Genomic DNA, 72,089 nt, shown 5'->3' with positions numbered 1-72,089 from the left:
AATGCTCCTTTATGAAAGCATTATGGTGGAATGTTTGTGACAGATGCGACATTCCAAGAATGACAAAAAGCTTGGATGAATGGATTCGATTGGCCACTGTCTCTTGGCATGGCAAAAGTTTCATCAACTTTTCTCATAAACTGGGTTTCGCAGCTACAATGTATTGTATCTGGCAAGAACGGAACGCAAGGGTCTTTGCAGATGTGTCTAAAGCTTCGAATTTGGTTTTTGATCAAATCGAATGTATCATTCGCGATAAGCTTGTTTTGATGAGGAATGTTCAACAAACAGATGAAAACATAAGGATCCAAAGACTTTGGAGGGTCAATAACATGGACTCTTAATTTGATGTTTAGCTGGTTGTTTTTGTACCCCTAGCATATCTAGTTGGTCTAAGTTTTTGTTTTGTTATGTGGCTAGCCTGTAGCCATTTGTTGGTTTTCGTTTCTGTTCACATTGTAAATCTTGGGTATGCCCATTATATTCTTTGTATCATTTTGTTTTAATACATAAGTCAGCTTACCACAAAAAAAAAAATACTTATGGGATCTTCAGGTCAAATGTCAGCTCGATCCAACGGTTGGATTTCCAGTTATACTCAAAAGCATAAATCTAGACGGTAGGAAATTTGACGCTAAAATTTGAATCCGACCTTGCTTGGGTCTTATCAAAAGGTTCAACTGTATCACATGGCTCTCTTCATTTTGTGCTTATGAGATTGATTTTAGCTACTTTGTATATTATATTTGTAAGGAAAGGAATACTTGTTTTCTTGGTGATGCTCCTTGTACTAGTTCAATGGTTTTTAGAGATGTTGTTAGTTGTGTAGTTTCAACAGTTAATTCTAGTTCAAACATGGATTCTTCAATTACTAATTGAAGACCTCATATTACATGGGGATATCTGATGATATTTTCAATCCTATTTGATTTGTTTGTTGGATATTTAGGTTTTGAGCACATTTTCTCTTAGCTATTCCTGGGATATGACTTGTTTCTTTAGGTTGTTTTTGTTTAGGGTAAGTGGGTTTGTCCATTGTTGCCCCTTGTACGGTTTTGACCCTTTGTTGTATTTTGCAATTTTGTTTTGGTTAATATACTTATCTTATCCAAAAAAAGAGGGAAATTTTCTTTATTAATTGTCTATGTAAAATAAAACTAAGCACAATAAGGAAAAAAACCTTCAAAATTAATTCCACATTCAAATAAAATTTCCTAGTCTATTTAGAACTTCTTAGGGGTGGCAAATCTGATTCTAGCATATTTGGGAAATTAATTTGGGATTTTTATTATTTTTATTAGTTTCTTCTTAGTCTTTGATTTATTATTACTAGTTTGGGTCAATTTTTTAAGTGGGTTCAAATCAGCCTACATAAAAGGATCCATTAGGATTATTTCAAGCATTATATAAGTGTTTTGTATGCTAAAAAGAATAGAGCTATGGATTTATGAAATAAACTTGTGATTTGTGTGATGTCAGATGTGAAATTTATTGTCAATCTTGACAAATGATTCACAACAACATTTTCGGTGCCTTTCTTGTCCTAGACAATGCTGAGAATATATCATTTGCAAATCTTTAAATTCATTAAAGTCAATTTTACTCAAAGTAGTTTCAAATTGATCATAAACTAAATCTTCAATAAGATCTACTTCCTGGAAATCATTATCATCTCTAATGTCAGTTCTTTTTCGATGGAAGCGGAGACCCCCACCCAATGAATATTGATTCGTGAACGAGAAGTATAAGGATGACGCCACGAAGACAATTGTTCTTCGATAAGTCGTTTTCAGTTCTTTAGAGAACCATGGAAGGGAGATTATCTCACCAACACACACACAAAGTGCGGCAAACAAGAAGTTTTATTAATCTGAATTGTCTAACTTACATGTCTGGTGATGCCTTTATTTATACTGACTCTAGACTTAAATAAACCCTAATGGACCCTTTATGTGGACTTATATGATGCCCACTTACAATTAAACCCAAATTATATAAATAAACCCTAAACTAAGAAGAAAATAACAATAAAATAAATAAATTCGAATTTAATATCCTAAATATGATAGGATCAGATTTGTTGCTTTTTAGAAGTCCCATATAAGCTAGGAGAATCAAATCTGAAGGTGGAATTACTTCTGAAATCTTCTTTCTTTTTTTAGCTAGGATGAATAAGGAATCCTTGTAAGAAAAGGATTCTGAAACATTTATGAATCCTTGCCACACTTGGAAACCATGTTGTAGGCCATTAAAGATCTTTGTAGAATTAGGAGATTTCCAAAATAAGCTACCACATAAAAGAATCCTAACCAAATAAGGAAGTCCACAAGTCAAAAGGAAGCAAATAACAAAACTCGTGCAGCCTCTGTTGACCCGTGTTTGGATGCCTTTCCGAACTCCGATTGACATGATATTTTAACCTAATGTAGGATAACATGTCAGGAAACTCCACGTAAAATGTTAGGTTGATCCAATGGTAGGATTGAGAATTATGACTATTGCCGTAAAAATGCATAGTTGCACATTTTACGTCAAAATATGAATTTGACCTAGCCTGGATCGTATCATTCCCTCTCTCTAAAGCCTCAGTTTGATGATTCATCCTCGAATCACTAACAAGTTGAATGGACAATTCCTTAGCCTCAGTTTGAAGCCTTTGGAATTCTTTTCTTGCCAACAATCATCGCCAACAACTTTGGATGAAAGTTAGCCGTTCTATTTCATATTTCATCATTGCAACATTTTTTGAAGCTTACTGCGCATTGACTGCAGCCGTTAACACATCAAGTTCTTGCTTCATCTCCCTGAGAATACGAGATAGACTCCTTAGAACACTAATCTCTTTATTTCTGTCCCTTTGATACCACCTCTCCTTTTGAATCCTCCTTTTCTTTTGCCATAACACCTCATCAAAATACATGAAATCCCTTCGGTTTCTAGGCTGCCAAAAACCTTCCCGATAGCCTATGGTCTCATTTTTAAAACCACCATCACCATTATCATCAACGTCCTCCTCATAATCATCCCACTTTGGCTTTTCAGCCCCACTGCCATGGTTTGATTTGAATTCAGCCTCAACCTTTCTCACATCTTGGGTACATGTTCCAACCATGTTACCATGTTTTTCCACCTTCTTAAGTCTGTCACACACGTTCCCCATTGTGAAATTCATTCTTTCCATCATCTTCGTCATGGCTTGCATTTGGAATTCAAGTTCTACATCGGGGGGGTGCGGTGTGTTGTTTCGATCTGACATGATAGTACCTGTAAAAATTGGTTAGCGGTAAAAAAAATAAATCCTCACACCACTCGTGTTTCGCTCAAACACTCTTAATCTCCTCACACGCTTACACCTCTCGTCCCACCTTCTTGCGGTTCTTGCGAAACTGAAACCAACACCAAATAAAACCAACTTGGCAGCGCAATCTAAATATATATATATATATATATATATATATATATGACTCAAGAAGCAAAAAAAACCAGAAAACAAGCAAAACAAAACTCGATGCTATACGAGTAGCAAGCGAGTCTATCCGAAATATGAACGAAACTGAAGACTCGAATAAAAAACAGAAACAAGATACGAAAAACATTGAAACAACACCTAGATATGTTGTATATGATGAAAATAAACTGCAAGAAACGAAAACAGAAAGAATATGAATTTTAAAAGTTGACGCAAAACATACGCATTTACGATGAGTTAAGTTGAAATCTGGAACCTACAGTAAATGATGTCCAATTGAGTTAAAATTTCAGATATAGTGCAATATAAACCCAAATAGACAGAATATAAAATTTGATCAATTTACGATAAGTTTTGATATACTGACGTAAAAACATTATGAATCAGACCTGATTAGACCCAAATTTGAAACCCAAAGCAAACGATATCCAATTGACCCCAAAATCAATATATGGCACGATTAGGGTCCTAGTAATAACAAAATCAAATTTGAGCTCATTCCGAGTAGATTTGGTTAGATTTTCCTTTGTTTAGTTTTCTGCAGCTGAAACAAATAAATGCCTTTTTGAACGACTTTTTTTTTTCTTTTTCCCTTTTTCCTCTTCTTTTTTATGCCACTGATATATTTTTTTCAGGAACCAAACAAAATAATTTTTTTTTTTCTGATATTGTGCCAAATCAAGAGAAAAAGAAATTGGACACTAAAGAATTTTTGCGGAAATAACAAGAAACGAAAATTTCAGAAGGATATAACCTGATTAATGGAGCCAAGCTCTGATACCAAATGATGCGAACCTCGTGATCACGTGGTCACGCAACCCACACTCAAAGACACCAATTCCCGAAAAGCCAAGTAAATCAGGTTTGATAGGAGTGTGACACAAAGATAACTTGTACCTAGGCACCAGCACTATTGGAAGCGGAGACCCCCACCCAACGAATATTGATTTGTGAACGAGAAGTATAAGGATGACGCTACGAAGACAGTTGTTCTGCGATAAGTCGTTTTCTTTAGAACCATGGAAGGGAGATTATCTCACCAACACACACACACACACAAAGTGCGGCAAACAAGAATTTTTATTAATTTGAATTGTCTAACTTACATGTCTGGTGATGCCTTTATTTATTCTGACTCTAGACTTAAATAAACCCTAATGGACCCCTTATGTGGACTTATATGATGCCCACTTACAATTAAACCCAAATTATATAAATAAACCCTAAACTAAGAAGAAAATAACAATAAAATAAATAAATCCGAATTTAATATCCTAAATATAATAGGATCAGATTTGTTGCTTTTTGGAAGTCTCCTATAAGCTAGGAGAATCAAATCTGAAGGTGGAATTACTTCTGAAATCTTCTTTCTTTTTTTGTAGCTAAGATGAATAAGGAATCCTTGTAAGAAAAGGATTCTGAAACATTTATGAATCCTTGCCACACTTGGAAACCATGTTGCAGCCTATTAAAGATCTTTGTAGAAGTAGGAGATTTCCAAAATAAACCACCACATCCGTTTAGGAAAAGAATCCTAGTTAAATAGGAAGTCCACAAGTCAAAAGGAAGTAAATAACAAAACTCGTCCAGCCTCTGTTGACCCGTGTTTGGATGCCTTGCTGAACTCCGATTGACATGATATTTTAAACCAATGGAGGAAAACATGTCAGGAGACTCCACGTAAACTTTTAGCCCGATCCAATGGTAAGATTGAGAATTATGACTATTGTTGTAAAACTGCATAGTTGCACATTTTACGTCAAAATCCGAATTTGACTTTGCCTGGATCGTATCAACTCTTTTTAAATTCAAGTACCTTGACGATTTTAGCTAAAGATGCAAATGTAGCTTGGAGGTCATGATCTTTTCTAAGGTTGTATATTTCTCCACTAGATGTATGAGGTTGAGTTTTACCTAGTGCCTCACAAGTGCCTGTAGTGTTCCAATTTTGAGCATTTTTAGCTAACAAGTTTAGGTACTCCATTGCTTCATCAAGGTCTTTATTTTCAAAAGTTTCATTGCACATCAATTCCACCATTTGCCTATCTTTAGGTGTTAACCCTTCATAAAAATGTGAAACCAATCTCCATGTTTCAAAACCATGATAAGGACATGTATTAAGCAAGTCTCTATACCTATCTCAACATTGGTAAAATTTTCTCCTTGCTTTTGAGTGAAAATGGTGATTTGTTGATGCGAATCTCATGATCACGTGGTCACGCAAACCACAATCAAGATTGAGATCTGATCCCGGAAAGCCGAAAGAGGTCTGATAAGAGCGTGACACAGTGGAAACCTTCCCCAAGGCACCAACACTATTGGAATGAGTAGAATGACGCCACGAAGCCAGTTAATCTTCGATAAGTTAGATTCAGTTCGTTCAAGAACTGAAGAATGCAAGAATCACTCTCATACGTTAAAACTCAAAAATTCATAATAATATTCATCAAAGCTGCTGAAATTTTAGCTTACATGAGTTTAAATAGTTCTTGAAAAATTAACCCTAATGGACCCTTTATGTGGACTCATATGAGGTCCACTCAAAAGTGGCCCAAAACCCTAAACTGAAAAGGCCCATAACTTGATCCAAACAAGCCTTAGACCCTAGCTCAAAACAAAGTTTTAATTAAACCCAAACATTAAAGAAAATAATAAAAATAACTAATTTGTCATTAAATACCACCAGCCCTTCTTTCCTGTGTAGCTAGGATGAATAAGGAATCCTTGTAAGAAAAGGATTCTAAAACATTAATGAATCACCGCCACCCAATGAATATTGATTCGTGAACAAGAAGTATAAGGATGACGCCATGAAGACAGTTGTTCTTCGATAAGTCGTTTTTCAGTTCTTTAGAGAACCATGGAAGGGAGATTATCTCACCAACACACACACACAAAGTGCGGGAAACAAGAAGTTTTATTAATCTGAATTGTCTAACTTACATGTCTGGTGATGCCTTTATTTATACTGACTCTAAACTTAAATAAACCTTAATGGACCCCTTATGTGGACTTATATGATGCCCACTTACAATTAAACCCAAATAATATAAATAAACCCTAAACTAAGAAGAAAATAACAATAAAATAAATAAATTCGAATTTAATATCCTAAATATGATAGGATCAGATTTGTTGCTTTTTAATAAACTAGGAGAATCAAATCTGAAGGTGGAATTAATTTTGAAATCTTCTTTCTTTTTTGTAGCTAGGATGAATAAGGAATCCTCGTAAGAAAAGGATTCTGAAACATTTATGAATCCTTGCCACACTTGGAAACTATGTTGTAGCCCATTAAAGATCTTTGTAGAATTAGGAGATTTCCAAAATAAGCTACCACATCCTTTTAGGAAAAGAATCCTAGCAAAATAGGAAGTCCACAAGTCAAAAGGAAGTAAATAACAAAACTCGTGCAGCCTCTGTTGACCCGTGTTTGGATGCCTTGCCAAACTCCGATTGACATGATATTTTAATCCAATATAGGACAACATGTCAGGAGACTCCACGTAAAATTTCAGCCCGATCCAATGGTAGGATTGAGAATTATGACTATTGCCGTAAAACTGCATAGTTGCACATTTTACATCAAAATTCGAATTTGACCTTGTCTGGATTGTATCAAATATAGGTCAGAATAGGCTATACGAATTTTGTTATTTACTTCCTTTTACTTGTGGACTTTCTATTTGGTAAGGATCCTTTTCCTACAAGGATATGAGAGGTTGTTTTGGGAATTTCCTAGTTCTACAAGGATCTTTAATGAGCTCCAATATAATCTTCAAGTGTGGCAAGGATTCATCAATGTTTCAGGATCCTTTTCTTATAAGGATTCCTTATCCATCCTAACTACACAAGGAAAGAAGGCCAGTGGTATTTAATGACAAATCAATTGTTTTTATTATTTTCTTTCATGTTTTGGCTTAATTAGAACTTTGTTTTGAGTTAGGATCCAAGGCTTGTTTGAATCAAGTTATGAGCTTTACAGTTTAGGATTTTTGAATCAATTTTGTATGTGGGTCAATTCAGCCCATTAAGGTTACTTTTAAGAACTATTTAAACACATATAACCTAAATTTTGGCAACTTTGATGATTATTACTTTTGGATTTTTCAGTTTTAACGTGTGAGAGTGATTATTGCATTCTTCAGTTCTTGAACGAACTAAATCTGACTTATCGAAGATTAATTGGCTTTGTGGCGTCATTCTACTCATTCCAATATTGTTGGTGCCTTAAGGCAAGTTTTCATTGTGTCACAGTCCTAACAGATCTATTTCGGCTTTCCAGGATCAGATCTCAATCTTGATTATGGGTTATGTGACTACGAGGTTCGCATCAGTTTGTATTAGAGCTAGGCTCCGAAACAAGGTCATCCTTTTTTTTAGTGTTCCTTTAAGTTTTTCAGTGTTTGTGTCCCTCTTCTTGTTCTTTGTGTCTGCGTCATCTAAGCAAAAAAAAACACAAAAAAAAGGATATATTTCATCTTGTTACTATCTTTGATCAATATATTAAAAAGAAAAAAGAAAGAAAAAGAGAGGGATTAGTTGAAATTTGAAGTATCATTCAATTTTTTCCCCAGAAACACAACTCTTTGTGAAACATAAGCAAACCACCTCAGAATCAATTGCAAATTCATATTCTATTTATTGGGGGTGAGATCACATCATAAGTCAAATTGGGCTTATTTTAATAATGTTTGCTTGAGGTTTTAATTCGAGGTTCAATTATGCCATAGAAACACTACTATTAGTGAACCATAAGCAAACCAACTCAGAATCAATTGAAAATCCATGTAGTGTCTATTAAGGGTGAGATCGCAACATGTATAAAATTTGGTTTTATTTTGATATTGTTTGCTAGATTTTTTATTTGAAGGTTCAATTTTACCGCAAACTAATCATACACGGGGTTTGGTACCATAATAGAACGACCTATAAACTAAGATTTGTTGTTTTCTTGGTATCCTAATACAATATATTAAATTCTAGGTTATTTGGATTGAATTTTGCTATAGGTTTCAGAATCGAGTTTTGTCTTGTTGTAACGGGTTTGTTTTGCGTTGTCTTTCAAAACTTGTTTTGTTTCTGTTGATTTTGTTCCTTTCAGTATATTATCATCATATTTGGGATATTTGGCTATTGTCTAGTCATTCTCATCATTTTCATATTTGTTTGTTTTCGATCAATTTTGGTCCAAATAATAGTTAGATAAGTAATTTTGAGTCTAAATCAATGTTCTTCCTGTTGTAAACTCTATTCTTGTTATGGCTTCTTCTTCTTGTATTTTTTCTATTTGTGTCATGTATTTAGAAAGAGAGACAGAACGAAGGAGGATTCTAGCTCAAAGACGCAAAAAACTAAGCCATGGTTTGGTGGTTTTCGAACAAGAAGTTGAAAAGTATAGAAGATTATTCTATGATCTTCAAGCTTCATCGAAAGCCAAAAAAATGAACGACGAAGGAGAGTCGTTGTTGTTATGATTCAAAAGTTTGTACGCAAGTGGTTAGTACGACGTGCTTATTTGAAATTCTTGGCAATCACTACTTCCATACAGTGTTGTTGGAGAAAGGTGGTAGCAATAAGGGAATTCTGAAGCTTTAAACAAGAGGCTAATGAATTTGCTACTAATCCTATTCAAGATTCAAGGGTAAATCTTCTTGAAGGAGGGAATGATACAGTTCAACCTTGTGATACGACCCAAGCAAGGTCAGATTCGGATTTTGGCATAAGAGTTTCTACCATGCAGTTTTACACTATTGAGCATAACTTCAAACCAACTGTTGGATCGAGCTGAAACTTTACCAGAAGATTCTAGATGTGTTTTTCTATGTTGGGGTACATTTTTAGGAGAATCCACATTCGGAAAGGACTTGCAATATAGTTCCGAACAAGTTATCCGAATTCTGTTATTTACTTCCTTTTGACTTGTGGACAGCCTATTGGCAAGGATCCTTTTCCTACAAGGATGTGGGAGCTTGTTTTGGGAATTTTCTAGTTTCACAATGATCTTTAATGAGCTGCAATATAATCTCCAAGTGGCAAGGATTCATTAATGTTTTAGAATCCTTTTCTTATAAGGATTCCTTATCCATCCTAGTTACACAAGGAAAGAAAGGCTAGTGGTATTTAATGACAAGTTAGTTATTTTTATTATTTTCTTTCATGTTTGGGCTTAATTAATACTTTATTTTCAGTTAGGATCCAAGGCTTGTTTGGATTAAGTTATGGGCTTTTCAGTTTAAGGTTTTGCGTCAGTTTTGAGTGGACCTCATATAAGTCCACATAAAGGGTCCATTAGGTTTAATTTTTCAAGAATTATTTAAACTCATGTAAGCCAAAATTTTGGCAGCTTTGATGATTATTACTTCTGCATTTTTCAGTTTTAACATGTGAAAGTGATTCTTGCATTCTTCAGTACTTGAACGAATTGAATCTGACTTATCGAAGATTAAATGGCTGGGTGGCGTCATTCTACTCATTCCAATAGTGTTGGTGCCTTGGGGCAGGTTTTCGTTATGTCACGCTCCTATCAGACCTATTTCAGCTTTTCGGGATTAGATCTCAATCTTGATTATGAGTTGCGTAACCACATGATCACAAGGTTCGCATCAATTGGTATCAGAGTTAGGCTCCGAAACAAGGTCATATCCTTCTTTTATTTTTATTTTTTTAGTGTTCCTTTAAGTTTTTCAGTGTTTGCGTCTATCTTCTTGTTCTTTGTGTCTGCGTCATCTAAGTAAAAAACAAAAAAAAAAAAACACAAAAAGGGATTTCATCTTGTTACTATCTTTGATCAATATATTAAAAAGAAAAAAAAAAGAAGAGAAAGAGGGATTAGTTGAAATTTGAAGGATCATTTAATTTTTGCCACAGAAACACAACTCTTGATGAACCATAAGTAAACCACCTCATAATCAATTATTGATCCTATCTAAAACCTTAAATGAACCATCACTACGAGGTTGTAACTTTGATTTTCTTTGGTTATGAAGTTGTCTCACCATCTTTGCCTTTTTTTCACCATCTAAATTTATCATTTCTTCAAAAGATAAAAGAATTGAGTCCATAGGAGTTAGTAGATTAAACCTATAAACAATTTTAAAAGGAGAAAAATCAATGATCAAATGCACAGTTCTATTATAAGTAAACTCAGCAAAACACATATTTTTCCTGATTTTTCAGATTCTTTTGAATAACAACACACAAAATGATGAGGATCAGCCCAACACCAAGCTTAATCATGCCAAAGACCCATTGAAGATGCTAAGTGAGCCAATTACAAGAGTTAGGGAAAATAAGCTTAAAGCCTTGTTCAAAACATATGGAGTAAAATGGAACTAAAGGAGTTTGGGATGCTTAGGAAGCATGAAGGACAACCTCAAACTCATCTAATCCAAGTCCAAAAAGAGCCCAATTCGTGTAGATAAAAGGGGTGATGTGTTCGGCCCTATAACATCCTTGTTAGGCTTGTTTTTCCTAATGTTACAGGACAGAAAGTGAGCAATTTATTCTCCTAAATAAGCAAGGAAAATAATTAAATCAGTAACAGAAAAGGAAATTGGCTTTATTATTTGTCTAAGTTTTACAAGGAAATTCAAGTTAGATAAGGAACTATAGGGGCGGCAGATCAGGCCAGAGTTTTCATAGTCTACAAAGGATTTATAGTGGCGGCAACTACGGAATGCAAGGGTTATTCAACTATAAAAACTTATAAATTAGGAAAGTCAAATTATTTTGGTATTATTTTATTTCCTATATGCAGCAACAATACCAGGCTTTATGTTATTTTTATTATGTTTTGGATTATATTTGGATTTAATTGTAAATGGACCTCATGTAAGTCCACATAAAAGGCCCATTAGGGTTTATTTCAATCTAGAGTCGATATAAATAAAGCCATAATCAGACATGTAGGGTCATACAATCTTGAGATTAATAAGACTTCTTTGTCGCACCTTGTTGTGTGAGTTGATGAGATATTCTTCCTTTCTTGGTTGTCTAAAGAACTTAAACGACTTATCGAATAACAATTGACTTTATAGTACTTCTCATTCACAAAATGATATTCGTTAGGTGGTGATTTACCTTTTTAATAATACTAGTGTCTAGGTACAAGTTATATTTTTCACTCTTATCAAACCTGATTTACTTTGCTTTTCTAGGAATTAGTGTCGTTGGGTGTGAGTTGTGTGACCATATGTTCAAAAGCTTTGCATCATACTAGTTCAAATGAGATAATAGAATTCCATCTCAACTTTTGTGATCTTTATAATTGATTGTTATATGTTTAATTGTATTCAAACAAGTCTTCCAACCATTTATAATGTAATAATAATTTGTATTTTTGGATATCTATCAAGTTTCTATAGTCAAATACTTGCATGGCATACATATAGGGTCCCACACAAAAAGAATAAAGTCTAAGGAAAGGATATTGATAAAAAATATATATATATATAGATAAGAAGGAAAAGAAATTTTTTACATAGATATCAACTCAAGAGTAAAAACATTTTTAGCTTTAAAAGTCTCATCTTCACCTATCAACATTAATGGGAGCCACCAATTAACCCGATCACTTACAGCCATAACCTCTTATTATAGCCACCATCTTATATATTGAAACAATTGCCATCACCATGTTTGTCCCCATCATACCCAAACCACCATCCTGATATCAACCACTATCATAACCATTTTAATTTTCCAGAAAATGCAACAACTTAGGTGCGAGCCAAACCATATTTGATCTATGTAAATACATTGACAGTTTGATTCTCTGGCTAACGCCATTAATGGCAACCATACATCAAAGCTCATGGTTTAGTGTTGCCTAATACCTCCTTCACCCCTGGCCTTTAGGTGTTGCAAATGTGCAGCAAAGATAGCACTGCAAAAGTATAGCAATGATTTCACATGCTTAAAGAGAGTTACAAATATAGTGTTCCAAATTATTGATGGCGTCATAACCCTTTTTCTTTCCCTACTCAACGAATGAAAACATCAGCAAGCACAAAGAATGTCAAATAAAAATAAGATTTTAGGAAGCGCAAAAATATACACAAATAATTGCAATGAGTGGTATCATCACAAAAACCAAGTCAGTAATCAGATGCAAAGCCAAGTCCAAAGCTTAGAGAGGGCACTGTTTCTAGTACAAATCCAGCTTTCAGAATCCAAACTATACAAGCTTTTCTGATTTTTGATTGATGTACGCAACACCTTGTTCATTATCCTATTTTAGTCACAGAAGTTGGAACATCCTTGCAATGACGGAAAATGAGGTGGACAAGGTTGATACTAGACTTCTTTACAAATTATCCATGTCCTTGATTTTTCTTTGATTGCAAGCGACTTCGCAAGCTTCACAAGCTAATTTGAATCTTTGTAAGGACAAAAAACTTGACCAAAGATAACTAATCATTTAGAGACTAAGATGTATGGTTTGGCTTTTTTGATATGAAGTTGGCCTTCATAATTTCATAAACAATGTTACTTGCCACTGTAGTGGGCTCTGCAACAGTCAACGATACATGTACAACTGAAAAATTCAGTAAACCCTCCCCAGGCTGTAAGAGAACCATATTAGCAAGCGCTAATGATTCAGGACTCGCTATGGTTTTAGGAAGAGTCGTTTGCTTCTCCAAAGAAAGACTCTGCATCCAGAACACCCTGACCATGAAACAGATAGATTCAGTCATTGAAAACAAGAATGGAAAATAGATTTCGGTTCTAAGTTCAAGGAAGAACCTCAATAATCATAATCGCAGCATCCTTGTGTATAACCTCGTTGTACTCGTGACAAACCATACTCTGCACATGTAAGGGTGACAATGTTACTCTTACTCTCAGTATTCTGCATGACAATCAACAATATTCTCATCATCAACAACACAAAAATATTAAAATCAAATAAATATTGAGGCACACTTGAACACAATTTGGGCAGCCAGTGTCTCCTGAGCAGTGGCAACATGTGAGAAGTTCCAAAGCAGCATTCAACAGCTCTGTGAAATAAGGTTGAATCTATCACGCACAAACAAACATATCCAAATCAGTCACAGGAAATGGAAATTTCATTTCCATTATTTTGGAGGCTAAAAAGAAGAAAGAAGCGGCCCATGTTTAGAAATTAAAGAGAACCACATATCCCATGGCTACTGAAGAGATAGATAATTCTAATTGAAGATTGCCTTGGACATGCAGGTATTATTACAAAGGTGTTTAACAATGCTTTAAAGCCAAATTAATTGCTCCTCAGATCAACAAAAACATATGTTGGTGCGTGATTCTCAAAAATTGAGAACTAAAGTTCAAAGTTTTCAAATTCACTCTTCTTCTAGCAAAACACCAAACCTAACAAATTACAACTGGGATATTTCAATTTCATGTCAGTCACCTGCATTGAGACACCTGTCCCTCCTGGATGCTGATCATAAACAAGTATTCTTTCAGGAAAATAACGGCTATCGTGAGGGTTTGGACACTCTGGAGCTAAGTCAGACGAGTTACATCTTAAATATCTGAATGCAAAAGCATCATAGCAGAGTCAGTGCTGCAACAATTATTTAATAGATCATAGGATTGGTGTAACAAGCAGTTTCAAGGAAATACAAAAATATCTGCTTCAAATCTTAAAGGCCACTTTGATGGTGGTAAGCTTTGTAGAAACATATCTCAGCATCCATTCAACATAAATTAGATAGATAGCAGTTTAAATTGAAAAAGATAGCTACTGTAGAAGACTTACAAAGGCACTACATTGAGAAGAGCATGTGAAGCAGCATGCAAACCTGCCCGAAAGGAAAATTGTTTCTCCTCGACCAATTTTTTAATTGACTGGGGAACTGGAATCCAAACTGCCTGTATACAAATTAAAGATACAAAAAATACAAAAACAAAGATACATGACTAAGAGAATGAATCATGCAAACATCATGAGAAGCCCAAATGCCAGATGGAATCATAGAAACATCATTAGAAACAAAAATGCCAAATAAAGATCAAAAGAAAAGAGAGGACACAAGCAAACAAATCCATTTGTAACAGCCATAAAATGCACCTGAGATTCATATGAATATTTGGGTAGTGAAAGATCAAAAGTATCCAAGACTTTGTTGCTTCCTCTTTGTATGCAATAGAAACCAAACCAAGTAGTTGTTACTTTACAAGAAAGTGCTTGAGCTGCTGTTCTTGAAGACTGGTTCTTGAAGGCCCTTGGTGGATAGGCCTAAATGTTTGCAGGACAAGAAGTTACTGTCATAATTCATTCTTCAAAGGGAATCACATTAAACTGCAGGAACAATAATTGCAAATGCCATTAAGAGAATATAGCAATGTTTCTAGTTAGCATTGCTGCAATTGCTATAATAGAAGACATTCCTAATGACATGATACTTAGTAGCCTGTCCCACACGTTTCCCCTCTTTGCATTCCCCACTATAGCTATATCAGTAATCAACTAAATGTGGCACAAGGTTCCAACTCTAGCTATAATAGGTAAAGATCTGCTAAGTTTCATACTTAACAGCCACATATATTCTGTGTGTCAGCCATGCAACAAGCTGAAGCCTGCAGAACAAAAGCATGCGATTTTTGCAAATAACAGTTGAAAAGCAGAGGAAGAAAAACAAAAAGGTAAGAGCCTAACATACAATATCACCTCCAAGGACATCAATATCTGTATAATCACGGGTTTTTGTATAATAATGCAAGTTGGCTTCATAGCACAAAGCAATCTTTTCTGATATATCCAATTCCTTGACCATATAGGTCTTCCCTTGGTGCATATAGACCGCACCTTCATATATCTAAACAAAAGGAATCACGGTGAAGAATTAGAGCCAAAAGAGTGTTGAATTTACATTTAGAGCTAAATGTCTACAATAAACAAGGAAATCACAACTTCGCTACCTGGAAGAAAGCTTTGCTTTCCTCAATCTCTTCAAGGACTTCATTCCGCTGCATGTCTATCACTCTATATCTGGTGGACTCTATTGCCCGAATACTAATTCCACGTGAAGGCATTTTCTAGAAATATTGAACACTGAAAACTTAAAATGACCATATACTTAAACAGTACAACAAAATACTAAAACTAAGATTTTTTTTGGGATCGACTTCCAGCAAGTTACAAGAAATAATATACAGCCTCAAAACTGTGTGTACATTGAAGTTTATCAAATCAACCATTAGCTTCAATCTCTTGTCTATATAGGTCATGCTTCAAAGATTTCAATTCAATAGGTTATCAAAGAGTAAATTATCTCTATTGTGAAAAAAAAAAAATTAAATTAAGTATAAAGTCAATTTTAGAGTGTGTTTGGCGACAAGATAGGACAAATGAAAAATGGACTGGACAAGATTGAACTAGACAAATGCATTATTTGTCCCGTGTTTGCTAAGTAAAGGATGGGACAAGAATAAATAAAGTTTTTGAAGAGTTCATTTTGGTCCATGAAAATTCATCAACAATTTATTTTACTCTCTATATTTTATTTTAATGACATTCTTGTCTTTATTTGAAAGTATTTTGGTCCTCTAATTTTAAGCTATATACAATTTAGTCCTGAATCATAATTTTTTTTTTTGCAATTAAGCCCCTAGATGTAAGAATTTATTTCAATAAAATATAGGTTAATTTGGTCAAACTTTAGTCAACTAATACAAAAAAAATAGATGAGTAATAAATAGATGATGGGTAATATGAGATTGAGATATAATGATTTTCATCCAAGGTATTGGACATGCTTGTTCCATCCCCATTGTGGAACATGTATTTTTCCTTGGGAACAACTTTGGACAAGACAAGGATTAGTGTGTGCACCAAACACTTCACAGCTTATCATGTCCTATCCACAATATGCATCAAAAACTTCATAACTTGTATACCAAGTGCACCTTTAGAGCGTTGTGTCACAGCCCGGATAAGGCCAGCTACCAAATCCTCACCCGCCGATAAAGGATATTACACGTTGTGTCCATCAAGTAATGAACAAGTTACTAATCAATTATTCAATAGGAATGGCATGTATGATCTACATGAATTAAGGAATTAAATCCAGTGGTTACTTTTATGAAAATTGAATCATGAAAAGTTATAGGGATGTAAAATACTTTTTGTAAGTTGTATGAAAGAGAATCCCTCCATTTTTATATATAAAAATAATATAAGTTGCGCATCAGAGCTATTAAGCCTAGATGTTTGAACAAATTACATACCTCATGCCCAATGTAACTCCATATTCTAGCAAAAGAATCACGTGAAGGATCAAAGCTCAGGTCTCCTTTATTTTTAAGGGACATCAGCGCATCGCTTAAACCAGAGCCAAAATATTTCTCATCATGAAGCAAACTCAATGGATGTTCAAGAGCAGCGCAGACCAGATGTTGCTTCAACACCTGGAAAGATAAAATACTGGAGCATAAGTTGCCTATTTGTTGGAACCTTAAAAGAAACTAATTCAAAAGAAAATGTCGAACTTGGAACCCTACATACCTGCTGGTTTTGAGCATCAATATGACAGCACTCAATCGGACCATGGAAGAGTTTTTTAGGAAATTTCATAAAATATTGATCCAGAGGTCCTTGAAACGCAACATATACAGCAAGAGATGGCCTTTCTCTTCTTCCAGATCTGCCAGCTTGCTGCCACAAACTAAAAATGAAAGAAAAAAGGCTTCCAATTAAAAGAATTGAGCAAGATAGTTACTTAGAAAACCAACACAGTATAGCAAGCTCTCTACCTGGCAAAACTACCAGGAAAGCCTAAATGCAGGGTGGCATCAATATGGCCAACATCAATACCCAACTCAAGAGCATTTGTTGCAGCAATGCCAGAGAGTTTCCCACTGAAAAAATCTCTCTCTATTTGCCTCCGATCCTGCTCTAGCACCCAGCCAATGTCAAAGCACAATAACTCATGTGGGAGAAGATTAGAAATACAAACAGGAAAATATAAAATCAACCAAGGGAAAATAGAAAATTTTGTTGAGATGGGTAATGCCACTAAATTACCCAAAAAGAATACCTTAACAGCACCAGAAATAGAACACTAAAAAAATAAGAATCAAACAAAAAAAAATTCCATGTCCAATTTTCTTCCGGCATCAGGGCTGAGTCAACATGTGACAACAAAGACAACTAAAAGGAGTTGCAGTTGACCAAGGCAATTGAACAATTCTAAGTGATGGTCAAACAGTAAAGAGGTTCTTAACAGATTGGTTTTATTCCATAGATTCTCATCAAGAACAAGCTAAAAATTCACCTCAGAATACAAATAACAGTGCGGAAGTATGAGTTTGTTACACTCGTTTACATAAAGCAACAGATTTATAGTAGCTTCAAAATCTTTTGATAAGATTTCAGAGATAAAATTTACCATTGGCAACCATGTGTGGTGGTAAGAAAAAATAATTAAAGAAAGTTTTCAAGAAGGAAAAGAGCTTTGAATGTTAATTTTGAATCAAAGTGAGGGTGCAAGCCAGCAACGATCTGGCACAATATGAGCAAGTTCTAAATTATTGCACCATGATGAAAATCATCACTGACCCGCTACAGTAAAGAAACTTGACAGAAGCAATTTGACCTTTCAGCCACCAATATAGCTACATAATACATATTCAATAACCACTGAAAAGTAAATTGTCCTTCACAAAATAAAGTAGAAAATTTGGCCCACATAATGATATGATTTCCTAGAAGAACAAACTATTGGATGGAAAGCTTATGTCTGGTTATGTAACTATATCAACTTCGGCTTAAAAGCACTAATGATAATCATCACGTATGGACAGAGAAAACAAAACACCTTTACTGACCTCAACAACATAGCCAGCACGATAAGCACAAATTGAGCCTACAAGGTGGGGTGCTGTCTTTTGAAGAATCTCACGCCTATCACAGTGATAAAGTTAGAGATGAAATTCTTTCAGCATCCACTATTATAAGAGGGGAAAAGAGCAAATTGATGCTCAAAAGGCCATATATCTTTTGAAGAATTTAACATTCATGAGATCAATGGGCCATACGTATAAGATAAGACAATCTCAGTGAGTTTACGAGATCGGCAAAAGGCAATGCAACGAAGTCCATGCTGAACCATTTCTGCAAAGAGGTATGAAACTTCTGAAATTGGGCTGGAAAAGAAAAACAGAGCATTAAGCTTTCTAATGCTATTTCATATATTCTGTAATAATATATGCAGAACTGAACCATTTCTGCAAAGAGGTATGAAACTTCTGAAATTGGGCTGGAAAAGAAAAACAGAGCATTAAGCATTCTAATGCTATTTCATATATTCTGTAATAATATATGCAGAGTTTATTGAAACCTTATTTCATCATGCATCAATCACATTATATGATATCACTAAAAAGACCAAAAGCATCTGTGAAGCTTCAGCTTATTTAGAATAGAAGTAATGATGCAATAAAAACAGAAATATGTTCCAGAAACAAGAAATTGAAATGACAACACGCTTAGGTTATGGTCAAAGAAATTTATCTCTTATGGAAAATCAAAATCAAGTTGTTGGATTGTTCAACAAGGAGATGGTTTTCTAGTCTAAGAATAAGTTATAATGACAGGTTTCTTAGTTAAGGTTTTGATTCAGATTTGGGTTATTTTGTGAGTAGGGGCAGAATTGCAATTTCTGTATATTTCTGTAAATCAGGGGTAGTCTACTAATTTCAGAATACTTGAAGCTATGTTCTTATTTAGGAAATTGGTGTCTTAGTGTGTGTTTGGGATTGTGGTGCAAGATACTTTTCAAAATAGCTTTTTGCTTGAAAATGAATTTTTTTCAGATTTGTTTTTTTATATGCATATCAAACCCATCAAAAAACACTAAAAAAATATCAATTTGATGCAAAAGCTCTCTCAAACACCCCTTAGTCTTTAATTGTTTATTCTTGTTTAGTTTCTTCCTAATCAGGTAAGGAATAGTAATCGATTAGTAATCTAGTCTTTTATGGAGTCCTAATTCATATCCATGTATAAAATTATGCACTTTTTAAGAACTTTTGATTGACTAATTTATAATTACTACAGTATTAATTATAATATACTCCAAATACTTATATATAACTTCAATCCCACCTATTATTAAGAATTAAAGGATGAAATTCTTAAAAAAAAAATTATTAATTTCTAAAAGCTAGGTTGTTTAAGAAGGAATCCTAAAAAATAATCCAATCCCATTTTTTCATTATTTTTCTATTCAATCGCCACATTAGATTGTAAATAACAAAATAAGTTACTTAAATCACTTCTAAACTATATAGTACTATATTGACATTTAAAAAAGAACTATAATATTAAAATTCAGGAGCAATTAAAAATCCATCGAAGTATTAAATTGAATCTTTAGTTAACATTTTCATTTCTTTCTATATAGTTAATTTATATTCATGTTACATGTAATTGAAAAAAGACACCTTAAAATAAAAATATTCGTATATAATATAATGTCAATGCTACTAATCATCATACTGAAAATTAGTCAAGCACAAAATCAAACTTTTCATTATGTCATTAACTTATTTTCATGTAATATGAATAGATTTGTATCTAAATATAGACTCTTTACACAAAGTAATTAAAATAAAACTAAAACAAAATAGGCTCTTCCACTCTGTTGCTAGATACATGCACGCTGTTGACAACTACAATCCACCTGGCCTTTCTTTTTTTTTTTTGGTCCTCAAAACAATATTCATCTCGGGTCACTAAAGGTTTTTTTTTTCAATTTCATCCTGTTACGTAATGTTCATGCAATTTGAGACTATTAATTTGTTTTGATTCATGTTCAATTTTTTATTCGCCATCTAAAATATGGCCCCAACATTAAATTGATACTCAATTTTGCAAAATAGGATTTGTTTTATTAATTGTAAAAATTAAAACAACATGGATCAACTTTTTAACACGAGAAAAAACCAATGCCCTTTTTTCTTTTTTAAAACGAAATGCTATAATTTGATTCTTATCGATTTTAATTTTTTATTTTTATCCTTTTTTCTTTTTTCATTTTATGTCATTTCAATATTGGTTTGTTTAGTTTTTGAAGAGTGTTTACAAGTATTTTTTTAAATAGATTATGGTTTATTGGATCCAGAAAATCCAAATCTGATTTTCTAACCACTACTCTTAAAGCTGAAATTTGGGTCAGCAAACAACACGTCTACTTTATTTTTTTAAAAAAATAAAAAATAAAAGGATGAATTATTATACCAATTTAGTTTTTGAGTTCTTCATGAAAAATGTTTTCCGATCTTTTAAACCAAAAAACATTTTTCTCCATCTAAAGCTTATGTTGTTCTTTCACTGAAAAGTGAATTTCATTAACTAATTCTCTACAATGTAGCCAAACATGAGAAAACCAAGAAAGTGCTTTCCAACAAACAAACAAGGCTTTAATGAATTGGAATGCAAGGTTTCTTCTCCTTCTGTTGTTATTCTATTTTCTCATGATTCCTTTTCTTTTTTGCTTAAAAGCATTGCTAATATGGCATCGATTCAGCCAGTACTAGCTTTGTACATGACATGGATTCACCGTCATGTGTACAGAAAAATGTTACATTATTTTGATACATATGAATCCAGGTTCTCTTACCTCATGCTTTTCTCTGTGCTCTCACTAACATCCATGAGACCCTCAGATTTATTTGGCACCTGCAATCTGAAAATGTCAGCAAGCAATGAATAAACACCATCAACTTATGCAGTTGGTTCATATTTATAGAACACTGGTAAACACGTACGATTCTAGGACATGAAGTAGGATTCCAGAGAACAAAAAGCTTCCGAGAAGATGGACTTCCATCATTTTTAATCAGCTCCAATGTTGAAAGATTTGCAAGTTCCTAGGCATTAAAAGTTTAAAACGCTAATGTTTCAATCAATTAATATATATATATATATATATATAGTGCCCAATAAAAAGACTACTCAAAAACCCCAAATTTTTAGAACCGTGATGTATACTGGCATAAATATTTGGACGCTTTCCCTTGAAAGCATTAAGATAAGGGTACATTTCAAACATGGAACACCCTTGCAATGATTCGTGCTCGAGCACCATTTAGTTGAGCCACCAATGATCATTCAATCTTGTGATGTAGGCCATATACAAGCATGAAACATTTGTAAGAATATCAAAGCTATTTCAATAAATCTATAATTACCCATGGAATTGTGTGATACAAGCCAAGCTGACCTATGTTCGAAGGAGCATCTGATGGAGAATAAATGGAAGATTTGCAGTATAATTATCTTAGGAAAAATAGAGATTATAATTATCTACAACTCATGCCTGAAGATTATAATAACCTAAAATAAGTAGATTTCTAATTAAGATATAATATAAAATAAAACATAATCTCTAATTTTCATAAGATAATTCTATTGTGATTCCATTTATTCTCCCTTCACACCTTTATAAGGATGTGGGGAGTTGTCACACCCCAATACTTGAGGAGTCAGCCAAACAAAACACAGACAATTACAGGATGCTAGAGACATAAATGTTCATGCAATTCCGTCACAAAACACTGGTATGTTGGATGCCGCGTGATTAGGCCAAGAGCAAAGAAGACAGCTTTTGGTTTTCAATATTGCATATGTGATCATCAAAATATGATTCCTCATATCTTAAAATCCTTTCATGTGAGAGGGGGGAAAGGAAAATCAATGATTGAAGTAATTAATGGTTCCATCATAATACTCCCAAGAAACAAACCCATCATAAAATTTGAATGCCGTTAACAAATATGTTTGTGATCAATTTCCAATCTTACCATGCAATGCTCGCAAGGGTTGGCAGACGTTGCAGTAGAAAACACAAAAGAAGGATCGCTGCCATATACTGCACCATCAAACAGAAGGCATAATAAGTTTTTTGTGTCATGTACAAATATTGGGGGGGGAAGAAACCTTGTATTTAGTCACATTTACCATGAGAACAGAGACGACGAAGTCGTCTCAATATTAGAGCAGTGTGGCATCCAAATGCACCTTTGTAATAATGAGCTTCATCAATCACCACAAACCTAATTTTGTTATAAATAAACCAATTGATGACAAAATAGGATAACTTGGATGAAAAAGACAAAAAATATGATGGCATGACATAATCACTCTGTGAGGAACTATAAATGACATAATGAACCCAAAAACAGTTACTGTGCTAATAATTTATCAGCTAGCAATTTTAAAAATAAATAATAGCAAAGCCTTACCTAAGATTTGATAAAATTCTATCGAATTGTCTATGATATGGTAAAATTGACAAGTGTAACATATCTGGATTTGTGATCAACTGCATATTAAGCGACAACAATTTAGTCCATAACCTTAAAGTTCACCATGCAAAAAAAAAAAAAAAAAAACCCACTACTATACCAGTCTAGCATTCGCACGAAGCAACAGCCTGTCCTTCAGAGCAGTGTCACCGTCATATATCCCTATGTTTATGCTAGTATCAAATCCTTTAATCATCTTTGCTAACACTCTTAGTTGATCTTGAGCCAAGGCCTACACGCATAAAGAGTTTATATAAATACAAATGCCCAAAAATAATATAAAAGGAAGATCTGTTGCTTAAAACACTTTTCCAATAAACCTTAGTTGGAAACAAGTACAGAGCACAAGATGACAAATCCTGGGACAAAGCTTCCAGAACAGGTACATTATAGCAAAGAGATTTGCCACTAGATGTCATTGTTGCCACCACAACATTCTTCCCAGAAATAGAGGTCAGGATGGACTCTGCCTGTGAACAAGAGTTTCAACATCCTCACAAAGTATCATTTAAAAAAAATATATATTTGTGGTGGAGGAAAAGTTTGACCTGGTGACTGTATAATTTAGTGATTCCCATGCATTTTAGAGCAGACTTCATGTTATCTGAGAGTACATTTGGTACTTGCACAAAAATAGGTTTTCTAGAGTCAATGTCTTCAACATGCACTATCTGCATCACATAATCTTCCAGTTTAGCACTCACAACAGAAATTGATCAGAATTATAAAAGCATTGTCCACATGCTCAATGCATTAAGCTCAGATGGCATATGTGAGTTTTTATTTACTTCAGGCCATCAGAACCACAAGAGAATTTGTTGACTGTTACACATAATACAGTTTCCAAACATCCATAGCAACCACAGAAATTACCTGTCCTTTCGATCCAATGCCTTCTCTGAGATGTTCAACCATTTCCACTGGCAGCAATTGATTTGTTTCCTGGTAAGTCAAAGAGTTTTCAACTCACTGGATATCTTATAATTCATACCAAAAGAAATGCTATGTATCAGTCAGAACTTCTGGTTTGAAGAAATAAAGGACAATTCACTTCAATAAGACACCATTCCTTTGACTAGGTAGGGGCAATAAATATGACGGTCACCCTTTGCAAAGACGAAAAGAACACCAAATTAATATTAAATTAATAGCAAATCTGATATCAGTACATGATTGGTATTAGGAACTAAGTTTAATGAAAAGACAAAAATTCTAAATGGAATTCAAATAGAGAGAAACAAGTAAGCATATTCTCTATCCTAGCTCACTGTGGAGTGCAACTTGCATTCTATGGTGGTGGACAACTGACCATAAACCACCTGCATTTTATGGCAGTAGGTAAGTGCTAGTGTCATTAAATGCAACGAATTGCACTGCAAAATATTAAATTTTCTGCTGTAATTACATTCCTTCTCTAAGCACAAAAATAAATTCAAATTTGGAATAAACTCTGTAACTTCCTCTAAACCTGAAAGATGTAAAAAGAAAATTCTTTATTCAACTTTGATTAATAAAAAATTGTAAAAGCATGGAAGTGCCACTAAAAGTCAGTATACAAGAAGGTTTTGACACATAAAAACATTTCACATATAACATCAAATGCATTTAGCATCATAAACAGTCATCTATATATTGCTTTAGCTCCAGTCGTTCTACTAATATTTCATTTCACATTTCAAAGCAGATAATTTCATATCAAACCAAGCTATAGGGAAAAACACCAAAACCACTTGGTCAATAAATATACACTGACAAACACCCACATGGCATCGTGTCTGGAATGAATATGAGCTTGAGGCCAGGGAATGGCATCCTTTTGCCTGCTTTGCTTCACTTTCACTCACAGAAATGCCATCTTTCCTCACAAATTTCAGTAGATCTTCCAAGGAAAATGGCATTGCAACTCTATTTCCAATTTTGCACTGCAGGAGGAAAAATAACATACCAAAAAAGGAAATCGTGTTACTATACAATTCTATTTTATGTCTCTACACACAAAAAAGTTAAAACATTATAAAACAATCATTAAAAACACTATTTATACAGAGAGGCCAGAAGCAGATAGGCATACCAATAAAAATTTAGCAGCTTCCCACAAATTAGTTTTGAAGGCACTTTCCTGTTTTTTCATTGTATTGAATATGGTCGATAAAGACGGGGAATTTTTAACTGTGAAGATGCAAGTGAAATCATTCATTAGGAAGCTTATAAAATTAAGCTGCAGAGATAGGGGAAAATATGAATATAGTTATATAATACCTTTTCTAGAAGGTTCACCAATTTCATCCTTATCCTTTGTTTCAGAATTGATGATAACAAAGACATCAGCAGCATTAGCAAACTTAGAATCATTAGTAGCAAAAAATACAACCTGCGAAAAAGAAATGCATATGCTCATTTAAATAGGAAAAGATAAAGTGTGACATCACTCCAAGCGCTGGCAATACATCGCGGTCCACATTTGTCAAAAATACCTAGGAAAACTGCTTTAACAAATGAGGCATACCATATTAAACAACATTCATCTTCTACCATTCTGATAGGGAGAGATTATGGGGCTTGAAAAATAATTCTCCATCACAACAAGCAAGTCATGTCATATCAAAGTAATCAAAGTACTTATAATGTGTAACTGGGCATATTTACATGACAGATTACAGTGATCTATCTTGAGGACCTTAGATAGCACATCATCACAAACTTGCACCATTTTATGTCATTCCCTCAGAAATAGGCAAAGAACTGAAACATATCACAGCACCACAGCACAACTTTTCTTTTTTCTACTGACACTGAACACTTGACTACTTCCACTCATGAGAAACTTGATATTAGCATGGGATTTTGTAATGAGTACTTTTTACCCAATAAAAGCACATGCATATCAAGTCGAAGTCCGAAAATAAATGAAATACATGTCAACCATCAGGTGAATTCTATCAACTCAATAATCATTATGCAGGTAAACTACCTTGTTTTCTTGCAACAATAACAAATGCGTAGATGACACGAGAGTGTCTTCAAATGATCCTATTGAAGTTGGGTTATTTAAGTTTGGGTTGACAATGCAAATGATCCTTAATAATGTTTACTGTCAACCATGAGCCAACTTTAAACCCAAATTTCCATCTCTTCATTATATGGAAAAATAAACTTATCCTGTGTGGTTTTTCAAGTTGAAGATTGTCAGTCATGCATATATAGGAGTTTTCTACAAGACGTTATGTCTGTTTTATTTTTTAAGTTTTCTAAGTGTGTTCGTGTTTCTAAGAAATCAAAAACATATACTAGTTAATATTAGTCTAGTTTTCTGTCAAGGTCATTTATTTGAAATCTTCATTATATTATTTTGATGTTTTTTTTAAGACTCGGAGGGTTCTTCATGTACTAAAGATCTTTGGGGAAAAAAACTAAATTGAAGTCTTTGACGTGACCTTTTGGCAACATATCAAGTTGTGTTTTCTTTGTGAGTAGTGGACTTATACACATCTCTAAAGTGGTGATTTGATCTTTTATTTTTTGAGTGGTGAGTTCTTATGTCTATGGTTTTGAACTTAGAGTAACGAGCGAAAACACTAATTTGTGTGTGTCCTATTACTTTTCCATATCCGTACCGTCCCGATATCAGTAGATGATAGTCACACTCAAACTTTAAATGGCATCGCATCAATCAACAGGGCCATGGGATATTTTAACCAAAGATACTAATGCTGCCAAAAATTACAGTATCGAGTTTGAAAACTGAAGCTTGCAGAAAATAAAAGCATCAACCCATTTAAAAGGTAAACTGCTAGAAATATTTTTGCAATCAATGCGCCTTGTACATTTTAAAAGGTAAACTGAACACAGCATGAGTTTATTAAAGATTCAGCATAAACATACCCAAAAATTCAAACAATTACCTTAGGATAGAGAACAGAAAGAAGCTCTATATCCTCAAAACCAGCTTTCAAACCAGATTTCGCAAGATTCTTTAGGGCCTCCTTCAATGAATCCGATGTAATTTCTCGCCTCTGCATTTGAAGAAATGCAGTGAAAATATTCAAGAAGGCAAAAGCCTGCATAATTCTTTTCAGCCACGCCGGACAAAAGCACGAAGGCCTCTTATCTCCACACAATCCCAAATCCAAAAACACACATGTCCTGGAATGTGGATTCGTCAAGCAACTAAATGAATCCAAAACCTCAACAAATTTTTCACATTTTGTTTTGTCGTCGAAAATATACTTGTTTTTGTTAGGAGAACGCAACACACTCCATAAAAAACAAAACAACTCTTTATCACTACTACTACTAGTAGGAGTATCTTTAAAACCCCTCTTTCGCTTGTATCCGGAAAACATATAATCGGGCTGTGTAGCAGCAGTACTGTTTGTGCTTGTGCTGGTGGTTGGTTTTTCTGATAAAAACGACAAGTCTTGCATCATCTCAGAAAATGTTGAATCTGCCAAGGTAGAAATTGAGGGTTTTGTGGGGGCGTTTTTGTAAAAATCAGGTGTTGGGGTTTTAGGTGGATCTTTTTTCTTGTTGAATGGAACTAGAACTAGAAATTCACCATTCTCAATAGAAAGCGTGTCGATCTGAGTCTTCAAACTCAATTTCACTCCCTGATACATATCAATTTCCATGACATGATACGATTAAAGCTTTTAGGAAAATAATTCAAAATTAAATAAGATATAAAAATAGCGGGTGGTTAGTTACCTTAAAGAAGAGATGGAAATTGGGCGAGGAAGACGCATGAATCAAGATGAGTTTGAGGTCATTAACAATTTTTTTTTATGATATTCTCACCTTGGTAGATTCACCGGTGAGTGTACGGATTTCTATTTCCACTTCTCTTTCCATTTTTCTGTCCCACGCGCTTTTTCTGCTTTCATTAGATATAGCAAAAAGTAGATTTATGTTTTCTATTTTATTTTTTTATTTATAAGAAATGACGTCAGCAACATTATTATCAAGAGACTGCATCACACGGTTTCTATCGGTGAAATAAAAATTATTTTAAAAAACATTTTATAATCACAATTTTAAAAATATTTCTAAAAAATCATAAATAATCTTACAAGATGAATTATTATGAATTCCTACTTTGTTTTTTTATCTTTGGTTTTTTTTTTATTTCTCAAAATAAAAATTTATTTGGTATTCTAACATTACATTAATTTGGGATTGTTTTTATATATTGCGGTAGCTTTTATGATTATGGTTTGAAAAAAATTGTTTTATAAAAAGTATTTTTAGTTGAGGTTGGTTTGAAAAAATAAATGTTTGGTTAAAACTGTGGTTGAAATTGAGGTTAAAGAAAAAGTAGTTTAATGTATTTAGTTAAAAAAATGTTTTTCAAATTGAGGTTATAAAAATAATTAAAATATATATATATATATATATATATATATATATATATATTAATATTAATGATTTTTAATTTAAATATTGTAAATTTAATTACTATTATTACATCATGAAATAAATAATATTGATATCAAATATTTTTTATTATTCCATTAAACTATATGCAATGTCATCACATACGAAATCTATCCAACAAGGATTGTATTTTTCATGGTTTCTTAAGCGCGCAACAACAAAAACTGAATCTTTTGTTACATTATCAAGCGATCTCCTTCTAATTTTTTGAATAGAACACAATTAAAATAAAAATAAAAACTGATTTTTTTTAATTGGGCCGGACCCAGCAATAACATAATTGGAATTGCGATCAAATTTCACAAATGCTACGTCATCATGCGATATTCTTTTAATTTATGTAATGTTATTAAATAATATTAAGTACTAGTTTTTTGAGTAAAACACAAATTTTTTTAAAAAAATCAACAATCTCATTATGTACAAAATTCATTCGACATTAACTACAGTTATCATGATTTATCCTGCATGCAATAAAATTAAGTAAAATATTATCAGGAATAAAATTGAGATTACAGTACGAATAAATTTAATTTACCTTAAACTAATTTTTAAAAAAAAACAAAAAAAAAATATTGTTCACGTTCACGTGAACAATACGAGTGCAATTAATTAACTATACTAGTTTTTCAGGAAAAAAAATAAATTTTGGTTTTTCAAAAAAAAAAATGTTCACGTGAACAGTGCAAGTGAATTAAAATTAACTCGCACTTTCACTTAGTGAACAGTGCGCAGTGGAGCCATGCTCCACTGTTGAGGTTGGTTTGTCAGCATGAGAAGCAGCAAAATGCTGCTTCTCAAACCTGCGGTCCAGCCTTAAATATTAGTGGGCCCTACCAGCAAAACACACTTTTTTTTCTTTAACCAAACACTGGGTAGTGTGGCTGCGGGTGAACCTCACCCGCAGCCACACTACCAAACGGTCACTTGATAAGAGTACTCGAATTGGGTTTCATCCATAATTATATCTAATCTCATTTATGATATTTTATTAAATATAAACATAATTCATTCAATATTTTTGTACCTGATATGGTTGGATATATTGAATTGGGTGAAAAATTTTGTTGATATTACATATACTCACATGTTAGATATATTAATTATTCTTCGATAATCCTAAAAAAATTGGATTGCAGCTTTTGGAACTAAACAAGACCACTAAATGCATATATTAAGGACAATATAAAAACTATCACAATGTCCATATAAAACTATAGTTTTAAAACTCGGTCTGGCGGGTCGACCCGTTGACCTGGGACTGCAATCTGGTCGAGTTTAGAAAAAACTAAGCAAGGATTTGGCCCAAAAAAACTCGATCGACCTACGACCCATAAGACCCGGGCAAACCCACACGAGACCCGGCCGTTATATATATATATATATATATATATATATAAGTAAAACAACATCATCATTTTAGCCTTCTATTATCAAAATTCAAATAATCTGCAACACAAAGAAAAAAACAAAAAAAACCTAATTTCTTCAATCTTTGAAAACATATCAATTGCAAAGAAGAGCAAAGGAACTTAAGCCACACGTAAAAGACTTCAAGGCATAATAGGTTTTGTCCCCGTCTCTCTTTTGGCCCTCAACAAACACTAAATCTGTTTTTGCAGGGTGTTTGTTTCTTTCCTTGATTTGGCTCTCTTTAGTTCAGATCTACAAATTAAGGTTAAAAGAAGCTATTGTTACTTATTTCTCTAGTGGAAACAGAGAGATCAATAATTGGGTCCCTTCATTGACACAACTTTTTTTTCTTTTCTTTTCTTTGGAAAACATTGAACATGGATAGTTTTTATTGATTATAAGAGTGGAGTAAAGGGGGGGGAAGAGTGATACAATCCAAGCGAGGTCAAATTCGGATTTTGACATAAAATGTGCAACTATCCAGTTTTACAACAATTGTCATAAATCTTAATCCGACCATTGGATCAAGCTGAAAATTTATGTGGAGTCTCCTGACATATTTTTTACCTTGGGTTAAAATATCAGGTCAATCGGAGCTCGGGAAGGCATCCAAACACAAGTCAACAGAGGTTGTATGAGTTTTGTTATTTACTTCCTTTTGACTTGTGGATTTTCTATTTGGCTAGAATTCTTTTCCTAAAAGGATGTAGCAGCTTATTTTGGGAATTTTCTAATTCTACAAAGATCTTTAATAGGCTACAACATAGTTTTCAAGTGGGGCAAGGATTCATAAATGTTTCAGAATCATTTTCTTACAAGGATTCCTTATTCATCATATCTACAAAAAGGAAAGAAGATTTAAGAATTAATTCTAACTTCAGATTTGATTCTCCTAGCTTATATCGGACTTCTAAAGGGCAATAAATCTGATCATATCATATTTAGGATATTAAATTTAGATTTATTATTGTTATTATTATTTTCTTCTTAGTTTAGGGTTTATTTATATTATTTGTGATGTGAACCTCGTGATCACGCAACCCACACGCAAAGACACCAATTCCTGAAAAGCTAAGTAAATCAGGTTTGATAGGAGTGTGACACAAAGATAACTTGTACCTAGGCACCAACACTATTGAAAACGGAGACCCCTACCCAACGAGTATTGATTCGTGAACGAGAAGTATAAGGATGACACCACGAAGATAATTGTTCTTCAATAAGTTGTTTTTCAGTTCTTTAGAGAACCATGAAAGGGAGATTATCTCACCAACACACACACACACACACACAAAGTGCGGCAAACAAGAAGTTTTATTAATCTGAATTGTCTAGCCTTACATATCTGGTCATGCCCTTATTTATAGTGCAAACTAAAATAAACCCTAATAGACCCTTTATGTGGACTTATATGATGCCCACTTACAATTAAACCCAAATAATATAAATAAACCAAAAACTAAGAAGAAAATAATAAATAAATAAATAAATCCGAATTTAAAATCCTAAATATGATAGGATCAGATTTGTTGCCCTTTAGAAGTCTCATATAAGCTAGAAGAATCAAATTTGAAGGTAGAATTAGTTTTGAAATCTTCTTTTCTTTTTATAGCTAGGATGAATAAGGAATCTTTGTAAGAAAAGAATTCTGAAACATTTATGAATCCTTGCCACACTTGGAAACTATGTTGCAGCCCATTAAAGATCTTTGTAGAATTAGGAGATTTCCAAAATAAGCTACCACTTAAAAGAATCCTAGCCAAATAGGAAGTCCACAAGTCAAAAGGAAGTAAATAACAAAACTCGTACAACCTATGTTGACACGTGTTTGGATGCCTTGTCGAGCTCTGATTAACATGATATTTTAACCCAAGGTAGGCAAACATGTCAGGAGCCTCCAAAATTGCAGCCCGATCCAATGGTAGGATTGAGAATTATGACTATTGCTGTAAAACTGAATAGTTGCATATTTTACGTTAAAATCCGAATTTGACCTTGCCTGGATCGTATCAATTTGGGTTTAATTGTAAGTGGGCATCATATAAGTCCACATAAGGGGTCCATTAAGGTTTATTTTAGTTTGGAGTCACTATAAATAAAGGGGCATAACTAGACATGTAAGGTTAGACAATTCAAATTAATAAAACTTCTTGTTTGTTGCACTTTGTGTGTGTGTGTTGGTGAGATAATCTCCCTTCCTTGGCTCTCTAAAGGACTGAAAATGACTTATCTAAGAACAACTATGATACGATTCAGCCATGTAATACGACCCAAGTAAGGTCAGATTCGAGTTTTGGCATAAAAAGCGCAACCGTCCAAGTTTACGGGAACAATTATAATTATCAATCCGATTGTTGGATTGGGCTAATATTTTATTTGGATTCTCCAGACATGTTTTCCTACCTTGAGTTAAATATTCAAGTCAATCAGAGTTCGGGAAGGCACCGCAATATTGGTCAACATAGGTTGTACGAATTTTGTTATTTACTTCCATTTGACTTGTGGACTTCCTATTTTATTAGGATTCTTTTCCTACAAGGATGTGGCAGTTGGTTTTGGGAATTTCCTAGTTACACAAGGATCTTTAATGAGCTGCAATATAATCTACAAGTGTGGCAAGGATTCATTAATGTTTCAGAATCCTTTTCGTATAAGGATTCCTTATTCATCCTTGCTACACAAGGAAAAAATGGTTAGTGGTATTTAATGAAAAATTAGTTATTTTTTATTATTTTCTTTCATGTTTGGACTTAATTAAAACTTTGTTTTGAGTTAGGGTCCAAGGCTTGTTTGGATCAGGTTATAGGCTTTTTAGTTTAGGGTTTTGGGTCAGTTTTGAGTGGACCTCATATAAGTCCACATAAGGGGTCCATTAGGGTTAATTTTTTAAGAACTATTTAAACTTATGTAAGCCAAAATTTCGACAGTTTTGAGGATGATTACTTCTAAATTTTTCAGTTTTAACATGTGAGAGTGATTCTTGTATTCTTCAATTCTTGAATGAACTGAATCTAACTTATCGAAGATTAACTGGCTTCATGATGTCATTCTACTCATTCTAATAGTGTTGGTGCCTTGGGGTAGGTTTCCATTATGTCACACTCCTATTATACTTACTTCGACTTTCTGAGATCAGATATCAATCTTGATTGTGGGTTGCGTGACCACGTGATCACGAGGTTAGCATCAGGTGGTATCAGAGCTAAGCTCTGAAACAAGGTCATATCCTTACGTTATTTTTGTTTTTTTAGTGTTCCTTTAAGTTTTGTAGTGTTTGTGTCCATCTTCTTGTTCTTCGTGTCTGCGTCATCTAAGCAAAAAAAAAAAAAGAGTTATATTTCATCTTGTTATTGTCTCTAATCATATCAGTATATTAAAAAGAAAAAAAAAAGAAAAAGAGAAAAAGGAATTACTTGAAATTTGAAGGATCATGCAATTTTTGCCGCATAAACACAACTCTTGGTGAACCATAAGCAAACCACCTCAGAATAAATTGAAACTTCATATTCAGTCTATTGGGGGTGAGATTGCATCATATGTAAAATTTAGGCTTATTCTGATATTTTGTTGCTTGAGGTTTTAATTCGATGTTCAATTTTGCAGCAAAAACACTACTCTTAGTGAACCATAAGCAAACCACCTTAGAATCAATTAAAACTTCATTTTCTATGTATTGGGGATGATATCGCACCATTTATTAAATTTAGACTTATTTTGATATCGGCTTTTAGAGGTTTTATTTGGAGGTTCAATTATGCCGCAAACTGATCATACAAAGGGTTTTGGTACCTAGAAATAATATAATACCCTATAAAGTTTGAGTTGTTGTTTGTTTGGTATCAGAATACTATATATTAAATTCAAGGTCATTTGGATATTGGTTTCTATAGGTTCCCGAATTGGGTCTTGTTTTGTCGTAACGGGTCTGTTTGGTGTTATCTTTCAAAACTTGTTTTGTTTTTGTTGATTTTGTTCCTGCCATTATACTATCATCATATTTTGATATTTGGCTATTATTTGAGTCATTTTCATCACTTTCGCATTTGTTTGTTTTTTTCGATAACTTCTAGTATAAACAAAAGTCAGATTTGTAATCTCGAATCTAAATCAGTGTTCTTCTTATTATAAAATATATTCTTGTTGTCGTCTTCTTGTTTTTTTTCCCTATATGTGTCATGTATTCACCAAGGGAGAGGGAACAAAGGAGGATTGTAGATTAACGATGCGAAAAACTAAGCCATGGTTTAAGGGTTTTAGAACGAGAAGTTGATAAGTGTAGAAGATTATTCTATAATCTTCAAGCTTCATGGGAAAAAAAGGTACAACGCTAAAATAATGAAAGATGAATGAGAGCCGTTGTGGTTATCATTCAAAAGTATGTACGCAAGTGGTTAGTATGGGTGCTTATTTTAAATTCTTGTCAGTCACAACTTCTATATAGTGTTGTTGGAGAAAGGTGTTAACAATAAGGGAATTCCAAAGACTTAAATAAGAGGCTATGAAGTCGCTACTAATTCTATTTAAGATTCGAGGGTGAATCTTCATGAAGAGGGAGGGAATGATACGGTTTAACTATGTGATACGACCCAAGTAAGGTTAGATTCGGGTTTTGGCTTAAAATGCGCAATCGTCCAAGCTTACAAAAACAATTATAATTCTCAATCCAACCGTTGGATTGGGCTAATATTTTATGTGGAATCTCTGGACATGTTTTCTTACCTTGAGTTAAACTTTCAAGTCAATCGGAGTTTTGGAAGGCACCGCAATACTGGTTAATAGAGCCTGTATAAATTTTGTTATTTACTTCCATTTAACTTGTGAACTTCCTATTTGGTTAGGATTATTTGTCTACAAGGATGTGACAACTGGTTTTGGAAATTTTCTAGTTCCACAAGGATCTTTAATGAGCTGCAATATAATCTACAAGTGTGGCAAGGATTCATTAATGTTTCATAATCCTTTTCTTATAAGGATTCCTTATTCATCCTAACTACACAAGGCAAGAAGGGCTAGTGGTATTTAATGATAAATTAGTTATTTTTTATTATTTTCTTTCATGTTTAGGCTTAATTAATACTTTGTTTTGAGCTAGGGTCTAAGGCTTATTTGAATCAGGTTATGGGTTTTTCAGTTTAGGGTTTTTGGGTCAGTTTGCATGGGGGTCAGTCCAGCCCATAAAGGTAAATCCATTAGGGTTACTTTTAAGAACTATTTGAACATATGTAACCTAAATTTCAGCAACGTTGATGATTATAACTTCTGGATTTTTAGTTTTAATATGTGAGAGTGATTCTTGCATTCTTCAGTTCTTGAACGAACCTTGAATTTGGCTTATTTTTCACACGCAGACAAAGAGTTCATGTTCTTTTTTATTTTTTTTTCGATCACTCAACTTTTTTTTTTAATTTGATCCATTCACATTACCTTTATTTGGTATTTGACTTAGTAGTTTTGTTTTAGTTGCTTATATATTGGTATCTCACAATATCAATGAAAAATCCTAGGGCTCGATTAATGCTCGATTTAGCAAAATAAAATAAAAATCTATTGATGTAAAACAATTAAGCCTTATATATTGTTTTTTCCCCTATGAATAGGCAAGACAACTTTTTTAGCGCATATATCACACGTGCCAACACGTTGAGGAAACCATCACATTCTAACGGCGCGTGTGACATTCTCTAGCAGCTAAATGCTTACTTTCTTAATGGAGTTGGGAGTGGCGCAACAAGGGCTTTCAAGTAAGGTGACAACAATTGTTGGTAGTGGACTGATGGTGAGGCTTTGATGGCATTTGTTCTCCCTCCTCTCTCTTTAATCTCTCATTTTCTCAAGATTTGTAAAGGTCAAGCCAAGATTGAAAGGTGTCCTCTCGTTTTATATGCCAAATTTGGTTATCGTTATTTTGATTTGGATTCATTTTTAAAATTGATTTTTTTTTAACTCCATCATTTGACATTGGGCTAGTTAGGAATTAGACTTGGTGATTTTTTTTATGAGTTGATCATGGGTCATAGATTTGAAAGGTTAACTTGTATGACATTAGGTTTTTTAGGTATTTTTTACACTGATTGTTTCTTTCAAATTCATCTTTCAACATTGTGTTTATTGAAAATTAGATTTCATGATTTTCTTTGTTTTCTTTTCTATAGGGTTATCTTGGTCTCATGACTTACTCGTGGATTTGGAAAGTTAACACAGGTTCACTTGGGTATTGTTTTTGGTCATTTATTTAAGATTGAATATTTTTTCAACAATATTGGGTTGGTTTAAGAATTAAGCTTTATATTTTTTTTACCTTTTATTAGTTTATCTCGTTTGCATGATGCAAACTGTAGGTTTGGTGATATTACCTGGCTTTGCTAGTGTTTTATTATTTTAAGATCATTTTTGTTAATTAGTTTTTTTTTTATTTCATCCTTCTACATTTTGATAGTTAGTTATCTCTCTGTATTTGTTGATCATTGATATGGATTGCCTACCACATTATTGATTATTTGCTTTTGTCCTTCACTACAGGTGGCTTTATCCTTTTTGGATGCATGTGAACAATTCCTTCGATTATGTTTGTTTGGTGGTTGCATTTCCTGTTTGAATATTAGGTAGTGTAGTCTATCTTTTGGAATATCTTGTCAAGAGCTACTAACCATGCAATATTGATCTCTCTCCTAGTTTGTTTATAAATCTTCATTTTCTAATGCAATAAATCTATTCATTTTAAAGGGAAAAAAAGTAAAATTATTAATTACTGTGATGGTCCTTTGTCTTCCCTTGTTTCCTTTTCCCCCTACTCTTTTGAGAGGTATGAACCATTAGGTTCCACAGGTTCACAGACGATCAAGACTGAGGTTCTCAAGAATCCAATTATTAAAATAATTGCTAAGAAATGAGGCAAATCTCCAGCACAAATGGCTCTTTAGTGGGGACTACAAATGGGCCACAGTGTGCTACCTAAAAGCATAAACAAGGCAAGAATCATATAAAACATTGACATTTTTTTACTGGTCTATTCTTGAAGACTTATTTTCCAAGCTTTATGAAATTGAGCAGGCAAGTGACAAGGTTATCTCTCAATGTTTTTATGACTATGAATGTTTATGTGCACTTGCTCTACCTAATACTATATATCTGATAATTGTAGTTCTCAGGAAGTAATAGTTTACTACGGTTATATAAACATTTGCTTGAATTAGCCTAAAAGATTTTGGGGGTTTGGTCATGCAAGTGGTGTCTTTGCGTTAATGCACTTAGGCTTATGTTTTACCTACTTGATGAATCTTAGGGTGATAGATTAGCTCTCTGAATTTATTCACTAATTGCACGCAACTTAATCATTCATGAGCTACAAGAAGTAATTTACTTCCTTCAAAATTATTGACCTTATAATCTAAACACGCAGGAGAGGCTTGTTATAAGAAATACTTTTATGCATGGGACTTATGGTGCATACAGAACATTAGATGAACTTTGAGATGGTGAAATATGAGAAGATTACAGGTGTAAAAACACTGGATTTTCCATTTTAGCTGCTTGTCTCTCACATTATTCAATTTTCAAATGTTTAGCCATTCTTAATTATTAGAGTAGTAATATGTTAAATCAAAAGACAGGTGGACAATATGTTGCTATATATTTAGCAATAGTAAAGCCACTTGATTACATTTCAGTCGTGGAAGTTCACCAAAATCATATTAAGAAATGTATTTATTATAAATAGATGAAAACATATTCATAAGACATTCTGCCTCAAAATCAAGTGTGTTCATAATAGCGCAACAGTTATCTCATCATTTATGGAGGTGACAATAAACAGTTGGATCTCAAGTATCCATGCTTTGAGGAAGAGAGCATTACTTGCCTAATTGTCTGTTGGCACAGGGAATGGTTTGTGTCTAAGGTGGCTGGTCTCTTTAATGTTTTTAAAAAATACATCTTGGTGCTAGAATTTTTTTTTTTCCAGTAATTTTTTCATGGAAGTGGAAAGAGGAGTCATCAGATTTTGGAAGAGAGAGAGAGAGAGAGAGATCTTTGTTAACGACGATCCCAACCATAAAAAAATGTTAAAATTGGTGTCAATGAGTTTCACTAGGTGAGGGGAGTCTTATAGTGTTTATTTTAAGACTAGATATAACCTAAAAAACTAGATATATGTCAAGGATGCAATATTTTTTCTAGTTTGTTTTAGTGGTTTAAACCGTTTTTTAGTTCATTAGATTGATAGGTTGGTTTCTTGGTGTTTTAAGGGTGTTTTGTGGTTGAAATGGTTGAAAAACAAGGGTTTCTTTGGTAAAAAAAAAACTAGCAAACCCAAATTTTCAGCCACAAAAATGGTTGTTGGATTTTGAGCTGACAAACAACACATCGCCTACCACAATAAGCAACGCGTCGTTTGTCAATTCTTTTTTTTTTTTTTTTAAATAAAATGGCAAATGACTTGAAAAAAATAATAGGCCTAGGCGCATTGGCCTGGGCTTCAAGGCTAATGCACTTATGCTTTTCCTTTCTTGATACTTTTCTTTGTTTTTTTTTCAACTAATATCTTTTTTATGTCTTTTTATAAAATATTTTTTAAGTTTGTTTTTTTAATTAATACCCCTCTTATGTTATTTTTAGCTTATTTAGCCCTTTTTTAAATGGTAATTATTTTTTCAATTACATTGAGTGTCTTTAATTTTTCATGAAGTTAATATGACTCATCTTTAATTTTTTTTTATATTTCATATAAATTAAATTTATTTTTATAATATATATTGATTTTAATAAATAAATTCATTAAACATAATTGGATAAATGTCATGTGTTATGCTATTAAATATCTTGATCTATATTATCTTTTAATTTTTACAATTTAGTTTTTATTAATCATCAATTTCTTTTTATATCGCATTATCCCGATCTCATGATCTAGGATACATAATAGACAATTAATCTTGACATATCTCATGTTTATGTCATTGATTTCACGTGGTAGCCCAGCTTTTTCCTAGCGTAATATGTTTATTTTTTTTGTTACCTTATTTTTTATTGTGATATTAAATTAATCAAAATTTAACTTGATTATTAAAATTCTTAATTATCTCAAGTATTTTTTATTAAAAAAATTGATTCTACCTATAACATTGCACGAGAGTAATCTATAATCATCTCCTTCATGTATAGGTTGAGGCATCTTAAAATGTTAGGGGGCATCATGATTGTCGTTATCAACAACAACAAAAAATTTGATGATGATATATTTGGTCAAAAACAACACCATTAGCATTTCTGACACGATATTCAATAAGAAAGTGAAATCAAAATTATGATGTACTTGAATTTTCTCATAAAAAACATGATAGTAAATCCTGAGATAAACAATACTATATTAATTCAATAACCGTCCATACCTTGAGAAGTTTTCCTTGGAAATCAATTGTTTAAATTAAACTATAATAATTTATCCGCTATTTTTCTTTAATGAATTAATATACACATTATTAAGAATTAAATATTTTATATAAAAAAACTTGAATTATCGATTCAATCCTCAAAGCAAATAAATTCTCATGACATTATTTAGGGGTGAGCATTTTCGGTTCGATTCGGTTTTTACTTATAAAGATCAACCAAACTGAATTTTTATTTTTTCTTAATTCAGAATCGAAATCAATTCAAACTGATCATTTTCGATTTGGTTCAGTTAATTGAGAAAAAAAATAAAAAAAACCAAAACTATCAAGTTATGTTTCATGTGAAGGGCAAGTTGATGCCAACAAATGGAGAAAATGGATCATATATTGATTGATCTAAATGGCAAGGATTCCAGCTATGTACAAAGTGCAAAATAATGATCTATATGACAAGAGGACTAACTCATACAAAACCCAAAACAACCTTGTCAAATCCATGAAACTGAGACTGTCTCTAATTAAATCAAATAGCAAATATTAAGGCAAAAATATCCCTAATGCACATCTCTTTTATGCAAAAATAGACAGTAAAAAAATGTTTTCTTTCTCTTTATCTTTTGTTTATAAATAATAATGATGGAGTATACAACATAAAAGAGGGAAAGACATAAATTATGGGTAAACGTTTTCTATCCCTTTATCTTGTTTTTATAAAGGCTTGAGTTTTGAATCTTTGGATCCCGAGAATAAAAAATAAATGAGAGAATTAGAGAAGGAGAGTGGTTAGAGAGTGACCACTTGCAAAACATTAGAGAAGAAGAGTGGTAAGAGAGGGAAAACATTTTGGAGAGGGGGGCGGCTGAGAGTTAGAGGATTGAGAAGTTTAGTTTTAGGGTTTCCTTTTATAGTGGGTTTAAATGTTGGTTGAACCTGTTCAATTCGGTCCTATTCAATCGATTTAGTATTTTAAAAATCAAACTGAACCGAACCAGTTTTCTCCTTAGGCTTTTTAATTGGTTCATTTGGTTTTATTTTTTTAATTTGGTTTTTTCGATTAAATGTTTTCCAGTTTTTTCAATTTAATCGGTTTTTTGATTTTTTTGCTCACCCCTAACATTACCCAATTAACCCTCACTCAAAACCATATTTATTAAATCTAATATGGCTTGGCATATCAATTTAGAATTTGATCCTTGTGGGTTTTATTTTGAACAATAATAGACTTACTCAGTAAAAACATGTTTAGACCTAATCTAGTTAATTTCAAGGATTTTTTTTTTAATTTTTGTCCAAAACAAAACAGTATTGTTTTACAATATACCTAGGTTGACTCCAAAGCAAATAAATTCTTAGGTGGGTTCACCATCTATTAGACATTACCCGAGTAACCTTAAATCAAAACCATAATTATTAAACTTGATATGGTCTAGAAAATCAACTCAAAACCTACTTTACATGGGCTTTATTTTGAATATAAATGGACGTTAATCAGTCAAACTAAGTGAGATTTTAATATTATAAACTTAAAAATTTTTATTTTTAATTTATTTTTAGAATAATATCATTTTATGATAAATTTAATTTATTTGTCAACTCACAAATCTTAAATTAAATTTAATACCCATGAGTAAAACTTATGAAATAAAAAGAGTATCTATCTGTATTAAAATGAAAATATTGTTATCACATATTATAATAATATGGGTATTAGATTCATGGGGATCTCTTTAGTAGTTCAAAAACAAGAAAGAAAACTATCCGTTATCAGCCTAGAAAAATCAAATCGACATCACAATCCTCTTCCCTGCAGGAAAAGAGTAACGTTAAAAAACAACCCGTCTTTTACACTTTCACTTCATTGATTTACAGTACACGAAAAAAAATTCCTTGATCTTTCAAGCTCCTCTTTTCTTTGCCTGTTAAATTCTGTAACAATAATGGAGTTCCACGGTGGAGACAGTAGAAATATGTAGCGAAGAGGAAGGATTTCTTGGATCATATTATGCAGCGACAACGGTCAAGAACTTAGTGGAAGAGGAAGACATGTCAAAGCATCTGATAAAGACACACCACAAGCCCAACGCTAAAACACACCGTTGGAGCACTCTACTTAACGGCCTTAACCTGCGCGCCCACCCAATACGTAAACCATTAACTCCTCATCATCTTCTTCTTCAAGCCAAACCCCTTTCTAGTCGATGGAGCGATAATTTTGTAAGTTTTCTTGCTAATCTTGCTTTGCTACGCCGTGGTTTTAGTGCCTGTATTTGTTACTTAGAACTTAGGGTTTAAGATTCCAATTTTTATATATTCTGTAAATTTCTGGAAGTTGAAATCCTCATTAGCAATTGTTAGTTTTTTTAAGCATTTATTTTTTAATCTTGGAAACTGTTATTTATTTATTTTTAATTTCTTGCTTAAAAAATCATGGAATAATTTCAGATTTTGGATCGTACACAGATAGGCATGCTAATCTCCCTTTTTTTTAATTGTTTATTTTGAAAATTTAAATTAATTTTTTCTGTCTCTAATAGTAAGGAAACTCCGCTAATGGTGCTGTTCTTTAATCTCTTTGATAGAAGGCGGATGATTCTGTATTTCAGGATGTATATAAAGCAGGTAATGTCGTGCCAGATTTTTTTTTTTTTTTTTTGTGTATGGTTTTGTTTTTGAAAATAGAGAGTTGAATTTGATTTTTGTTCAGATAAAGGCTGTAATCAAGGGTTTTAGGAGCTATCGAGAACAAATTGCTACCGAAGTTAATTGTGGTGTTCATTTAAAGTTGCAGAAGCCGACCCATTACAGAAAAACAAAACAAGGAACGATTCCACCATAATCATAATTTGACTCTTTTCCTGCTTACTTTTCGAGAGGGTTACTTTTACCTCGTGTCAGATCGATCTTCACGTTACTGACAACAACATCTTCTTCTTTTAGTGAATCCACTGTATATCAAGAGACAACTTCCTATTCAATGGAAAAGTGCAAAGTGCTTCTTGGCTGGCTTTTTTACCTTTTGCTCAGCTCTTTTTGGCTGGCTTTCCCCCCCTTCTATTCAGCTTATGTTGGTGGGCTTGGGCTAGGAGCATTTTTTTTTTCTTGTGTTAATTTTCCTTCATTCGGCATAGGGCATTATGTTTTTTGGTTTGGGTTTCATTTGCTGGGGCTGGGATTGGGGTTGCTAGCTATTGGGTTAAGCTCATCTTCTCCTTTATGTGATTTTTTTGTCTCTCTTTCCTGGTTTTCTTGCACTCCTCTTCTCTTTCTCCATCGAAGCCACCAAGAACTGAGCTGTTAGGGTAAGGTGGGATTGCTTTTGTGTCTCTATTTGCCTTGCAATGATGGCGTGACTTATCAGCCTTCTTTCTCTTTCCTTTTGTCTGGGTTTTGGCTTGCTGTTTTTAGGGGATTTGGTGCTGATCTCAAAGGCTTTTGGCTCTGATTCGTCGGTCCTCTTCGCTTTATTGATGCATTGGAATTGCTGCCCATGAAAGGTGCTCCAAGTTCGCAAGTTGTGCAGGATGTTTGCAGGTTATACAAGGTGCTTTTGTGCTGGGAAAGGTGTTGATCCTACGTGAGGCTGGATTTGTTTTGGGTTACCCAATCCATCTTCTCGGTTTGGGGGTTAATAGGTATGGTTTTCATTTAGTTAGGTTTGGTGACTGGTTCTCAGCTTCATTTGGTTTGATTTGCTTTTTTATTTATTGCTATTCAGTACATCCTTGCCATGTTAAGTTAATTGAATTTAGGTTTTAACTGATACGCATCCCAAAGTCCAGTCAGCAGGACAAATGGCACAGGTATGTATATATATATATTGTGATTTATTGTTCACAATGTGCTCTTCATGCGCATTGTTCATGATTAATTATCCATAATGTCATCCCAGGTCGGGAGTGTGATAAAGAATCCAGAAATATCTTCTCTTGTCCCTAGGCTTCTCATGGGCCTAATAGACCCAAATGAGTATACAAAATATTCTCTTGATATTCTCCTCCAGGTAAGGTTTATGGATGAACATTTGTTTAGTTTATCAGTTTTATTTTAATTTGTTTCATGTCACTAAATGCCTTTTGGTTTCTTGCAGACAACTTTCATTAATTCAATTGATGCCCCATCACTTGCATTATTGGTACCTATAGTTCATAGGGGTCTTAGGGAGAGGAGTGCTGAAAATAAAAAGAAAGCTACACAAATAGTTGGAAACAGTGTGTTCATTGGTTACAGAACCGAAGGACATGTTTCCTTACATAGGGTTGCTTCTTCCTGAAGTTAAAAGGGTACCGTTATCACTGGAGTTACATACATATTTTGTATACCGTTTGTCCTCTGTGATTAAGTTTTGATTTTGAAAAAGAACAGGTTCTTGTGGATCCAATTCCAGAAGTTTGGTCTGTGGCAGCAAGGGCCATTGGATCTCTTACAAGAGGAATGGGCGGGGAAAACTTCCCTGATCTTGTTCCTTGGCTGCTTGACTCTCTTAAAACTGATAATAGTAATGTTGAGCGTTTTGGAGCTGCTCAAGGCTTGAGTGAGGTATTATTGGTTACTCTAACTTTCTAGTTGACTACATAAGGTTTCTTCTTCTGCAATTAATATGACAATAGCACAACTATTATGTCTATTGTGTTTAGACGAAGGCAATTAATCTGAAAAGGAATACTTGTTATGATCATGAAGTGATACTTCCTGAAGAAAACACTAGTTTTTGGAATTTGCAGACTTCTTTTAATCGGGTATACTTAAGTTAGGGGGTTTTCTTTATCTATCTCCAGGTTCTATCTGCACTTGGCACATGATACTTTGAACATGTGCTGCTTGATATTATCCGAAACTGTTCTCATCAAAAGGCATATGCGCGTGATGGATATTTAACACTTTTCAAGGTGAACTAATTTGTGTCAGCTAATATTCTTATAAAAAAATGTGTCCAATAAAGTTTTTTTTTTCCTAACCACTTTGGATTTTTCTTATGACCCTTCTCTGATTATGTCCTTTTTATGCTAATTTATTTGCAGTATCTGCCAAGATCTTTAGGTGTTCAATTCCAGAATTATTTGCAGCAGGTGTTACCTGCAATTTTAGATGGTAGGTTCAGCCAATTTTAGGTTCAATTCCTTTTTAAAATATAAATGTTCTTCGTGGATTTTTTTTTCCAGTACTGGTAGTAGTAGAACAACCCAACTTATAATAAAGTGGCTGGTTTACTTGTACAGGTCTTGCGGATGAGAATGAATCTGTTCGTGATGCAGCATTGGGTGCTGGCCATGTCCTGGTGGAGCACTATGCAACAACTTATGCATTCATAGTCTTGCCATGTTTCTTTGTATTTTCTTGGCGCTGGATTGAAATTTACTCTTGTTCTTACATGTTTGGAACTGAAATTTCTTGAAGTTTCTGCCATAAAATCACTTTAGAATTTCTGACTGGGGCCAAAACATGTTGCCATTTCTTGGGCATTTTAAATTTTATTTCCAATAAACTTGAAATTATTCTGATTTCATGAAACTTACATGCAGTTTGTGATAGCTGTCTATGTCTTAAGAATATTTTGCATATTCGTGTGATCTGTAATCTTTGTTGGATGTGTGCTATTTTATATTATTATGTTCCTTTTCATCTTTAGGTCCTTGCCTCGTCTCCTTCCAGCTGTTGAAGATGGTATTTTTAATGATAATTGGCGCATCCAGCAAAGCTCAGGGGAATTGTTAGGAGATCTCTTGTTTAAGGTTCATACTACTTCACCTCTTTCCAGTTCTCTATTTTGCAGTTCCCTTTGTTAGCCCTCTGAGATTGCCTTTTTTCCATGTCCAGGTAGCTGGGACTTCTGGAAAAGCTTTACTTGAGGGGGGTAATGATGATGAAGGTTCTAGTACTAAAGCACATGGACTTGCTATTATTGAGGTTTTAGGAAGAGATAAGCGTAATGAAATTCTTGCTGCATTATACATGGTCCGGACTGATGTCAGTTTATTTGTGCATCAGGTAGTGGCACATTTTCATCTCTCTTTCTCTCTTGCATGTCATTTGCTTTTTATATGTGTTTTATGCATATATGTAAACTGAATGTTGGATGTGTGCTATTTTATATTATTATGTTCCTTTTCATCCTTAGGTCCTTGCCTCTTCTCCTTCCTGCTGTTGAAGATGGTATTTTCAATGATAATTGGCGCATCCGGCAAAGCTCAGTGGAATTGTTAGGAGATCTTTTGTTTAAGGTTTATACTACTTCACCTCTTTCCAGTTCTCCATTTTGCAAGTTCCCTTTGTTAGCCCTCTGAGATTGCCTTTTTTTCCATGTCCAGGTAGCTGGGACTTCTGGAAAAGCTTTACTTGAGGGGGGTAGTGATGATGAAGGTTCTAGTACTGAAGCATGTGGACGTGCTATTATTGAGGTTTTAGGAAGAGATAAGCGTAATGAAATTCTTGCTGCATTATACATGGTCCGGACTGATGTCAGTTTATTTGTGCGTCAGGTAGTGGCACATTTTCATCTCTCTTTCTCTCTTGCATGTCATTTGCTTTTTATATGTGTTTTATGCATATATGTAAACTGAATGTTCCTGTCCCTCTGTTCAGGCTGCCTTACATGTATGGAAAGCAATTGTGGCCAATACTCCTAAGACTCTTAAGGAAATAATGCCAGTTTTAATGAATACTTTAATATCTTCTTTGGCATCATTGTCTTCTGAAAGGCGACAAGTCTGTGCTTCTTTTATTTTCAGATTGTAGTTTCCTGACTCTTTTTTTTTTTTCCAGTATTTATTTGGTAAAAAATCGTTTTTATTTTTAATGTAGGTTGTTGCTGCACGAGCATTGGGTGAACTTGTTCGAAAGCTCGGTGAAAGAGTGCTTCCTTTGATCATCCCAATCCTATCCTAGGGGCTAAAGAATCCTAATGCTGGCAGAAGACAAGTAAAATTGTTATCTATAGCTACAGTAGTTTGTCCACTTTCTCTCTTGAAACTCCCCTCCCCATCAATACTTTATAATAAACCAAACCCAATAGGCAAATACAAGGCTTCTTGTGCTTCTAACTTGCAAAGGGATCTTAATCATCAAGTTTCAATCCATTAACCATATGCATGTAAAACATGCATGCACTGAAATCACCATTTGGTCTACCCTGTCTCCTCATCTCTCAATATGATATGCAGACATTAATCAAGGAATTTTTTTCTTTTGTCAAAGTTGATAGAAAACATTATTCGAGGATTTTGGTCACAAGAAAAATAAAAGAATTGATCAATCATAAGGAAATTACAAAGGTTACTTTTTGGTTATTTGTCATGTAATTCTCATATGGCTTGTGGAATTACAGGGTGGATGCATTGGTCTGAGTGAAGTGATGGCTAGTGCTGTGAAGAGTCAATTATTGAGTTTTATGGATGAACTTATCCCTACAATCCGGACTGCCCTTTGTGATAGGTTAGTTCAGTATTTCTACTAGTAATTTTTTAAAAAGTAAGATAATTTTTGATGTTAACATATGTTAATAGCATGCCTGAGGTGCGTGAGTCTGTAGGCTTAGCATTCAGTACTCTGTACAAGGTACATCATTTCTATCTTCTGGGTTTTGTTTCAAGTTCTTGTTTAGATATTAATTTATGAGGCTCTTAAATTGTCTCTTTATTCAGAGTGCTGGAATGCAAGCAATTGATGAAATTGTTCCAACACTGCTGCATGCTCTAGAGGATGATGAAACCTCTGATACAACGCTTGATGGTCTCAAACAAATCTTAAGGTAAACGCCTTGTGCAGCTTATGCATTGAGAGTCAAGTCTTTTTGTGTATATTTTTCTACTGTAAAATGTGGTTAATTTCTGTTTTTGTGAATTTCAATGTCAGGACTACAGCTGTACTGCCTCATATTTTGCCCAAGCTGGTCCATCTTCCCCTTTCGTATGTGTAGCTTCCCTGAGTTGCTATAATTTTTGAAAACATGGACACAAACACACATTATGATTGCTCTTTTTCTAAGACTTTGAATACGTATCCAGTTTCTTCAATGCACATGCACTGGAAGCCTTAGCTGAGGTTGCAGTACTTGGTCTTAACTTTCACCTTGGTACTATTCTTCCTGCTTTACTTTCTACAATGGGTGCTGAGGACATGGTACGCAACTAGTTTGAAGAAGCAATATTAAATTTCAACTCTTGTTTGCCGAACTTTAAATATCAGTCTTCTTTTGACATTAGTGTAAATCACCTTCATTTAAAATACATCTTCAAAATGCTATTTATTCTACTAGATTATCTAATGACTGGAGTTTGTAGGATGTTCAAACTTTGGCTAAGGAGGCTGCAGAAACAGTGGCCTTGGTCGTAGATGAGGAAGGCGTTAAGTATCTGATAGTAGAACTTCTAAAAGGTGTTGGGGATACTTTGGTATGTAGCCCAGTTATCCTTGCCCTTCCATGCTCTCTCTCTCTCTCTCTCCACCCACACACACAAACATGTATGTATTTATCACTAATTTGGTTCTGTATATTTATGGTGTCAGGCTTTGATAAGAAGAAGTTCATCATACCTGATAGGATTTTTCTTCAAATACAACAAGTTATATTTGGTAGATGAAGCACCAAATATGATATCTACTTTGATCATTTTGCTGAGTGATTCAGATTCATCAACTGTTGAGGTATCTATCAAATGCATAATTCAGTCTTCTTTACTCTTCCATAAATTTTATCTAATGTTCTTTTCAATAGGTTGCATGGGAAGCTTTATCAAGGGTTATTGGTTATGTTCCTAAGGAGGTGCTTCCTTCATATATAAAATTAGTACGTGGTGCTGTGTCCATGTCCAGAGATAAAGAGCAAAGGAAAAAGAAGGTTAGTGATCACTATTCTGCAGTGTAGACAATTAGGTATGCATTATGATACTATTAACATAATGCATAGAAACTTTAACTTTTTTGTCTGATTTGTGGAAGGATGACTTATCTGGATATTTATGTCCATTTCAATATTTTTGCAGGGAGGACCAGTTGTCATTCCAGGTTTCTGTCTCCCAAAAGCTCTTCAGCCATTGCTTTTGATATTTCTTCAAGTAAGGATGCTTATATTCTTACTGTCATAATGTTTTCCTTCTCATGCTTTTCTTTTGTTATTCTTAGTTGTCAGAATATTGTTATTTCCTTCTTCTTTTTTTCTTTTTTCATTTTGTTTGACATCATCCTTGTATGCAGCATGTATTTTAGATTTGGTTTGTTAAATTCTACAATTCACTTTTATTTTTGACGAATCTTCAAGAAAGATTAGAAAACATGATTTGAGATTCCCACTTTTCTTTTTTCCCATGCACTCTGTTTATCTGTAGTTAAATTGGTCATGGTAAAAATTTCTTGTTGTGAGCTTGGGAAGGCCTTTTTTTCCCTCAACCAGCCAAGTAGATGCTATATGTCTGCAATGCTTGCTGATTTACTAGCAATTAATGATATGGTTTCGGAAGTGTATTGTTACTGCCTCAATTCTTCCATTGGGTGGTTTATTACTAGTGTCAGTTTTCCTGATTTCATGAAGTTGTTTTTGTCCTGTTATGTATATACATGTGTGTGTGTCTTGTGATACTGTCAGTTATATACATTTGGTTGTCTAGTTGACTACTGGGTTAGAAAAAGTAATGATCATAGTTATTTGTGCGTCTTGTCTCATTTCTGGTGATTCTCTGATATCTTATGACATTTTAGGGTTTGACAAGTGGCTCTGCTGAATTAAGAGAATAGGTAGCACTGGGTCTTGGGGAGCTTATTGAAGTGACCATGACATTTTAGGGTCTGACAAGTGTCTCTGCTGAATTAAGAGAGTAGGTAGCACTGGGTCTTGGGGAACTTATTGAAGTGACTAGTGAAAAAGCATTGAAGGATTTTGTCATTCCAGTAACTAGGTATGGACTCTATACATTTTACAAATCTAGTTTATACTAAATGTTAATATATCTGAAAAATGTTAGTATAAGTTTTGACTTTTAGAATTAATGTACCATAATCTACTGTGGTGGTTAACAATGTGTCATCCGTCTTTGAGAAATCTTGCTTTTGTGAATTATACTTTTGTGGCTTATATAAATTGACTGATTATGTGTGTAGTTAGGGTTGAGTGATATGTAACATCAACACATCATGTCATTGGATTACTGCTCCTGACTTTTTTTAACAACTCCGGATTTAGATCATTTTTTTTATTTCTTTTTCATGAATGGGAAATTCCTGATTTTGTTTCTTAGCAAGGATAATTGAACTGTAAAATCACATTTTTGCTAGTTTCACGCAATCAATTTATTCTTTCAGAAACACAAGAATGTGCCCCTAAAATAATGGTCTGTACAAAGAAATGGGTATTGAATATATGGCATGTCTTCAATCTTTTTGAGCTCACCTTGTAAATATTTCAGATTATATGTATCATTTATCTGTAGGTGCTGTTAGTTTAATGGTCTTCATTAAACTGTATGCTTGTGGTAAGGGCTCATAATGACCACATAAATTTTGAATTTCCTTTTTGCTCCCCTTTTTATTGTTCCTAAGTGCTTGGGGTGCTTATTGCTTTTTGATGCCTTGATTTTAATAGTTTTTAATAGTTCTCTTGTTAATAAAAAGATTATTTTCCCATTAGCTGAATTTTCCTAGATGTGTACCTACTATAATGATGTTTTTGTTTTATAATTACAGGCCTCTTATCCGGATCATAGGCAATCGGTTTCCTTGGCAGGTGAAGAGTGCCATCTTGTCTACATTGAGCATCTTAATACGAAAGGGTGGGATGTCCCTGAGGCCTTTTCTTCCTCAGCTTCAAACAACATTTATCAAGTGCTTACAAGATAGTACAAGGTTTGTTTGTACATTAAAAGCTCATTTGTCAAACTATTGTTTAATTGTTTCATAAATTATTTGTGGGTCTATTGGAAATTTTTTTCCTTTCACATACATATATCCTTTACGCATGTCTTCTTACTTTGGCTTATTTATGGTTTGTGAGTTCCTATTTCCTGCTCATGAGATCTTGAGTGAAAAGCAGAACTGTTCGTGCAAGTGCTGCTTTTGCTCTTGGAAAGCTTAGTGCACTCAGTACAAGAATTGATCCTCTAGTCAGTGACCTCTTGTCCAGCTTGCAGGTTTGGTAGTCATTATGCATTTTTTTCCCTTCACTGATCTTTGTTATGATCATGACATCACTTTTATTTTGTTGCCCAGGCATCAGATGCTGGTGTTCGGGAGGCAATTCTCACAGCTTTAAAAGGTGTCCACCCAAGCCTAACACTACTAGGCTTGCTGTCAGGGACAGTGCCTAGGGCTCTGAAAATAAGCCACAGCAGTCAGTGTTGTAGCTGTTCAGGTTTGGGCCTGTCAGTGTGCTGCAGTCAAGGAGTAGAAAAGATGGAAAACAAAATACTCAAAGGCAGTTGGTTTTCAATTACAAAATGCTGTAAAATTGCATGATAAACATGATAGAGGGTATTTTAAAGTTGTTAGCTCTAAAGTGACCATATCACTCCTGCCATAGTTTTCATATCAACAAGAAGTTCCTAGAATTAGGATATAGTAGTGGTGCTACATGCTGGCTGATCTCTGGACTCAAGATAGTTTTTCTAAATAAACCTGTGGTAAGAAGTTGAAGTTGTATTTGGGCAGAACACCATGTTGTTTGCACCTTTCTTTGCTCTTGATGGACCTTCCTTGTTTATTGCTACCAACCTCATCCATTAAAATTTGCAATTTCTTATAAATTTTCTCATAGTTTCAAATGACATTGCAGTACATGAAAGAGCCTCAGCTGGATGATCTGCTTGAACTACTCTCAAATTTGGCATCTTCTCCTAGCTGGGTGTCCAGGCACGGCTCAGTACTCACCATCTCATCCTTGCTTAGGCACAATCCTTCCTCTGTTGTTACATCCCAAATGTTTCCATCTATCATACATTGCCTTAAAGATGCCCTGAAAGATGAGAAGGTATTGCAGTTCTAAGAGTTGTAATTTTATGCGTTTGTATTGCACCGAATGTGCTCTTTTGCAAATTAGTTTCCTCTTCGTGAAACTTCAACGAAGGCATTGGGAAGGCTTATACTTCATCAGATTCAGAGTGATCCTTCTAAAGCCACTGCATATGTTGATATCATTTCGACAATAGTGTTTGCTTTGCACGATGACTCCAATGAAGTCAGAAGGAGAGGTTTATCATTTCGACAATAGTGTTTGCTTTGCACGATGACTCCAATGAAGTCAGAAGGAGAGGTTTATTTGCTCTAAAAGCTGTTGCAAAAGTATGCCCTCATGTGTTTCTACTCTAATAAGGAATCCATGAACATTTAATTTCAGGAACTTTAATGAGGTGTTTATTTTTCAGGCGAGTCCTCCATCAATTACGGTCCATGTTTCCATTATTGGCCTTGCACTTGTTAAATGTTTAAGGGACAGTAGTACTCCGGTGAGGCTAGCTGCAGAAAGATGTGTTGTGCATGCATTCCAGATGACAAAAGGCATTTCCTTCATATATTGATTCAATATCAGTTTTTTGTTGATTACGTGTCTTTTAATTGTCAAGTGAGATGAAAATTGATCCTTCCATCTTTCACCTTTCAATGACTGGTTTTTGGTCTTCTAATTCTTTTGCATTGTTTGATGTGAATCGGGAAAGCTAAGAGGTTTCCTTACTTAGTGCTTTGGATTTATTTTTTTAGGTACAGACGATGTTCAAGCTGCTCAAAAATTTATTACAGGCTTGGATGTTAGGTGACTTTCAAAGTTCCTTGAATATAGGTAATCTGGTTGAACATTCAGTTTTGTTCTGGGATTTAGCTCCTTTTGAACTTCATGTTTGTGCTGCTATAATTTAGAAGGATAAAAAAAACTTCAATTTCTTATATGATGTATCTGATTGAATAGAGCTTTATAAGGAAACAAAAACAGATTTTGTTTTGAAGCACATAAAGAGAATAAATGCTGATGAAGAAATTATAATGACACAAACTATGGGATTTAGCTCCTTGTGAACTTCATGGTTGTGCTGGCTATAATTTAGAAGGATAAGAAAAACTTCAATTTCTCTCGCTTTGTCATACCTTGCTAGAAACCATCATATTCTATCCACTGGTATATTTATGAAAACCAATCACACACTTCAGCTCTTTACTTGTAAATATTGCTTGTATGTATGTATGACACAAAATTATGCTTTTCATGTTTGTATCCATGAAATGACATTCTTATATGATGTATCTGATTGGATACAGCTCTATAAGGAAACAAAAACAGATTTTGTTCTGAAGCACATAAAGAAAATAAATACTGATGAAGAAATTATAATGACAAACTATGGCACTTGAAATAAAATGATTGGATAGCAACCAAACCCAAATGCTCAATGGGGAGTATCTGCCATTGGACTTTGATGGACATTATCCTTTAAATCTCAACTTTGCAAATAATACCTGCATATATGTTTAAAAATTATGGATACAAATTCAATTGGGAAGGACTTGGTGATGTTTATAGCATATGTTAGTACAACTCATGCATTGATACCTCACATATTACAATTCACAATTCACATTCTCTGGCATTCTATGTGAACCATGCTATGAATGATACATGTTCTTGGAACATTTTTTGTTTCTGTTGCAGGTATGCAGTAATACCTAGGATGGCTTATACTTGCTTATAAGTACATGCATTTGATGATTTATATATCCAGTGTGTTATGTATGTTGGTTATTTATACATCTAGTTATTTTCTGAATGTATATTTCTGGTGGTTGTGGAGTTGCAACTATGAGAGCGAAGATAGAGAAGAGGAATCAAGAAATGGCTAATAGCTAATTGCATATCCCTATTATTTTTGTGTTCTTCAAGAGAGGTACACAAAAACCTTGAGCGAAGGTAGTGAGGAAGTTTGGTCAAATGCTATGTGTGGCGACTCTTGTTCATAGGAGTACAGTCATATTTAATCATAGGAAGATGATAAATGGCTTAACACCATCAGTTTTGGACATGGATGATATGTAGATATAGCGGTGGATTTTAGCTCTTGTTTTTGTAAACCCTTGCAATTGCTGATGAATAGAGAAAGTCGCATGACACAATCCCCTTTTTGTTGTAATTTATGTCCTAACTGTCCTCAAATTTTGTAATTACTGCAAGCAACAAGGGCACATTATTAAGGACTGTACTATTCATCCTTAACGCTCCAACAAAGTCTATCATGTTATTGTTACTGGTGACTTATAGCCAGCTATGCCTATATAGGTTGTCACAATGTTTTCTTTAATGATTTAATTTTCAGAGACAGTTATTAGAAACCAAGGAGGCTGTTGAGCAGCAGCAAAAATCATTAAAGAAGTGACAATCTGGTAAAACATATTTCTTGTAATATTTGGTAGTAACTTCTTTCTATTCTCTATGCATGTTTTTGGCATGTTTCAAACTATGGTTAAGGCATTTATACCAAGAAAAGGATCTTTGGTGATTTTCAGTCATAAAGCATTGGTGCTATCTATACTCTAAATTATTGGCGTATGTCTCTGGCTATTAGAAACTATCTGAAGCTTTTGTGGCATTCCAAGTTACTGCCATATTTATGATCTGCTTTCTGATAGGCCTTTTGTTTGCTGTCATGCATGCCTATATGTTGATGGGTGTATGGTAATATATTGCCCCAAACATTTCTGTATATTCGTTGTTAGCTCAGGTGGGTGACTTTTTGGAAGAAAATAGTTTATTATTGTTTATTATTGCCACCCATTGCGCTATAGGTGATAGACTGATGTTGAACTAATGTGTCCTAGCCTCAAAACCTAGAAAAATAATTTGTAGATTTTAAATCACTAATATGCCCTTTTAAACCTTCTTGGGAAAGGAGGATTTAGTGAGGTTTACAAAGTCAGAACTTCAGCAAGTAGTTTCATTTGATAATAGAAACATTAACCTTTGCATGTTTGATGAAAATTCATATTTACCATGACAAGAGTATATATCATTTTGTTGCCAATATTGGCAATTATAAAGGCACGTCTTTTTGCAGTGATTTGAAATGAGAAATTTCCGGCAAGCTTATGATTTGGTGGAGCATAGGTATGTTGCATGTAAGCTAGATGGTTTGAATGTTTAATGGAGTGAGGATAAGAAGCAAAGTTACATACAGCACGCACTACAAGAGTACAATATTCACAAGACCTTGGTGCATAATTACATTGTTCGGCTTTGGGACATTTTTGAAATTGACCAGAATACATTCTGCACTATTTTAGAGTATTGTAGTGGTATGACATTAAACTCCTTAACAACTATCAGCGACATCCAAACATTTGGACTATGGAAACCTTTAACACTCGGGTTGTTTTTCTTTTCATATACCTATATTCTACTTAGGTAAAGATCTTGATGCATAGCTACTCCTATATTACCTAAAAGAGAAGCTAGGATCATTATTGTCGCTAAATATTTTCAAATGGGCCTTGTATACTTGAATAAGAGAGCACAAAAGATTCAATTCATTATGATCTAAGCCTAAGGAATGTTCTTTTTTATGAATTTAGAACAACGGTAATCTGGCAAAAGTTACTGATTTTGATCTCAGCAAGATAGTGGAGGAAGATGTCGGATCCCAGGGAATGGAACTTACATCTCAGGGAGCTGGAACTTATTGGCAAGTAACACTGAAGTTTGTCATCTGTGATTTTGGTTGTTATGTGTTTTGCTTGCAATGATAGTTTGTTTTTTAAACTTTAGAGACGTCTTTTTTCATACTATTAATTGTGCAATGCTCGTATAGCACTTCTTTAATGGCTGTTGGTATGGATTATGAGCATTATTTTTCGACGACGAAGAGGATCAATAGTGATGCACATCATTCACATATTCGCGCCTTTTGTCCAAGTTTGTGTTACACATGCTGCCACACATAATATATTTTCCCATATCTTTTTTCGTGCTTTCCTAAGATGCCAATAAGGTTGTTATGTGTTTTTGCTAGCAATGATAGTTTGTTTTTTAAATTTTGAATGTCTCCATATTGTGAACTGTGTGATACCCTTATTAGCGTTTCTGTAATGGATGCTGGTAAGGATTATGAGCATTATTCAATCAGGATAAAATTATTGCTAGACAACTTGACTACACCTACCGGAGAAATCAGTTGAGAATACAATTGATTTGGTGACTGCTTTTATTTTTAACAAAATTGTTTTCCATTCTGTTCATGCAATGACTGTTTTTCTACTTAATTATGCAAGTTGGATTGAATGGGTTCTCTTAGAGATACCTTATCAGATGAATCAATTTTTATAGGAGATACCTTTGTGATGGATGATTGATTTTCTGCATAATTGTGTTGTTTCATTTACATTTTCATTGAGTCACTTTCTACATGCAACCATTGATTTATTTGATTTTTATCTTAAGAGAATATATGATCTAAGTGCATTTGAGTAGTTAAGACCAAATGATGAGTTTGGGATCGGTTGGTGATTACACCTGTCATTCATACCAGTGCAACACTGTTTACCTTTAGTAACCCCATTAAGCTCTTTTGCTTCTATTCCTCATAGCTGATTTTGTTACATCACTTTTAGTCACTAATGTACTCAGATAGCAACCATGATTATTGATCTGAATATTTTGTGCTCTGGCCTTTTCAATTGTTAAAACATCTTAATAGAAAGCTTCTCCATATGGTTGCACATTTTAACCTAAATAATGTTGATTTTTCTTTTCCCCTTTTTACTAGGTTCTGTCTGCTTGGTTTCTTGGATTAGTTCAAGTAATCCTCACTTGGCTTCTTGCATCATTCCTATAACAACCCACAACATCAAAGACGCGGGTAATTTATTTAATCTATTATGTTATGTTTAAATATTCTCTCTAGAGTTGTGTTCCAAAATTTGCTAGACGATATGGCATAATCACAATAGCAGTTCTCTTAACCTTCTGCCATGGTTACTTTATTGTTTGAATGATGGTACTCAGATAATTAGGCACCTTAATGCTTTGAAATAGGGACAAGCCACTTTTATCCCAATGAACAGGTAAGGATAAAGTATCAAGGTGTAACTTATCTATATGGTTATGATGTGGTACCTTTATTAAAAAAGTTGAAGTTTTCTAGACACAAATTTTACCTCCCCCAGTATTTTGCACAGGAAAATCCTTCACCATACTTGTTCTAATTGAAATAGTATTGATCTAGTAGTAACATTGATTCAAGCTTTTGTTTGTTCTTAATTTATAAATCTCCTCGTGTAACTTATCCATTCACATAGTCTGATGTGGGTCCTTTTATTAAAAAAGTCGAAGTTTTTCCCAATCTTATCCCTAGGATCAGCGCAGGTTAGTTCCCCCACCATGCTTCGGTCTAACTGAAAAAATAGACTAATTGACTCCAACAAAAACATTGGATTTTCGAGTTTTGTTGTTAATAAGTAGTTGTCCTGCACACACAAGTGAAAACTGAGTACTTACTTGTGCTCTTTTGTTCCAAAAGGTTATTTCTCAACGTGTTTTGTATAATTGATTGCTGATGTTTTCATTAAGCTTGGTGTTGCAAATTTGGGTTGAAATTGTTTGTGTGAGAAAGCTTTGTAGTGATTGCTTTTGGAATCCAAGGATAAAGATAGTTGCGAGAAAAGGTTTTAAATTTAGATAATTGTGGTTGATACTGGTAACCAACAATAAAAGTACACTGTTAAAGTACCTGCATAATCATGCTATGGTGCTGCACCCCCCAACCATATATGCTACTAGGAAATTTATATGAATTTGCAAAGTAAAAAGCCACTTTTTCCTTGATGTGATATACATTTAAGTAACTTAAAATTATTTGACTGGCATGTTTTTGAATCTAGTAGAGCATTGTTTATGAATGCCCAAGGGCTTGTCTATAAATGTGTGTACTTTTTGAAAATTTGCATGAGCTAAATTGTCAATGAAGTTGATATGACTCCTGCAAAATGGTCTGCATGCATTATATCGTTACACATTCTTTTTTATTCTCCTAAAGTTTTTACGCTAACACGTGATATGTCCAGATTTGGATGTGCCACAAACTGATGGTTTGGACTCCATAACTATACATGTTTATGATGCCTTAACAAGTTACTAAAGATCAGGTGATTAAGTAAGGAAGAAAGTCGATATGACGGGGTTTTTTTATGACTATCGATGCTCAAACTTGAAGTTTATGAATATAATTATGTAGAACATATTACATTGAGGTAATAAATCTCATGAATGAGCAATTTCCATCACATAGACTAAAATGAGAAAACAAAGCTAGAGACTAATTTCACAACAAATTTGAATGACAAAAACAAAAGTCAGAAGCCATTAATATCCTTGCAAAGTCTGAAATGTATATATGGTGAAGCTGAAATGAAAGGGCAGGAACTAAATTGATGTTAACTCATTGGTTTGAAGTCATAACGACAAGAACTCTAAAGTGAGCTTTTGAGTTGTTTCTAGAAACATGATTTTAATATTTCACTATAAAAAGATTTTTTTTGATTAGTCGTTCTTCCAGGCGTTTCTGATAGGTGAATAGACTCATTGGATGAAGTCACAACACAAGAACTCTGAACTATGAATTTGCTTTATTGTAAAGATGTGATAAATGACTAGTCTAATTTTCAGTTTTTTGTTCTTGGCTTTTAATGTATTGTTAAACTATTATGTCTTGTAATTAATGTTTTAAATATATTTATCCTGCTTGATTTGCCAGCCGATATCTTTGTTGATATCCTAGAAGATGATGTTTTGGTTTTGCCCTTATATATACTCAGTACTTACTAAGATAAGTCATGCTTCCACTTAAAACATTCATCTTTTCAGAAGTGACATGCTCTTTTTTATTGGAACATGTAGGTATAAGTGGAGTGTAAAGGAGTTGCACAAAATGTTTCATTGGTGCAATAAGCAACTTCAACAGTTCAGCCATGTAAACAAAAAGGCACTAGATCAACAGGAGGAACTCCAAAGAAGGCAAGTTGAACTTGAGGCAAGTGACGAGGTACTACAGTACTGGATTTTAATACTTAAATGTCTTCTGTTGTATTTATTGTTTATAATGTGAGATTAAGATTTATGTATCTTTACTTTAATGACAAACATAAGCGATAAAAAAACAAACTAAGCTTGAGCTTTATGTGAAAGACCTGCTACAATGAATTTCAGGACATCCAAACCAAGGTATCAAACTCTAACAAAGAGAAAAATGCTAATTATTTTTTGGGGATAAAGAATGTTGAATGCTTTTATTTAACAGGTGCTTTGCTTTCAGGATGAAGCGTGTGCTATGCTAAAATGTAAGGTATCTTCTTAATTAAAATTTTCTACATATTATTACCTAAGCTATAATTTTAGCTGAAAGCGCCTTACATTAGGTTTTTGTCCTCTACTATCAATATAAACTAATGCATACAGCTAACATAGTAGATAATAATAAAACACATCATTATTTAAGAATTATTTGTGTAATTTGTTACTTGAATTAATCTGTTAGGGATTTTATATGTGCTTTGATTTGACCTCGTATAGGATTTGGTAGACCTGTATAGGCGCACATATTTTTTAGTCTTAATGCTAGATGCTTGTCGAGTGAAATTTGATTTTTTGCAATTTTGCATGTTTCCTTGTGGATATCAACATTCTACTTTCATTGTAGATTTAAGGAAGCTTCTTGTGGATTTCTAGGTTTTTTATGTCCTTCATTTGTTGTTGGGTGATGCTTTTGCAATTTTACGTGTTTCCTTGCTCTGAATGTTTTGTGCTCTAGCCTTTTCAATTGTAAGACATCTTCATGGAAAACTTCTCCATATGGTTGCACATTTTAATCAAAACACAATTGATTTTTTCCTTTCCTATTTTTAATAGGTGCTTTGCCTGCTCAGTTTCTTGGATTATTGTTGATGTTCTCTGTAAATTTGGGTTGAAAGTTTTTGGTGTGACCCTCTTTAGTGATTGCTTTTGGAATCCATGGATGGATAGTTGTGAAAAGAAGTTTTAATTTGATAATTGTGGTCGATTAGTCCCAACTATAAAAGTAAGCAAGGCTATAAAGTACCTACATATATGCTTTTTTATTGATGTGATATTTGTAAGTAACTTAATTATTTGATTGACATGTTCTTTGATATTGGTGGAGCATTGTTTATGCTTGAGGGCTTGTTTATAAATGTGTGTACTTTTTAAAAATTTACATGAGCTAAATTGTTAGTGATGTTGATGTGACTCCTGCAATGGTCTACATGTTTATATCATTGATTATTCTTTTTATTCTTCTAAGTATTTACCTAAACTGTGATTTGTCAAGATTTAGATGTGTCCGCAAACTGATGGTGTGGTCTGCATAACTGTTGATGGTTACGATAAAAATCTTATATGTTATTTACATGATGATCCTTATACATGTTTATGATGCCTGAACTATCAATAGAATCCATAATTAGCTTACCATACAGGCTATATATACTCTCATAAATAGGAAAGGAGATTTAGCGTACCATGAATAACTTCCTAATATCACTCTAGTTTTCTGGTTTCCTTCTATAACCAGCAACTAGCCTGGTTTCCCTGTATAGTTAGTTTCCTTATATAAACAAGTAGTTGGCCTAATATGTAAAGGTGACTTGCTGAAATGTAATTCATTCTAAATTCCAACTATTTTGTCATGGTATCAGAGCCCTCAGTCATATTTTTCTAAGAACTCCCAACCATTTTTACTCTCTGAATCGTAGTCTTAGTCCTTATGGAGAAATTAGATACGATCTGTGTCAGATTCAATGTCAAAAATTACACTACTTGGGAGTTTCTATTGGAGACTTTTCTCAAAGGTAAAGAGTTGTATTTTCTTTCCTTATCTTAATGATTATGTCTCTGCCAAAAAAGTACTTTTATTTAGTAGAAGGACTTTTGCTTTGTGTAGTGTCTTTCTTTCATAAACAGTTTTGGCAACTTGCAATATAATGTAGCATGAAAAGCAACTAAGCATCCTTTATCAAAAAACAAGGTCGGGCAACCCCTTTTCCAGCAAAGCTACTTGTGACAAAAGGCTGCAAAAGGAAAATGATGATTTACAACGTCCTTTTTCTTTAAATTTGGCACTGACAAGAGTTCAGATTAGTCTATTCTGATACTTTAACATCAATGCGGATGTATGATGGTGTTGTCAGAATCTTCATATAGGTGACACTTTCTTATCTCATGCTCATCATTTAATTAGGAAAGGACCGGGCTCTCTTATAAGATAATTCCATGATCATAACACAATGTTAAGGTTTTTTTTTATTATTATCTTTTTTGAATTGTTTAGGTATCTTCAGTAAATTGGACTTAACAGGAGCTATATCTAACGAAATGATTAACCTCTTTAGCATATTATTTGTTCAAGTTCATAGGATCTTTGAGTTGTGAATTTGCTTTATTATCTCTTTATGTGATAAATGACTAACTATGAATTTGTTTTAGTCCCAGCTTTAATTTTTTGTTCTTGGCTGTTAATGTGTTGTTAAACTATTATGTCTTGTAATCAATGTTTTAAATCTATTTATCTTGCTTGATTTGCCAACCGATATCTATGTTGAAATCCTAGAAGATGATGTTTTGGTCTTGCCTCTACATGTACTTGGTACTTACTGAGATAGGCCATGTTTGCATGCTTCCACTTAAGCATTCATCTTTTGAGAAGTGACATGCTCTCTTTTATTAGAACATATAGGTATAAGTGGAGTGTGAAAGAGTTGCATAAAATGCTTAATAGGTGTACTAAGCAACTTCAGCAGTTCATCCATGTAAATATCACTGAGAAACAAGAGGAACTCTAAAAAAGGCAAGCTGAAAAGCAAGTGACGAGGGACTATGCTACTGGATTTTATTGCTTAAATGTCTTTTGTTGTATTTACTGTTTTTAACATAAGATTATGATTTATGTATCTTCACTTCAACAAGATTATGGTTTTACTTCAATGCTTATGTGCAGAAAATAATAGAACTTATATATGTTTTAGATTAGCAAAATGATGAATTGATAAATCTTACTTTCAAAGGAGTTGCTCAGCACTTCAACAAAGTATTCTCTAAACTTGTGCAAGGTGGTCACGGTCATTTGGTTATGATGATGAAAAAGGTTAGTTAAAGAAGCCTTTTATGTCTTAGTTTCATTTGTTCTTTTATTTACTCCATTCATTCATTTTTCCCGTGCTAGTCTTATGCAATGCCTTGACGTTTTTCCTTTGTTTTTTTGTTTATTTTATTGTTTTCCAAGTTTAATTAGTATATTTTTTTGTCTTTCAGGTTGAAATTTTGAGATAACCATATGAGTGCATTTTAAAGTTTCAACAAAAGGTGAGCTTTAGTAACAAGCTCATAACACTTACTATTCATTTAATGTTTATTATCATAACCATGAGGAGATTGTAGTGACTTGTAAATGATATCATGAAAATAGATAAGAATATTATTTTTTGTTATGATTGAATGGAATTTGGTTTGGAGGCCATTTATGATTGTTCCCATGGATCTTTAGGTGGCTAGTTTTGTTTTGGAATTCATTGTTGCTTATTGCATTCATAAATTTTTGTAATTGATTGTAAGGAACTAAATTTGTTGTCTAAACCCATTATACTTTGGGTGCAAAGGCCACTAAAAGACCACAACTAGAAATGTTTGTCATACATGCTGAACTACTACTCTACAACTTAATGTTGAGAATTGTAGGAATGTGGTCTATTTAAATCTATACATATATATTCTTTACATAGGATAACAGGCCTAAAGAGCACTTCTAAAATTGCGATTTCTCACTTTTAGAGGTATCAGTTCGGTGATTTGGTGTTGAATTGTTCATGTTTTTACTGTTGTAATTTGTGGAATGATTTCCTCAAGGCGCAACATGTTTTGACAATATGTATTTCAACTCGATGTAGGAGGAGCTTGCATCTTTACGTGCAAAAGTCATTGCACTAGAGCACGATCTTCATAAATCTTCATAAATCTTGTCAAGAGGCCTCTAAGAATCATGATCTCTGCTACCAGTTAGAAAAGGTATAGTTTTGCCATTACTTTATGGATTTTGGTTATCCATTATGGTTAATAATCTTTTATTTTATCTACACCAGAAATTGAAGGAACTAAATTCAGTTTAAGAGCATTTCTAGGTTTTTTTATTGCTCAACTTTGTGGTTTGGAATCTGTTGTTTTTTTTTTTTTTTTTCTCTGGTGGTGTCCTACTTTCAGGAATATGATGTATCGGGTATCCCATTGGTAATATTTTTTTTTATTTGCTTACCATGTTCCAAGTTTGAGGGTTCACTTGGATTGAGCTAATGGTAGTTGGGTTTCTTCAAAGAAGAGGGTTTCTTCATTATTTTATGTGTTCTTTTCTCGACAAGGAAGCATTATCATTAATATCTTATGTTTTGTAGGTCAAGTTGTTGAATAGCTGCGTTCACTAGGGAAAAGTGAGAGAGGCTTGGGTTATCACGTGCTTGAAAAGCATATTATGCAAGACTAGTAAGAGAGTATGTGTTTGGTGTGTAAGGATTTCCTTATCCAAAACATGGATAGCGCAACCCTATGCATCGAGGCCTTTTCAGTTCGAAAATTAATTGTGATAGTAAGTTTGTTTTTCGTTGTGATTTATTAATTTTTGTATATATATATATATAATCTTATTTATTTGTTGTCTGCCTATTATATAATATAGTGATGAGTAATTTAAATATATATAGTTCTCAAGAAACATTGTTTGCCTTTAAACCAAGGGTATTTTTGTCTTTTCATACAATAATTAGTCATTAGTCTAGGGGTATTTATGTTCATTCAATATGTTTATGAATAGTAAAAGAATCAAAATACCCATGAGATAAAAATATATATATATATATATTTTGTAAGGCAAAGGTGTTGTCTTTTTCTTTTTTAAAATATAATAAGATTACATATATGACTTGAAGGACAAAACAATTACGACATTGAAACAAGGGTTTTTGTGTCTTTTTCTCATAATTTTTTTTTTTTTTTTTTTTTTGTAATTATTGGTTTGGTTGAGAGTTGTAATGTAATGTAGCATTTAATTCATGATTTTTAAATGCAAAAAATTGGTGTGTGGTCGATGTTGTGCACTTTGGATGACGTGTGCACCATCTCCCAGTGGTGTAAAATAAACTTCTGCTGTCTCATTTGGTTCGTCTTCGTGTCGTCTTCCTTTATTGGTGGTGCATGGCATCTAATTGTCGGTTTGTCGCTCATAGCCCTTCATTTTTCTCTTTAACCCTAAAAAATCAACTACAATCTTTTTTATTTTTGTTGAAGTTTTATTTTTTTTAATTTAATTTTTCAATTTTAATTTGTAAATGTAAGATTTTCAATTTAGTCTTCTACTTTTGATTCTTTAATATTTCTTTTTATCAAAGTTTTTATGATTTTCAATTTTATCGCTCATATCAGGTTTTTTAATTTTTTTTCTTCAATAAGAATAATACTAATTTCAATTTGGTCTCTTTTCTTTTGATTTTTTTTTTAATCTACTCTTTTGTTAAAGTTTATATGGTCTTTAATTTTATCCTTCAAATTTAGTGTATGTTTTTTTTTCAATAATAATAATAATAATAATAATAATACTAGTAAATCATTCTAAATTCTAAGAAATCATAAATTACACATTTTATTAATTTCTAAATGAATATAAATTTGTATTCTATTAAAATAAAATAGAATAAAAAACCAAATATATAAAAATAGTATATAAATTAAATGTATTAGATGTAATACTATTAATTAAATATAATAAGAATGACCCTGAAAAGAATAGATAGTGTAGTTATTTACAAATAGGATTTAGAGCTCAACCCCTATAAAATCAGCTACATATCATATTCTCCAACAACCTTAAATGTATAGAAGCCTTCTAAGGGCCTGTTATATTTTCATTGACATTAATGTTGCGTAAGGAATAATGTATAAAAATCTCCTTAGAGTTTACCATATTTTCATCGCTTTAATATTTGTATAAATGATATTTATCCCTCACTAATGCATATATTAGCGACCAGTGTTATTAAGTCTGGATTGGGCTGGCGGGTCAACCTGGTGGCTAGACCAGGCCAAGTAAGATAAAAGACCAGCTAATGCAACAACTTGGCAAAACCTGCTTGACCTGGTGGGTCGACTCATGACTCGGGTGACTTAGGCGAACCCAAACAAGACCTGATTTTTTTTTTCAAATCTGGTATTTCTCCTATGCTAATGCGAACCTCGTGATCACATGGTCACGCAAAGACACCAATTCCCGGAAAGCCAAGTAAATTAGGTTTGATAGGAGTGACACAAAGATAACTTGTACCTAGGCACCAGTACTATTGGAAACAGAGACCCCCACCCAACGAATATTGATTCGTGAATGAGAAGTATAAGGATGACGCCACGAAGACAGTTGTTCTTTGATAAGTCGTTTTTCAGTTCTTTAGAGAACCATGGAAGGGAGATTATTTCACCAACACAAACACAAAGTGCGGCAAACAAGAAGTTTAATTAATCTAAATTGTCTAACTTTACATGTATGGTTATGCCCCTTTATTTATAATGACTCCAAACTAAAATAAACCCTGATAGACCTTTTATGTGAACTTGTATGATGCCTACTTACAATTAAACCCAAATAATATAAATAAACCCTAAACTAAGAAGAAAATAATAATAATAATAATAATAATAATAATAATAATAATAACGATATTTCTATAAGGATTAGTGTTGTCATTTGTCACTTCATGCACGTTGCTAGCACTAAAAGTTGATCCAACCACCGTTTCTCTCATTCTCCTCTTACTAACAAATACTTCTCCATGTGCAAACCAACACTGGTAATTCTCCATAAACCCTTTGTGTAGAAGATGCATCATTACAACATCTGGATGTAGATACTTTTTATTTTGACACTTCTTGCATGGACACCTAATACCACCTCCAGTAAAATTTATGGGAATAGATGTGGCAAAATTAATAAAACCCTGAACCCCGTTACAATAATTCATCCTTCGCAATCCTTGAGGTGAATCTCGATACATCCATGAACGATCATCCAGACTTATATATATCGAACCTCTATAAAATTATGATGACATCATGTATTAATTAACGAAGTTAAGTAAATAAACTTGCAAAAATATTACTTTACCTCGAGATTATCCAACAAACCAACCACAACTTCTCATAAATATTAAATATTCATTATGATCATTTATCAACGTCCATACATACAAAGTAATATATATAAAATTACAGAAATTACCACACTTCATTACCATTGATAAAACTTAAAACGGACCCATTATGTAAGCTATTAATTATTTCAAAACAACACATATAATTCGGTAATTCCATAAAGTTTTAACGATTTACAAACAAATACAATCTTACAAAATCTAAAACAAATCATAACAGGTATAAAATTATACATTCATATACTACAAGTTTGTTTGAGAAATAACAATAAAACATGTACATCTACTAACAAAATACATATACTAAAAAAAACAACAAAATTGACATTTAAATGTTAAAATTTAAAAAGATAGAATTACTTACAAAAACTGATAAAATCTGTCGGCAAATCAGAACACGGATGTTGTGACCACAAAACTTCAAGAAAATATAACTTGTTGTGCTAAGATGAGGGAGATTTTTGTGTGGGTGTTGGTTGTTTGTAGATGAGGAGAGTTGGGATTAGGAAGAAGAAGGAGAAATAGGGGAGGAGAGGGTCGGTAGCAGGGAATTATATTAACTTTTTTCGACGGTTTCACTGACAGAATAATCCGTCGGTGAAACTGTCGGCTATTCTGTCGAAAAAATAGACACGTCACCGTACGGATCCGCCATTTCAAATCCATCAATGATTCTTTTGGTATTTTTAACGGTGAACCAGTCACGTCACTGTACGGGCCTATCGTTTTGAATCCGTCGATGATTACGTCAGAAAAAACCACTCCACCAAAACTTCCACGTCAGCTACCTACCTTCTTTTTTTTAATTCTGAACTTTCCGTCAGTAATTCAGTCGGTAACTACCGACGGACAGTATCCGTCGATATTTACCAACTAAATTACGGACGAAAAAAGTTCCATCGGTAATTTCGACCTCAATTACCGATAGAAATATTCCGTTGGTAAATCCGTTGCTATTAAGCGAATTTCTGGTAGTGGTTTAAGATTAGCATGTTAACAAAAAAAAAAAAAAAATACGACTGCCCTAATCAATCTTAGACACTAAATTCATTTGTGGTCCCTTGAATCCAACAAAATCCAAAAGAAATAATTCAAATAAACAATCCAACGCAGTTACAGGGTACTTATATCAATCTAGTGTAGTGACAAAGTACTTATACTTGTCTAAAATGAAGAGAAACAGCAAAGAAACCACTACCTTCCCATGCAAAATCAACCAAAATCCCATTTAACCGTACCAGACTAGCACTCTTCCAAGAACAACCACGCAACTGGATAAATCACAGGTAAGGCTTGTATCTAACTACCAACCTCTCCACATTGAACAAATCAGGAGACTAACAACCCCTCAAACACCCACTAACAACAAACAATATAGCAACCCACAGCACGCCATGCACACCACGAAAAAAATAGTAAGAAACAAACCGCTAACAACTTATCGCATGAACCAACTAATTATTCTTCTATAAACACTGTTTCAATCCATAGTGAAAGCACTTATAATGACTGAGCTCTTTTAGTATTTTTTTTTTTTTTTGTAATTCCTACAAACAGCTTAATTTTTTTTTTCAAAACACTTAAAACAAAATACATTTAAAGCTCAATATATTCCACATTAACAAAGAGAAAGTGGGTTTTCCGTATTACCTAAATATCAACAGCCCAACATATGAAATTGGAAGGTGAAGTCAACAACATGCTATTACCATGTAGAGCTTAGTGACGTCATTGCCGCCGCTGTTGCAACAAGCGAATGTCTGCTGTTTTTTTTTTTTTTTTTAAAGAACCTTTTAACAATATATTAGAAAAGGACGGATTTTAAAAAAAAAAAATGATTATTTTTTAGATAGAAAAAAGAAATGCATGGTGGCTCAACTTATCTAAAATATTGTTGTGGAATGGGAAAAACTTAATTCTGATCTGATGCTTTAAAGCAACTTAAAGATTAGACTCATTCAATCTGAAAAATAAAATAAAATAACATGACGGAGATTAAAATCACCAAAAACACGATTTGTTTTCAAAACAGCACACGTGAGATTTTTTTTTTTTTAACTAACATATATGGAGAAAATTGAAGAAACAACACAATTTAATTGGTTGTTAGTTGCTTTACTTAGAATCGGGCAATAAATTAACATTTTGAATTTTAATAGGTTGGGTGTAGTGCCACTTATAAAAAATAAAATTAAAGGGTTGTGCTGCTCCTACCAGCACAAACTGTCAAAAAAATAAAAAATAAAATAAAATAAAAATAAAAAATCTCATAGGTAGTTTAGGTTAAACTACTCCGAGTAGTGTAATTTTTAAAATTTTCTTAATTCATTTGTTCCAAAACTTGGCACAAATGAGTACTAAATTAAGTTAAAAATATGAAATTAAATAAAAAATAATTAAATTGAAAAAAAAAACAATAATTTTTAGTCTAATTTGAACCCTTCTATAGCTTATAAAACCATTCCTATAACATCTCTTGAAAAAAAATGAACTCACTTAAATTATTAAATCAATGCATTAGATATTTTGTTTGATATAACCAAGTTTATTCTTGAATTTTAAACCGATTTATCTAGTTTAAAAATATATTTACTATATTTTTATATAGTCTAATTATGATAAATTTGTATCTAATTTATTAGAAATTTCTACAAAAAATAATAATCTCAAAGGTTGTGCGCTGCCCTAGCATACAACCTTTGAATATACAACACTTTAAATATTTTTGTTTTTCAAAAATTTCAATAGTTTAAGCTACCTTCACAAGTGCATCTTGATTACACTATTAAGGTTTTATTTAAAAATATGATAATTTTTGCTTTTACATACTTTTCAAAAGTGAATTTATAATAATTTTAATGTGGTATGTTAAAATTAAAAAATATATATTTTAAAAATATTTAAAATAAAATAACAATACCAAATATATATTAAAAATAACACAAATGATCAAACTGTTAAGTTTTAATTGATTACGTTAATGTATTATAACCAATTAAACTGTGATCTCTGAATTTTTTTTCTCAACTATATTGTACTAGTTTGTAAATTACACTTACCAGCTGTGATATTTTCGAGAGAGAAAAAAAAACCTCCAAAAACACAGTATCTATCTGTCACAACTCACAAGATTAGGTGTCATCCACACACACACCACCAAATGCGTGTGACTCTTATGGTAGCCCACTTCTGCAAATGCCCCCAAAATGTCCCCACTTTCAACAGTTTACTAGTGACCCCCGCCCCCACCACCTCCCTATTCTAGGTCCCATATAAGCATGACCTCATCGCCATTTTTTTCACTTTCCATCATCCCATCCAATCACTGTTCTACCCTGTTAAGCACTCTTGAAGTCTATCATGTTTTGATGTGTTGTTGAATGTGAGAAAGAGGCAGGGAGCCAGGACAAACCGACTATCCTTTCCTCAGTAGATGTGTCATCCAACCAGGTGAGTCCACGTCGAAACAAGCATCAACAGCTCATTTCCAGTCTTCAACTTCGACACCACCGCCACCACGTGGAGTCATGATCACGCATGGGACTGATCACTAATCCGTGAACCCCACCATCATAATCTATATCTATTTATTTTTAAAGTATTTTAAAAAATATTTAATTTTTTTTATTTTACATTTTTTTATATATTAATATATAAAAAAATTAAAAATTAAAAAATATTATTTTAATATATTTTTAAATAAAAAATATCTTAAAAAAACAATGAAATAAAAAAAACATAGAAGACTGGTGCCCTACCACACTTGAATCCGTACACAACCAATGCACATAAAAAATCTGTTGCTCTCCCACACTTGAATCCGTACACAACCATTGCACAAGCAAAATCAAATTAATCTCCCATGTAATTACTCCATCATCTATCGAGACCATTATCTATAACAACATTGACGTGGCACGTTCTCAAGCGAGTGTTTCATGTTGACTCTCGTATTAAGGTACTGACAGCATTAATTGATCAATTAATAATAATAAAATTAAGAAAATATTTTTTTTCATTTTTGGCTACTTTATAGAAGATTAAAAGAGAAGAAGCTGACGTTGGTCCATCAAAACTATATATTGATTTGATTTAATCTCATTAGATACATCAGAAATAAAAACCTTCCAAAAGAATTAGAAGGGAAAAAAGAGAGGAAAATAACTAACATAAAAATTACTTGAGTTTTATATCAAACCCAAGTACCTTTCAAAATCACCAGATATACCCCAGAAAAATAAAAAGAAGATTGATATAAAAAAATTTACATAAAAGGAAAGCAGTCATTTCATATTTTCCACTTTCCATAGTCTCTCAGACTTATATTTTCCATTTCCTTGAATTTTTTGAGAGATTTGTTTTTTTAATTCTTCTGTAATTTGAAGTTAAAAAAAAAAAAAAAAAAAAGCAAGGAGATTTACGGGATGTAGAGACTAGGGTGATCTTGATCATTCCATTGGCTCTGACTCCAGTAAGCTTGATCGACGGCATTAGGAAGATCAAACAAACTAGTAGCTTGGTCTCCACTCCCTAATTGCCAGTCCAAAGCTCCAAATTCCCCATCATCATTCTTTGTTGATCTACTACTAGGCAAAGCTGATAACTCAACGTGAACCGTCTGATCAATCAACCCCCCTCCTCCGGTCATCTCCTGCTGTTGATGATTTTGCCACTGCTGCTGGTTCTGATTATGTTGGACATGATGCTCGAGCCCCTGTTGCTGGTGCGGGGGCTGGTGTTGGTTCATCACGTTACTAAATCCAAACAAGTCATTCGTCGATGTGATCAAGCTTGTAAAACTCCCAATCTCAGAAAAAATCCCACAGTCCGATCCTTGCTCGAGCAAAGAAGGTTCAAAACTCGGATTCGCATTCCCATGCGGAAAGATTTTGGATTCAACAATACCATTTAATAAATTATTGGAGACAACAGAGCTTACAGAGAGCGCAGACACTGCTTCCGCTGTAGTATTTGCATTCGTGTTATTTGTAGCAGTAAGACTTGAACTCTCACTACTAGAATGAGAGTCGGAGGATTTATGATCTCGCTGCTGATGTTGGTCCTGTAGCTCCTGCGGTGTGGTACTGGAGGCCGTAATTGTATCACAAGTTGTAATTGGTGTATTTTGTTTAGGCCTAGACCGCTTGGTCTTGCGGCATCCACCACCAACAGGAACGTTGCGGAGTACACCCCCTTTAGTCCAGTAACGCCGGCAACTCTTACAGAAGTGACGAGGTTGAGAGAGGTTGTAATTGTTGTAGTAACAGAATTTTGTGTTCAGCGAGTCACATCGTGGGCACTTTAATGCTTGTTGGTTCTGGTGGTGGTTTGGCCGTAGTTTCCTGTCACCTCCACCTCCACCTCCACCGCTAAATAACCTGCCTCCTCCTCCAATTGAGTGGGTATCTTGCATTTCTAAAAGCTCCTCAACCACCACTAGCTGGCTTTGTTTAGAATTTTCAGTTTTTCTTTTTGGGTTGTGTCAAAATTGTTTTATAACAATTCGAAGAACAGTTGAGAAAAAATGGAGAATTCTGCTTCTGAAACATCTACTTTTCAAATCAGGAAAAAACGACTATGAAAGGAAGAGAGCTCAAAGCGAGTGCTGAAACTCCTCTGGCCAAAAACCCCCCTCCAAATCTTCTTCTAGTACGTTACTTCATTATTTCTATTTCCCATATTATCCCTGAACTACACCTAAATTTGCGAATGTTGTCCCTATATGCGAAATCTCAGAACCACCCAACGTGGACTGGGGCTGTTTTGTGTGAAGCGGGGTGTTATTTGGGATTTCAAGGGTTTGGAGTTGGACCATACGAAGGGTGAGAGAATCTAGGCTGTTTAAAGGGTGACACGTGGACGGTTGAGAAAGAGTGGGTGTTGCTGTCCACAAAATCAGGTTGTCGCCTTGTCGGCCACCCCAGGTTTATCTGCTCTGCTAATCGGTGTCAGTACAACTGGTTGAGGAGATGCCACGTTGCTTGTTATTATTGGTGAGTTGTCGAAAGAAAAATACCATGATTCTTTTACTCAACTGAACAAGGATTTAACTGATACTGTACTATGTATCTGACCTCAAATTGTGTAACGGAGTGCGCTTTGGGATCTTATATTTTATTTGTTTATTCGATCCCAAGATATGATCATGGCATGGATTGTGTTAGAGTTTTTAACCCAGCCTTGCAAATTTTGAGGGAATTTCTTCAATTGGAGAGGGATTCTGTACAATGTATGTAGATGCAAGAAAGGAGAACAGGATCAAAATGATGTTACGGAAATAGCAATAATAATTGAAGCGTAAATATCAGTCTTTGAAATATTAATTGCTCTCTTTATATTTACCATATGATTAAAATAATATATCTTCATAATACAACAAAATCTTAAAATTTATAAACAATTTCTATAAATTTCTTAAGAATTTTAGTTTTATTTATGATGAACATAAGCAAAAAATTTATAAAAAAAATAAAGAGAGAAGAAGATTGTTTTTATTTGATTTCTGTCAATATCAAACTAATATTTATTATGAAAGTAATACCCTTTCAGATCATTATATCCGTAGAAATTTAAAGGCATATCTAATACAAATCTTGTGATCACGTAGTTACGCAAATCACAACCAAGATTGAAATATGATCATGGAAAGCCGAAATAGATCTAATAGGAGTGTGACACAATAGAAATATCCCCTAAGGCACCAACATTATTAGAATGAGTAGAATGATGACACAAAGCCATTTGATTTTCGATAAGTCAGATTCTGTTCATTCAAGAACTGAAGACTGCAAAAATCACTCTCACACATTAAAATTAAAAAATTTAGAAGTAATGATCATCAAAGGCTACTGAAATTTAGGTTATATGTATTTAAATAGTTCTTA

General features: G+C 33.5%; 2 protein-coding genes and 1 pseudogene across 17 annotated transcripts; 1 reads left to right on the top strand and 2 right to left on the bottom strand.

The window, feature by feature from the left end:
- Nucleotides 1–12,486: 12,486 nt before the first annotated feature.
- LOC118033214 (uncharacterized) lies at nucleotides 12,487–27,651 on the bottom strand. Of its 16 annotated transcripts, none has more exons than XM_035038115.2 (27): nucleotides 27,473–27,651; nucleotides 26,671–26,911; nucleotides 25,028–25,139; nucleotides 24,840–24,937; nucleotides 24,532–24,690; nucleotides 23,642–23,710; nucleotides 23,317–23,439; nucleotides 23,089–23,238; nucleotides 22,869–23,000; nucleotides 22,706–22,785; nucleotides 22,422–22,516; nucleotides 22,265–22,332; nucleotides 21,230–21,331; nucleotides 21,082–21,140; nucleotides 18,497–18,604; nucleotides 18,287–18,362; nucleotides 17,213–17,349; nucleotides 16,965–17,124; nucleotides 16,688–16,867; nucleotides 15,380–15,496; nucleotides 15,121–15,276; nucleotides 14,529–14,696; nucleotides 14,217–14,329; nucleotides 13,866–13,989; nucleotides 13,397–13,492; nucleotides 13,217–13,279; nucleotides 12,487–13,138 (listed from the first exon to the last, which is right to left on the bottom strand). In XM_035038115.2, exons 1-27 carry the CDS (start codon nucleotides 27,508–27,510, stop codon nucleotides 13,088–13,090), a joined length of 3,075 nt encoding a protein of 1,024 aa, XP_034894006.1. In that variant the 5' UTR covers nucleotides 27,511–27,651; the 3' UTR covers nucleotides 12,487–13,087. The 16 variants fall into 16 exon arrangements, 14 of the variants coding, with proteins under 14 accessions (XP_034894006.1, XP_034894003.1, XP_034894002.1 ...); XM_035038112.2 differs by having other exon boundaries at nucleotides 13,217–13,322; nucleotides 26,671–27,375; nucleotides 27,473–27,631; XM_035038111.2 differs by having other exon boundaries at nucleotides 26,671–27,375; nucleotides 27,473–27,631.
- Nucleotides 27,652–41,550: 13,899 nt separating this feature from the next.
- On the top strand, nucleotides 41,551–62,617 carry LOC118033210 (protein ILITYHIA-like; annotated as a pseudogene).
- A 6,649-nt stretch (nucleotides 62,618–69,266) lies between these two features.
- On the bottom strand, nucleotides 69,267–70,855 carry LOC118033211 (dof zinc finger protein DOF5.4). Its single transcript, XM_035038109.2, has one exon. The coding sequence runs from the start codon at nucleotides 70,616–70,618 to the stop codon at nucleotides 69,623–69,625; it is 996 nt and encodes a 331-aa protein (XP_034894000.1). The 5' UTR covers nucleotides 70,619–70,855; the 3' UTR covers nucleotides 69,267–69,622.
- Nucleotides 70,856–72,089: the final 1,234 nt, after the last annotated feature.

Source organism: Populus alba, chromosome 12 (genome assembly GCF_005239225.2).
Source record: "Populus alba chromosome 12, ASM523922v2, whole genome shotgun sequence".
Taxonomy (NCBI): domain Eukaryota; kingdom Viridiplantae; phylum Streptophyta; class Magnoliopsida; order Malpighiales; family Salicaceae; genus Populus; species Populus alba.
Note: the sequence above shows the minus strand (reverse complement) of the source record. Positions and strands in the feature narration are given on the sequence as shown.

Excerpts from the sequence above, each read along its gene's own strand:
- LOC118033211 (XM_035038109.2), bottom strand. The coding sequence starts at position 70,618 with ATGCAAGATACCCACTCAATTGGAGGAGGAGGCAGGTTATTTAGCGGT.
- LOC118033214 (XM_035038111.2), bottom strand. The coding sequence starts at position 27,195 with ATGATGCAAGACTTGTCGTTTTTATCAGAAAAACCAACCACCAGCACA. Across the intron at positions 17,125-17,212 it reads TTTCCTGGTAGTTTTGCCAG|TTTGTGGCAGCAAGCTGGCA; the intron begins GTAGAGAGCTTG and ends TTTCATTTTTAG. Across the intron at positions 16,868-16,964 it reads TTGATGCTCAAAACCAGCAG|GTGTTGAAGCAACATCTGGT; the intron begins GTATGTAGGGTT and ends TTATCTTTCCAG.